The 72,089-nt window shown below is 34.7% G+C and overlaps 3 protein-coding genes across 16 annotated transcripts; 2 read left to right on the top strand and 1 right to left on the bottom strand.

The window, feature by feature from the left end:
* Positions 1 to 24,071: 24,071 nt before the first annotated feature.
* Positions 24,072 to 25,200, top strand: LOC109010764 (ethylene-responsive transcription factor WIN1-like). The gene is made up of 2 exons (XM_018991679.2): positions 24,072 to 24,301; positions 24,475 to 25,200. The coding sequence occupies exons 1-2, from the start codon at positions 24,222 to 24,224 to the stop codon at positions 25,043 to 25,045; spliced, it is 651 nt and encodes a 216-aa protein (XP_018847224.1). The 5' UTR covers positions 24,072 to 24,221; the 3' UTR covers positions 25,046 to 25,200.
* Positions 25,201 to 49,714: 24,514 nt separating this feature from the next.
* On the bottom strand, positions 49,715 to 58,399 carry LOC109021768 (polyamine oxidase 5-like). Of its 14 annotated transcripts, none has more exons than XR_004802583.1 (7): positions 57,710 to 58,380; positions 56,111 to 56,151; positions 55,923 to 56,011; positions 54,491 to 54,648; positions 54,298 to 54,382; positions 50,537 to 50,623; positions 49,715 to 49,756 (listed from the first exon to the last, which is right to left on the bottom strand). XR_004802583.1 is itself a non-coding variant. In XM_035694896.1 (7 exons), exons 1-5 carry the CDS (start codon positions 57,983 to 57,985, stop codon positions 54,550 to 54,552), a joined length of 408 nt encoding a protein of 135 aa, XP_035550789.1. In that variant the 5' UTR covers positions 57,986 to 58,391; the 3' UTR covers positions 50,474 to 50,623; positions 54,298 to 54,382; positions 54,491 to 54,549. The 14 variants fall into 14 exon arrangements, 5 of the variants coding, with proteins under 5 accessions (XP_035550789.1, XP_035550790.1, XP_035550787.1 ...); XM_035694896.1 differs by lacking the exon at positions 49,715 to 49,756 and having other exon boundaries at positions 50,474 to 50,623; positions 56,101 to 56,226; positions 57,710 to 57,783; positions 57,966 to 58,391; XR_004802585.1 differs by lacking the exons at positions 49,715 to 49,756; positions 50,537 to 50,623 and adding an exon at positions 52,295 to 52,647 and having other exon boundaries at positions 56,101 to 56,151; positions 57,710 to 57,783; positions 57,940 to 58,376.
* A 597-nt stretch (positions 58,400 to 58,996) lies between these two features.
* On the top strand, positions 58,997 to 62,869 carry LOC109010755 (SPX domain-containing protein 2-like). The gene is made up of 3 exons (XM_018991667.2): positions 58,997 to 59,415; positions 60,942 to 61,068; positions 61,812 to 62,869. The coding sequence occupies exons 1-3, from the start codon at positions 59,104 to 59,106 to the stop codon at positions 62,264 to 62,266; spliced, it is 894 nt and encodes a 297-aa protein (XP_018847212.1). The 5' UTR covers positions 58,997 to 59,103; the 3' UTR covers positions 62,267 to 62,869.
* Positions 62,870 to 72,089: the final 9,220 nt, after the last annotated feature.

The raw sequence follows: 72,089 nt of genomic DNA, 5'->3' as shown, positions 1-72,089 counted from the left end.
CCCACCCCTACCAACAACTGTGTAATATCACCATCGCGAATTTTAGAATCTTTCCCATCACCCTCCACAGACATAATCTGTAACAAAATTTCCTTGCCTTTAGACATAGTGGCCTTAAGCATCTTGTGGTAACCCTTCATAACTGACAGTTTCAACCGTAACCCTTGTAATTCAGTCAGCTTCCCATCATGCATAAAACTCATCAAAAACTTAGAAAAACCCCAAGTTATGGGGCCCAATGTCTCTAACCATTGGACTCCTAGCACAACATCACAACCAGCGAGATCAAGTAAATAAAGAGAGGATTGAAACAAGGTACCTTACATCTTTAAATTTACTGCATTGCACACTCCACCACTCCTTAAGCATTGACCATTAGCTACCTTAACCTTTAAGGTAATAGAAGGATCCATTGGCAGCTTCAATTTTGCACCGAATCCACTAAAATCACCAATTGTTCCCCCTTCATGTTGCCCACCAGCCTCATTGTCCTAACCGTGGGAGTTCCAGCAATTGCAGCCAAGGAAATCTCAGGTTCCTCCATCTTATCTCCAGCCTTGTTTTCCTCAACCTTTTCTACATGGTCATATGGTTGGCTACTACCTTCCTTTACTAACTCTTCGTCATTAGCTTGTAAAAAATAAATCTTTGGATTTCTGTAGTTATGGGCTGTGCTCCACTTCTCATCACAGTGGTAGCACAGTCCCTTTTTGCATTTCTCATCCATTTGGGCCGAGGATACCTACCTAGTGGATCTAGGCCATTTACTGCTACTGCTACCCAAGAAGGATCCTTGAGAAAAATCCACAACTGCTGCACTAGTCTTCTTTATTATAGTCTTGCTGGTTTTTTTTGTACTTAAGAGGTATTCTTCTTGTTTTTTGGCTAACTCGTATGCTTCATTAAAACTGACAAGATTAAACATTTTAATAGGAAGGTGAATTTCATCTATTAACTCGCTAAGGAAATAACTCAGCTTGTGCACATATGAGAGTCCTCTCAACCAATTGGAAAAGCCTCGAACTGTGCCTTGTATGCAGCGATGAAATTGGTTTGTTTTAACCGAGTCAATGCTTCCAAGAGATCATCATAAGCTGTCGGTCCAAAATGGACAAGCATCGATCTAGTGAAGGTATCCCAATCACGAAAATGGCCCCCTTCCAAAGACTCTTGATACCACACAAGAGCCTCTCCATCCATGTGATAGGAGGCCATGAGCATGCGATGAGGCATAGGGGTACATTTGATGAAACAGTTCCTCTTCGGAATAGTCCATTTGAAAATAGCAGAATAACAACCCACCAATTACAATTAGACATGTAGGAAAGTGTCTAAATGCACGTTTTAAAAACACAACTAATTAAAACCCATAACAAATGAACAAAGAAAACCAATTTACAGAGCTGGTACGTCTTCTCCGAAAACATCTTTTAAGAAAGATATTTTCCTAGGAAAAACAATTCGCCCTCCATTTTTAGCTCTTGACGACAAAGAATTCCCCTGCTTTGGTTCTTCAAGCCGTTAAAGGAAAGTGGTTTTCTATGGAATGCTTGTATTTTCATTTTTTTTTCCCTGCGACTTAGGTGAAATTTATCGTGCCTCGTCGATTACTTTAGTGAAAAAAGACGTTTTTTTAATTCCTTGAATATAGGTATACTTTTCCATGCAAATTCTCAAATATTTTTGGTCAAAGGAAGCATAGCCTTTGGAAGTCTTCAATTGTTAGGCTTTCATATTTTTTTGTTCTTTCTTTTTTCAGGAATATTGCGTTCGAATTTGTTGGTTGAAAGGGACAAAAGCTGGCGGTTGGGGTGAAGAAGAGGAGGAATAGCTACGGAGGATTTATACTCGATAGGGAGGATTTGAGACCTCAAAAATAAGATTTTTATTTTCTATCTTTTAGTTTCTTGATATCTTGTAATATTCCGATCGATTGTTGCAATTTTATTTTGAATTTCTTTGAGGTTGAGTGCAAATTGGTTTATGGATTTGGAAGTATCTTCTTCAAGAGATTTGGTCAAATGGGGTGTAGCTGCTCGTTGATCAGTAGTTCTTCACGGCTCGACAGGGTCGAGCTTTGTCGCAGCTCGGCATGGTTGAGCTTTGGGTTCGGTCAGGGTCTTTTCGTAGAAGACGAAGAGGGCATGAGAGAAGATTGGGGAGGTCTGTGAGTTTTTGATCAGGTGTAGGCAATCAAATGACATGTAAATTAAAGGACTTACGTGGAGGGCTGTTAATTGATTTTGGACAGCCCGACCGGCTATAAGGTTTTCTTTTGATGAAATTTGAAATGCTGATTTTCCTTGAAGATTAAAGCAACTGGGTTGTCTCCAAGGAAATGAGGAAAATCCAATTTTACGTCCTTGAAATTCCCTTTCCTCGAATCTGGTGGCTCATGGTCAAATGGGACCTCATATTGAAGCTCCCGCTACTGTTGATGTTGTTGTTGTTGTGGATTTTGGGACAGAATGAGTGTGCGCATCATGTCATTCAATTGCTCCACATTGGCCTTCAGATCGTGTATAGTTTGTTGTTGGTGTTCATTTTGCTGTTGTTGAAGGGCCTTTTGATATTGATGTTTAGATCTTGTATTGTCTGCCATAGGATCGATGGATACTGATACCTATTGTTAGGGATCTGTTGTGATATTGCTATGATGTAATGAGGAAGGGTTGGGTTGGTAACGATGATTTGTTGTAATGAGAATAATAAATGGCAAGAAAGTGTTTGAGAAAAGACTCAAGTGAGCCACATGTATATTAATAGTAAGAATTCTTCAAGGGATTCCAAAACCTCCTTACAGATGAAACCTTGAAAATTTTCCAGATGCCTTTATAGTTTTCTCTCCCTTTCTCATATATCCATGACTTGCGAGTCTGTAAGTAACTCCTATCAATTGATAAACTAACTTGACAGACACTTGCAAATGACAGTAAAATAAAACATATTGTTTGGTGTTTTTAATCCTAAAATTATGTGTATTACAACAGGTTTAAATGATAGATATTAAAGACTCAATTAAACTCTGTGTATTGCAGGTCCTAAAAGACTGCCAAGCTTTAGCCAACATGCCTCAGTTTATTCTTCAAAATGCAGTGCTTCGTGATCCCTTCCAACAACATCATTCCCTATTCCATCCTTCTTCACTTCACTTCGTATAATCCCATCTTCCAGTTCCACTTCACTTTAGTCTTTATCTTCTTCCTTAGGTCTTCCTTCTTGCACCGACTGGTCCATAACACAAAGCCTCTATTATCTTCATCTCCAATGTCAAAGCTGGCGAGTTATACCAACCTAGTAAAAGAAGAAGACCAAGCTTGTTTTCTTGTTCAAGGACTAAAACATTAATGAGCTTGCCTTCGAGCAGAGTAGGAGTTGGGCTTATTCAAGAAGGCTGATTGGGCGAGTTGAGTTGGTGGGTGTGTGTAGTTGCCGTTGAAGTTATAGGAGTGAAAGATGGTCATGACTCAGCGAATCAACTAATCACTCACCTTGTTCTGCACAAGAAGAATGGTAGCTAAAATGGTTGACTTATTGTTGGCCCACTATTTTCTCCCTACCGCCCAAGAGCCTATACTGATTGGGCCATTAGGCCCAAGATATTTGAGTTCTAAGATCGGCCTAATTTTAGAATCACATGTGATTTGCAAGTACTTGGTTTGGTTCTTCATTTATGGGAAAATTTACCCAATGGTTGTGCTCAATTAAGGTCAGGTTTGGATATAGAGAACAAGTGGGAGGCTTATTCATTTTCATACGGATATAGTCTCTCCATATATCCAAACAACCATATTAATGTATCTCATTAGTGTTTCATATTATTTCCCCACTCTTCACTTACTTGACCACTCATTGACAAAAAAATAACTTAGCTCTTTCCCCTCTTTCCTAAAACATGTTTACGTTTGGACTCTTCTTCCTTTTAATGCACGTCCTCCTTCCTTCCCCAACCAACACCCTGCAAACCCTATGTCCCAGTTGGAATCCATCTCAGAGAAACCTTATCTAGCTCCTACAACTTGCAAAAGGAGAAGAGCTCCATCTAAAATGAAGTTAACCTGCTGATATGGTCTTTGCGTGGGCTTTGAACAATGGAGATTCCATAGCCGAATTCGATACCTGTGGCCTCGTGCCAAACAACAAAGATTCCCTTGCCCTCTGCTTATGGACTGTCCGTTCGGCTTTACCTAAAAAGCCACCTTGCCTGCACACTTTTTCATCCACTTGTTTTGCACTCTGGAACACGACGCAATGTCCTATGGGTTTGTCGAGATTCTCAATTGATTTTTGCTGGCCTTGTTTTGTTTGTTGCAGAGGGAAAGCATCAATAAATTGAAGATGGCCAAACCGACGAAATCCACCACAACCAATCTCTACAAGCGCCACACGAATCCAATATACTTTGCCTATAAACGTCGTAGCACCCACACCTCAGACACCATGAATCTGAGATCATGGTCCTACATGGTTACCCAATATGTGATTTTAGTTCCATTTCCAATCCCCACATCGTATACCTAGATTTTTGTAGAAATTTGATATCCAGTTCCTAATCCGTAATCATACTAGTTTATAATGCATTTTCTACATCTCAGTTCCCATAATTATCTGCCATGATTAGGTAAAAAATGATCTAAAATTCGATTTGTATTTTATTGTTAAAACACCCTTTATCACTCTATGAAAAAATCTTATATAGGAATTGTGAATTGAACTGAAAAACCCTTTGTTGATGTGTATTGTGGCTGTTGTGATAGAGTAGACTTGTCACGTGTGCATTCACTAGGATTGTTAAAGCTGTGTTGTGGTTGTTGTGATAGAGTAGGTTGCGTTGTGGTTCTTGTGGCTGTTGTGATACATAGCATACATACACATTTGCATGTTGTGGCTATTGTAACAACATCGCCAACAGCTGTTGTAATACTCTTTTTCTTTTTCAAAATTCAATTACCTTTGGTGTAGACATTTGATAGAGTAGACTTATCGTTACTACATGTTGTATGTTCCATAACTTTATTAGAAACGTCACTCCGAACGACTGGATATTTAAGACATTGAGCAACATGAGGCTCGATCGAAATGGGCGTGCGGTTGGTGATGCAGTATAATCATCACTACTTCATCTAGACATGAGCACCCTATTAGCCCAAGTTATGGTTGCATTGAGGGATGAGATTAGAATACCGATGTAGGCATAAATAGGAGGCCATTGAATATTTTTTTCCAAACTGGGCATGTATGTAATTTTGTTATGGCTGTAATGGTATACTTTTTATTGAAATATATAAACATTTACCAAGTAGATTTCGAATTTGGTTGGTGCTTTGAATATTGGTTTTTCATAAACTTTGTTTAATTTGAATTAAATCAATTTAAATGAAATAATGGGTTCGAGAAGAAATAAGGTACGGAATTTTTAATTGTGTAATCAATAATTAGAATGATGTATATTATAATAAAAAGTCATATTTTTGGGAATTTTGAATAATTTAAATTCTGAAAAAGAAAATTGTATTAATTTTGTGATTTTAATATTTTTATGAGTATGTAGGTAGTTTATTAATTCCTATTCATTAATATAAAATATATTTATAAATAATCTTCAATTATTATACATACTATGTAATAATTGGGAGCACCCACCAAAATCAAATCTCAAAAAATATTAAAATTATCTCATCTCACTTCTACATTTAAACATACAAATTTTCAAAATCTAATTCATCTCATTTTATCTCATCTCAATTTAACTCAAATATCTCATTATTATTTATAAATTATCTCAACTAATTCCTATGCAAACCAGGCCTAAGAATCCTAAATCGGCCAACTCTTCGCCTATTACAAAAGATCCAAAAGAAACACATTTCTGCAGAATCAAAATCTTTTAAAAGTTCTTATTTCAAAGACGTACTAGACTCATCACCCTCCATATCCTTGATGATTAAAACAAGACAATTAGCTTATTAGTTTTTGTCGAAAATATTTTGTTTTCTTTTTTGTCTAATAATCGTATTCAGGTGGTCCTTGTCCTCCTCCTGATTAGATAATTGTCATTTGAGTGGGAATTATTCAGTAGTACCATTAGGTTTTGATACATAGCAATTAATGTTGAGTATGCAGACAGCCACCTAATTCCTATCAACAATTCACTAATGCCCATCAACAACTCATTGGAAAAGCTTTTTTTTTTTTTTTTTTTTTTTTAAATTAAATACCTAAACTTTGAATTTCAAAAACACTTAATAGAATGAATTTTATAAGTAAAAATATAAGTAAAACAGAATTCCTTAAGACCAATCGGGCTGGTTTTAGTCAAATAACAGCCTTCCAATCACATAACAACACCTAGGACTTCCACCACACTTATACTAGACCAGCACTACATTAGAAATTCTCTCTCTCTCTTCATGATTTCCCTCTCTCCATTCTCTCCCCAATAGACTCAAATGATTTGGCTTCCATTCTCTCCCACGAAATCCTCTCCGCCACGACGACCACCACGACGGCCCCTCTCTCCGTCTTAGCACAAGGAACTTGAGCCCCCTTCTCCGCCACAATCTCCTCCCTCTTAATTGATTCTCACATCGAAGCCACCCTCTCTGCCACTCTCCTCACTTCCAGCCCCTAATCGTGACCCTCCTGGTGCCAACAATGAGATTCTCTACCCAATGCTGCCACCGGCATCTTTCTGGCATCAACCTAGTGCCACCGAGATTGCAGGTTTGTGATGGGTTTCACTGTGATTTTGAGCTTATTCTCTATACTTGATGATCTGAGATTGCAGGTCTCATTGTGATTTTGAATGGATTATTGTTTGATTGTGGTTTGATTTTGGATTTTGATGGAGAGGAGATGGAGATCATGATCGACGGAGATGGGGGAGATCGGCGATAGAGATGCTTCGGACTGAGATGTTTGAGTTGGCATCGAACTGAGATGCTTGCGTTTGCGTTGGTGTCGGACTGAGGGCAATGCACAGAGAGCAACGACGAAGAGAAGGGCAGAGGATGGTGCAAATGAGAAACGGGCTAGCACATACGAATTGATTCTCTGTGGTGGAGTGTATTTCTCTTAAGAGTATTTTTTCCTATGTGGCTTGAGATGAATGGAGGGATGTTTTTGTGGGATTTGCAGCCCGACCGTTGTGAAGCGCTTCTCTAAGTAAAAATATAAGTATTTGTAATACTACTCTATTATATAAATGTAAAGAAAATACAAAGAGAGGGGATAGATGGGTTTTGCGTAGTACGTACCGTTAGTCCAAAAAGTTAATTACGAGTATACACAAAGTACATGATGAGAAAATTCAAAAGCATAACAAAATGGAATTGGAACAAGATTTGGGCTGGTCCAATTGTCTGTGGCCTCTCGATCGAGCAGGAAGCTGTAGTGCCACCTGAGAATTAAGGTGGTTTTGAGGCAGATGAGCTGCGTGCAGCTTAGTCTTCTCTCAGATACTGTTTGATTTACTCGTCTATCAACAATTGATTGAGACCGTGAGGGGAAGAGTTCCAACATGTCCAACAAAAGGCGTGCCTTAAGTGTATAGCATGTGGCCGTGGACATCAGAACCAGTACTACCGATCTCCCATATATAGGAACAACTTGCATGGACTTGATCATGTGGTTGAGATCAAGATCATATATATGGCATGATTGGAGTCAATAAAGGCGTTTAGGTCATACGCACCAAAGGAATGGTTTATGTGAGAAGTGAAGATATTAGATTTATCCAGTGATCAAGATGAAGGTAAAGTTGTGTTGGCGGTACGTGAAGGACGATGCACATGAGTTGATCACTTGTTTATCAAAGGGATAGAACATGATAAAGAAAATGAAAGAAAAATTTTGAAAAAGAAAAATGGAAAGAAAGAAATGAATAAACAATATGTTAATTGGGAGGGAAAAAGGGAATGAGCCTCTATCTTTTGATAAAATAAAAATTTGTATATTGCTGTGGAGGATCTCATGAACGGAGGAGAGAAGAATAGATAATTGCTAGCTGAAAAAGTAGTACAAGCGTAAAGAAATCTCGTAAAAATAATTCATAAATTGACATAATTTTATATAATATATTATATATATTTTATAATAAAAAATAATTTTATAATCTAACATATTACGCCAAGGTATGTCATTTTTTAAATTTATTTTTATAAAATCTTATTGCGATTAAAACACTTCTTACGGATATATCCTTTTGATTAGCATGTACAACTTTTTAATTTAATTAAATTTTTTCATTTTCCTGAGCTTTCGTTATCAGGATTTAATACTTACACACGTTGGAAATCACGTCAAATTGAATGGCCGCGAATGAAGCCTTTGCAGAAAATGATATTCATAACTCATGTACATGGTAGAAAAAAAGGGTAAAATACTAATTTATTGGTGTTTCTTTCATCAAACAAATAATTATTAACGATAATGATATCATTACACCTCATTTACTACTATTTTACTATATATTCAACTATTTTTTTTTTCTTTTCGCCCTTTAAATTTAGATTAAAAATCTTAGAACAATCAGATTATAAAATACAAAACTCTGTGGATTCCTCTCTAAGTGCTCTCTCTGAGTTCCTATGTGGAGGTTTTTTCATTTCTCGTCTCTAGTACGAGTTTCTACTGAAGGATGGCTGAAGATATCGAGGATTTGTATGTGTTTCTAACGGCAAGGGAGAGTGAGGAGATTTCTTTGGAAGTTAGTAAGGTGGAGGAAGTACTCGAGAGGGGTGAAAATTGTTTCATCATGAAACTACTAACCAGAAAGCATTATAATCATGATGCTTTCAAACAGACAATACACAAGGTATGGAGACCAGTTAAGGGAGTCAAGTTTCGTGATTTGACCTCTGTGTTCGTTATGGTGGAATTTGAAGATGCTCGAGATAAGGCCAAAGTGATGCGAGAGGGTCCTTGGACTTTTGATAAACATCTGATTCTTATGAAGGATTTTGATGGAAAGTTGCAGATGAGTAATCTAGAGTTAGTTCATGCACCATTCTGCATCCGTATACATGATTTACCTCTAATGGCTTGAAATGCTGCATCCGTATACATGATTTACCTCTAATGGCTTGAAATGCATATGTTGGGAAACTAGTTGGTGATACGTTGGGAGAGGTATTGGAAGTGGATTTGGATGTGGGAGAAACGGAGTGGGGTGAATACATGAGAATCATAGTAAATTTGGACATATCAAAGCCATTGCTAAGGCAAAAGTGTATGGGTGTAGGGGAGGGCCAGTCCTGTTTACTACGGTTTTCTTATGAAAGATTACCTGATTTTTGCTATTACTGTGGTTTGGTGGGTCATCCTCAGCGTGAGTGCAATGAGATTGATGTGGCAAAATTGAAGGTTGAAAACCTTCCTTACGATCAATGGCTTCGTGCTGGTTACTCAGTTGATCAGAGAGGGGGAGGGAAGGGTTCTGAGGCGAGGACGACTGAGCCAACCTCAACCAGAAAACCACCATGGCGACTAGCAGCATTCATGGCAGTTATGGGGTTGCGGATATTTTGCAAGGAGTTACAATTGTTCTTGTTGGAGTTAGGGGGAGTTACTCACGGTTACGGAATATGTGGACATTTCTTCGGAGAAATTTATGGAGGTGACAAATGCCCCTTTAAATCTAGGGAAATGGATGACAAGCAGTTAGGGAATGGTGGATCTAGCTCTGCGAGGTAGGATGGGGTAGTGGATGAAGATCACTTGACTGAGTTCCTATTGAAGAGGCCTCTAAAATGGGCTTGGGCTCGAATGCATCAAAGGGCTTAAGTCTAAAATGTCTTAATGCAAGCCCATCAGCTGCAAGTAAAACATCAAAAGCCATTTCTTCATTTCGTCGAAGGCCAAAATCTGAAGGGGCATCATCACAGAGCCAGGGCTTAGATGGGAAGGATGTCACTGAAGGAGAGGCCATCGATGAGGGATGTCTGCAGAAAGCAAGAATTAAAGGCAGGAAACGACAGGCTATTGAAGAAATTGTAGATGAGGTGCACAATCCTAAAAGGCGTTCGGTGGTGGCAGAACAAGGTGAGCCTTTTATTTCTACTGAGATATCGACAGCAGTTGTGGTACAGCCCTGCCAGATGTCATGAAAACTTTTAGTTGGAATCGTTGTGGGCTTAGGAACCCACAAGGAATCCGAACCCTTCGTGATTTGTTCATGAAGGAAGCTCCTAATATTTGTTTCTTGCAAGAAACCCGATTGTCTTCTAGATAATTTTATCTCTGTAAATTTAAGTTTAGTTTTAGTAACTGCTTTGTTGTGGATTGTGTGGGTCGTAGTGGTGGTTCAGCATTGTTGTGGAAAGATGAGATTGATTTATCCATTGCGAATTTCTCAAAACATCATATTCATGCTGGGTTTACTGGTGTTAATGGGGAGAAATGTTTTCTGACTGGTGTGTTTGGACACCCTGATTCCAATAAGAGGCATTATGTTTGGAATTTTACTAAAGAATCTGGGTTCTGGTTGTTAGTCTCCTTGGCTAGTCTTTGGGAATTTTAATGAAATTCTTTATCACAGTGAGAAGTATAGAGGCAGGTTAAGGTCTGATAAATTGTTGGAGGATTTTAGATATGTGTTATCAGTGTGTAATTTAAGAGATTTGGGGTTTTATGTTGTCCAATTCATGTGGAGTAATAGGAGGGAAGGGGGGGGGGGGTTTAATTAGTGAAAGATTAGAAGACCGATTTCTTGCTAATTCTTTGTAGTGTAATTTGTTTCCTAATATGTGGGTTCAGCATGGGGTAGCCTCCTATTCAGATCATATCCCTCTGTGGTGGGATTCAGATGGTGGGTTTATAAAACGACGTCATAGAAAGTTGTTTTAGATTTGAAGCCATGTGGGTTGGGAGAGGGAATGTGCTAGTATTATAAAAAGAGCTTGGGATCAAATGGAAGGTTCTCCTTCACTTACTAAGGTCATGGATTCCATTACCAAATGTGCTTTTAATTTGGGAATTTGGAATCAGCGTTCTTTTGGGAATGTGCAAAAGGAATTAGCTAGCGCTAAAAGGAGATTGGAAGTTTTGCAAGAAGCTGGTCCTTTTGGTTTTTAAGTAATAGAACAACAAGCAAGGGATGAGGTCCAAAAGTAGCTTGAGAGAGATGAAGTTATGTGGAAACAAAGATCTCGGGTCATGTGGCTAAAACTTCTGCTAGAAGAAAGAAAAATTATATTTTGCAGCTATAAGATGAGTCGAGCAATTGGAAGAAAGGTGTTCAATTGGAAGATTTAGTGACTAATTATTTTACAAAGTTGTTCTCTGCCGCAGATGAGGTGGATATGGAGGCAGTTATTACTAGGGTAGAGTCGGGTAACATATGAGATGAACAAAGATTTATTTAGACCTTATGTGGCTGAGGAGGTTGAAGAGGCTATTAAACATATGCATCCTTCAAAAGCTTCGGGCCCAGATGGGATGTCTCCAATTTTTTTTCCAGAAGTATTGGTCAGTGATAGGTAAGTCTGTTATTGACTCAGTGCTTTTGGCTTTGAATTCTGGAGAATTTCCTATGAATGTGAACCACACTCACATTACTTTAAATCCTAAAATATATGGTCCCTCTAAAGTAGCTGATTTTAGACCAATTAGCCTATGCAACGTGCTCAATAAGATTTTATCAAAAGTCATTGCAAATAGGTTAAAGAAAGTACTGGCCTTTGTCATTTCTGAAACCCAATCTGCTTTTGTACCCGATAAACAAATCTCTGATAATATCTTGATTGCATATGAGCTGTTGCATTTTTTTAGGAATAAGAAAAAAGGAAGAAAGGGCTTTATGTCACTAAAACTTGATATGAGCAAGGCATACGATAGAGTGGAGTGGCTTTTTTGGAGCGAATGATGGAGGCTCTTGGTTTTGCACAAGGTCTGATTGGTTTAGTCATGAAGTGTGTTAGACCCGTTTCTTTCTCCATTCTGGTCAATGGCTGTCCAAAGGGGCTTATTATTCCAAGTCGAGGAATTAAACAAGGAGATCCATTGTCTCCTTATCTGTTTCTCTTATGCACTGAAGGCTTAATCAGTTTGTTGAAAAGGGAAGTTAGTAGGGGGTTGTTGAGGGTATAAAAATTTGTAGGGGTGCTCCAAGAGTTAATCATTTGTTATTCGCCGATGATAGTGTGATCTTTTATAGAGTAGATGTGGTTACAAATGAGAAGCTTAAGCTTTTATTGAGTATTTATGAGAAAGCTTCTAGCCAGTGTATTAATAAAGATAACACGGCTATGGTTTTTTGTTGAAATGTTCAGGAAGATTTAAAGCGTCAAATTATGCAGCTTTGAGGGGATTCATACACAGTAGTTTGAAAAGTATCTGGGTCTTCCTCCAATGGTGGATAGATCAAAGAAAGAAGCTTTTTCTAGTGTTAAACAAAGGCTATGGCTAAAACTACAAACATGGAGAGGAAATATGTTATCACAAGGGGGGAGAGAGGTTTTGCTTAAAGCTGTAGCAATGTATATTCCGACGTATGCTATGAGTTGTTTCCTGTTTTCCAAATCTTTTTGTTCTGAGTTAGAAAGGATGATGGCTCACTTTTGATGGGGAAATCAATCTAAAGAATGGAAGATTCATTGGATTAGTTGGGAAAAGTTATGTGATTTGACCTCGTTTGTTTTCAAAGATGAGATGAGATGAATTGAGATTAAAGTTAAAAAGTTGAATAAAATATAGTTATAATATATTTTTAATATTATTTTTGCTTTGAGATTTGAAAAAGTTAAATTGTTTATTTTATTTTGTGTGGGAATTTGAAAAAGTTGTAATGATGAGATGAGATGTTTTCAAAGTTTTGAGTTTTAGTCTTGAAAAAAAACCAACCACTTTCAGGGGGTTTGGGTTTTAAAAATTTAAGGCTCTTTAATTTTGCTCTCTTAGCTAAACAAGGCTGACGACTCTTGAAGAAGGAAAATTCACTTTTGTTTAAAGTGGACGAAGCTATGTATTTTCCCAATATTAGTTTTTTTTAGTCAAAAGCTGGATTGCGTTATGCTTATCAGATCGCTTTATAACCAATTAGATGCATAAAAAATAGCAAGAGTAGACAATCATGTACCAAAAATATTAGCCAATTAAGTTCATCAAGTACTGATCGATGATCCCATGCATGATCAGTAGCGGCTTAATTAATGGCTAAATTCTCAATTTCATATTGCATGTTTGTTTTGGTCATTGTGTATATACACACACTATTCTACAAATTAACTCCAAGATTGCAAATCCTGATATGCAAAATATATTAACTCCAAGATTGATGCATTTCAAGTTGGATATATATTTTAAATCATCATGGGATTTTAAAACTCTTGATCATCATTTGGATGAATTGAAAAAAAAAAAAATTAAGACGAGACATTTGTGATCACTTCACGGCGACTAAAAATCGCCAAAAAGTTATTAATTTCCAGCAAGTTTTATGACTTTTTTAATTATTCTGATCACCGCAAAAAGCCTTATATGCTGTAGTACGTACTGACGGTAGATTTGAATTTAAAAGACCCAAATTCGAATATTTTCTTTCAAATGATCTATCTATATATCCAAACGTAACGGAATAGTTGAAGACTCTTAATTGGTCTTTTTAATGATCACATATATAAATAAAAACTATATACGTATATAAATATATATATATATATATATATATATGTGGTAATGATCATCACCTCGTAGCGGGACCTCATTTAATTACTTTTAAGTACTATGCATTACATGAAATTTGACTTTTAAGGATAAAATTTGTTAGAAACAAATTAAATTTCATCCCTAAAAATCATTTGTTGAGACGAAATTTCGTCTCCAAAAATGTCTGACCTACTAAATTCGTTCAAAAGGAGAAATATCAATTCGAACAAGATATTTTATGACAAATAAAATCGTCTCAAAAAAGGAAAACCGTTTGAACAGAACGAAATAAGTTCAAACATGGAATTAATGTCTGTTCGAATAGTATATAATCTGTTTGAATAATATTATTGGCAGAAAATTAATTTATTTTTCTCGGGGAAGGTTAATAACTATTCGAACTTAAATTTCTTTGTTCGAATGGACATTTTTTCAATTAATTTTTTTATTAGTATGGAATTGTGCATATATTTTTTTCATTAAAGTAATAAGTATTTTTTCCATTAATTTGTTATCATTTTCAAAATATAAAAATGTGTATATATTATATATTATGATTTGCGGTGAGTTAAAATATTTATAAATTCATAAATTAATTTTATGTAATTAACTTCAAAACTTTATAGTGATTTCTTTCATGTTAAATTTATATAAATATAACTTTAAAGATACTATCATTTTTTACAGTATCATGAACAACAAGTAAAATGAAAAAAATAAACAAAGGAGTAAACACGAAAAAAAAAAATCATACATTAATTACATCTCAAATATATAATATTCAATACAACATAAAAAAGTAAAATAATAACTAAAACTATCATTGGGTCCTTAGTAGATCAACATTCCTCTTGTAACATTTTAATACGTCATTCCAGATCCCTAAACTTCTCCATTATGGGCTCAACAAACTCCATAAACAAAGCTCGTACCTGATCCTAAGTAGCCCCAAGAGGCTGTCTCTCAACAGCGGCCGTACTACTAGAAGCTGGATCTGTGGGAGGATCACTAGGCTGTTCTGGTGCAGTCTTCCGCAAGTGCCCCTTGCTCTTGCTGAATGTGATCTTGTTAATGGACCCCATCTCTGGCGACTTCCGCTCAGTCACAGACACTGTAACCCTTGATCAGAATAGAAGGTTAGATATCAGCAGTGCAAATGGTAGACTACCTCTACTGGAAAAGCATGACTTCGATCGAATGCGGAAGAAGAAATACAATGCCAAATCGATGGGGTCCCCCCGTGCTATCCGTAGCAAAAATCTGGCTCGATCGATCCCGAAATCAATCTTGTGTTTTTTCTAATCGATGTTATAACCAACAATCAAATTAAGCATTCTGAAAAATGCTATACAATCGGCCTGTTGGATCACCTTGCTCCCATCATATGGAGGAGCCGATGGGTCTCGCACTATTTGACACACTTGATCGTCTGTGAGACCATTATCAGGTAGATCATCATCCTCGCTACCATCCTCACTAGCATCTGAATCTACATTCGAGGCTAGCATGGAGGATGCGGCCGGTGTGTCGGAATCAGATGGTGCAGCCATTAGTCCCCTTGTAGCTGTTGCAGGATATGCGTCGGCCATGCACAGGATGTCAAGGAACTCAGCAATAATGCGGAAAGAGAAATTAATACTAACTCCCCGGACAGATAAGGTGTAGAACAGAATATCAGCGCTTAGTTCTCCAATGGCACAGTAGAACTCACCGACCATCTCTGGATATGCAGTCCCCCACTGCTCACAGATCGGTATCCATCTTCGCTCGATGAAGATGGACTGTATCCTCTGTCCCTCCCCTGAAAGATCGGAGAATTCAGACAAAATGACTGGACGCTCGACAAGTATAGGCCTGATCTCCTGAGCATGAGCTGCTCCACTACTTTGGCTGGGCTGATCTCTCGCATGTTTTCTTCCGCTAGATGCCATTGATATACTGTTAAACTATAAGAAAAGTAATAATATAATAAACCATAATATTTAAATTATATTATTGAAGAATTATACTATATTGAACTGAATTGAAATAATTTGTTCGAACGGAACATATTTTGTTCGAACTAGTAAAATCTTTTCGAATGGACTATTCTATTCATTCGAACCGGCAATCTTTGTTCGTTCGAACGAATTTATTAATAAGTTGTTCAAATAGAAATAATGTTTTCTGGCAACTGAGCGTTCGAATAGACTAGAATTAGATCGAACGGGAAGAAGCCAATAGCCATGGCTGAGTCGACTTAGCCCCGAACTTAAAAACTCAATCTAGATGTTATCCTTTGTTACACCAAAATGGGGGATTTCGGATTCGAAATCCATACCCCCCCAAACACAATCCATTCGAACATAAAACCAAACAATAGATGTGGAGACTTGACCCATACCTCTTAGAACTTCAAATGTGGGGTTGCTACCGCGGTTGAGTGGCAGTTTTCACGGGGGAGATAAGGGGCGAAATCGGAGGTCTCGACGACAGCTGGTTCGAATTGGAGTGATTTGTTTCATTGTATTCGAACTAGGTCTATAATGACCGTGACATCTCGTTTGAACTGGATAAATATCCGTTCGAACGATTATTATACTAATATATTTATAATTATATTACTAATAGTAATATATAATAATACTAATATTACAAAGTACAAAAGTATAAAAATAAAACTAATAATAGTATTATAATAATTTTAATTAATATATTTAGTATATTATTTGTAAATATATTTATTCTATTATACTAAGTACTTAGTATAATTACAATGTTTTAATTGTATAACTACTATATATAAGTTATGATAACTAATAACTATAGTTACTAGTTATATAAATGTTATTGCTATTATAAGTTATGATAACTATACAAGTTAGTATAATTAATATATAGATATATTAGTTAATAGTTATATAGTTATTACAGTGTAAGTATTATATATAGTCACTATATAGTTATAGCTATTATAAGTTATGATAACTATACAAGTTAATATAATTAATATAAATATAAATATAGTAGCTATTAGTTATATAGCTACTACAGTGTAAGTATTATATAGTTATTATATAGCTATAGCTATTATAAGTTATGATAACTATACAAGTTAATATAATTAATATATATATATATAGTAGTTATTAGTTATATAGCTACTATAGTGTAAGTATTATATAGTTACTATATAGCTATAGCTCTTATAAGTTATGATAACTATACTTATTATATTTTATATTACAAGGTAGTAAGTTATATAATATATTATGCAAAATTAGAAGACATATAGTTACTATGTACATATATATTAATAAGTACTATATATTAATATTTAGTACATATAGTATATGTATTATATTAACTATTAGACCAAAAGTATATTACATATTATCAATTATAATATAAAATAGTTGCTATAGTATCTATATATATTATATGCTATATAATATTAAAATATTTTATACATTAGTTCGAATCCAATAATGTCTCGTTCGAACGGTTTTATATAGTGAAATGTGTTTAAAGGGAAACTTCATGCCAAATACTCTAAAGTTTTGTTTATTCGAACGTGAAAATTTGTCATTCGAACGAACTAGTTGAATAGTGTTACGAAAATATCCTTTGAGCTTGTCTACATTTGAAGAATATGCCAATGAATACTTTGATTTGTTAGTTCAAACAACAATATTACACGTTCGAACGTGAATTAAATCGTGGCAGATTTGGCACGTATTCGAAATTTTTGTGTTCGAATGCGTAAATGTCTTGTTCGAACAGGACTTCACAGATTCAAAAACCTCAACCTCCATTTCATTTGCACAATTGATAAAAATTTATTTGGAGGCAGAGCACGGCAGATGATTTTGTGTGTGTGAGAGTGTGTTGTGGAGAGAGAGAGAGGAACAAACTTAGTGAGAGAAGAGATTCTTGAGAGAGATGAGAGGTTTATAAAAGGTATTACTTTTTTTTTCTATGTTTTTTTGTATTTCGAGTTTCATTAATGTTAGTTTATTGCACATGATTTATGATTTTCTCATAATGTGTTTTATCTTATGTAGGTATTGTGAATTCATATTTTGTTTGGATTGCTTAAATTCAAGATAATATTTATAGTTTTTAGATTTTTAAGAATTTATAGTTTTTAATTAATTATGTTAAGATTTTTGGTATATTTGTGTTTGTGCAATCTCATTTAAAATGAGCACTCTGCCAATATACATCTTAAGAGATTGTGTTTTGTGGCAAATGTTTTGTCTCAGTTTTGTGTCTAGAATCTAGGTTTGTCCCATTCGAATGTTATAATGTTAATTCGAACGGGATCATGTCCGATAAGAATCTTGTTCGAACATAATATAATATAACATAACAATTATATAATTATAAGATATAAAAATATAAAATAATATAGTATAATTACAAAATATTTTGCACTAAAATTAAAATGGAAACTTAAAATATAGATATAAGATATCAATTGTTAAAAGTTAAATTAATGTTTAATACTTATAAACAATTTAATTAAAAAATAATATAATATAATTGTAAAATATTTTGCACTAAAATTAAAATGGAAACTTAAAATATAATATAACATAGTAATTGTTAAAACTTAAATTAATGTTTAATACTTATAAACAATTTAATTACAAAATAATATAGTATAATTACAAAATATTTTACACTATAATTAAAATGGAAACTTAAAATATAGATATAACGTAGCAATTGTTAATAGTTAAATTAATGTTTAATACTTATAAACAATTTAAATACAAAATAATATAATATAATTACAAAATATTTTGCACTAAAATTAAAATGAAAACTTAAAATATAGATATAACATACCAATTGTTAATAGTTAATGTAATTTTGCAATGTATTTGTGATTTGGAATGTGATTTTATTGTATAATTGTATTAGGAGTTGGATAGTTTTGAATTTTAGGGTTATTTTTATTTGTACTTGAACCTTAGACCCGTTCAAGAGTTGTGGCTAAATATTCTCTTAAAGAATGTTTGGGTACAACTCTTAAATTGTCCAAAGTGGACAGTTTGGGATTCTATTATCTATACGATAGATATATTCGGTTTAAACTCTTGTGTTAGTCAATTAAAATTTTGGTTCAGCGAATTCTTACATTCTTCGAGTATGTGGTCTGTAAGTTTCTCGGCCCATTAATAGGGTTGACGACTTATCGTAACTAGCATACTTGGAGAATTGTATGGAAATACTGTCGAAATTTTTACTAACATTAGAGTTTAGGACTAAGTATATATGCGATAAAAATGATAGTCTATCGGATGTGATATGATCAACTACCTTATAAAAGTTAGATTTTTTTTTATAGTGTTTATTCCATAAATTAGGTATTTTTTTATAGACATCCGACAAGTAACGGAAATACAATGGATAAAAATTAGATTCTACTGAGAGATAGACTTTGGCGAAATAATAAGGAGTATGTACAAGGGGTGAAGGTTTTTTTATAGAGTTTGCTCACATAACTATAAGTGTTGACAGTCAAGGATTTATAAGATATCAGTGCAAGAAGTGCAAAAATCTTAATTCTTATAATTTGGTGGTAGCGAAGGATCATTTATTTGTAAATGAAATTGATCCTAAATACTCACCTTGGGTCTTACATGGTGAATCATTTTCTAAAGGAGTTAGATTTAGTAGTCAGACTAATCAAATGGAGGAGGATAACGACATCGACATAGACGACATTAATGTGGACGATCCTGATTACAGTGATGATAATGGAGAGGATATGACTGAGATAGAAGCTGACATTGTAGTAATATTGTGCAAATTGGAGAGTTTGTACCCGCCTTCATTCTTTGATGTAATAGTTCATTTGACTGTGCACCTACCTCGTGAGGCTTTAGTCTCTAGCCCGGTTCAGTATGAATGGATGTATCCTATTGAACGGTTTTTGAAAAAACTTAAGCGATCTGTGGGGAATCAAGCTCGTCCAGAAGGTTCGATTGCAGAGTTATATATTGATAATGAGTGGCATACCTTTTGTTCAATGTATTTTCCTAGGGTTGATACTAGATTTACAAGACCAGACCGAAATTATGCAGGTGCGCGAGAGATGAGAGCCTCATCGACATTTACTATATTTTCTCAGACTTTGCATCCCATAACTGCGCAGAGATTGATCACTACTTGAGGTTAGTGATGATCACATAGAAATCGTGATGGTGTTTGGGCCAGTCCCGAAGCAGAGGCAGATTATGTAAGTTTAAGTTTTTTTAATTCCATTGTCACATAATATTTTTGTTACTTATACTAACTTTAATGTTTTTTTTTTTTGTAGGACAAGATGATATCTCTTAAGGAAACTGTTGCGGATCCATCTGATGCATCATCTGTCAACGATACTCAGATCATTTCTAAAGTTCTTGGATCACGTTCTGGATATTTGAGGGGCTTAGGATGTTGCGTAAAACCATCATCATCATCATCATCATATTCTTGAGCCAGATCGAATGACGACAAGATTTTAAAGAATTGGAGGAAGCAGCACTTGAGATAAAACGATTGAGGTTCAAGGAAAAATAGATGCTGACCCGATTAGATCAAGCAGCGGATTTGAAGGCAAGATTAGAAAAGAGCATGCAGTTGAATAACCAAAAAATATTTGAACAATTCCAATCAATGATGTCTCAAAACTCTATGCCACCATCATAGTCTTAAAATTTATCTTTTCTTTAATTGGATTTATATTATGATGTTCCAAAACATGTGAACAATTGATATTTGAATTACAATTTGTGTAATATTAATATGGTATTTTTAATTAAATTCTTAACTGTATGATTACTATAGTTCGAACGATAAATAACCAGCTCGAACGGTAATTTACCATTTGTAATTCCATTCGAACAAAAACCAACCAATTCGAACAAAAACTAACCCATTCGAATGACAAATGAGAAATACGGATGTTCGAACAATAAACTATTTGTTCAAACAACATTAATATGCAAAATCCTGTTCACATGGATATAATTTTTGAAAATAAAATTTTTGTTCGAATAGACATAATTTTTGTTCGAACACAAGTCGTTTGAAAATTTTATTAGTTCGAACGCAGAAAATCTGTTCGAACACTCCGTTTGTTCGAACAGGATGAAATATGGTCATTAGTTCGAATAAATATTTCATATTGTTCGAATGGACGTCTCGGGTCGAAAGAAGAAATATTTCATTCGAACAATGTATTGAGACGAAATCGGTTCGTCTAAAAAAAAATATATGTTCGAACGGTTTCGACTGGATCCGCCTAATTTCGTCTCTAAAAATGATTTTTTGAGATGAAATTTGATTTTCGTCTCTAAAAACTTTTTGAGACAGTCTTTTTGAGATAAAATAGAGATGAAATTTTTTCATCTCCAAATATAATTTGAGACAAAATTTGGATTTTTTGAGACAAAAGTTTGTCTCAAAAAACACAATTTCCTGTACAAGTACTAGCACCACATCTTTCATTAACGTATACATGACCCAAGTAATAAATTAGCCACTAGGACCATTACTTTATGTGCATGCGTGGGAGATGCAGGCACACACACAATATTGCTCATATATAGTAGAGAATAGAGAGCTTAATTAATTGCATGCATGTGGTTGCGTACTGTATATGTATTGAATATTAATAAATTTCGCGTACTTAACATTTATTTTTTAAGATATATTGGGAAATTAAAGACAGGTACGTAAGAAAAGAGTCACTAAATTATAACACGTACAAGAAATAATTAGTTAATAAAGAACAATAAAGCTGAATGGTTGGAGCCTAAAATATAGATATTGGAGTAATTAGGGATTTGGTGGCTGGATTCTGTTCAAGGTACTTTGCACGGGATATATAATTGGCTCATCAGTTGCCTAATTTGGTTGTAGAAACGATCATTGTTGTGCATGTTTAGAGCTTATTGCATGGGATCGATCAAACTAGCTAGAGTTTCACGTACTATATATGTTAAAAGGGGAAAAAAACAAAAAAAGATACAAAATGGGTACTAATGATCAATACATATATATATATATATATATATATATATATATATATATAGTACTAGCTAGAAAGGTAGAAATTTGTTTAAATTACCTCATTGACCAATAAATCCCACACGTGCATCATAAAAGAGATTAGCTAAGAATTATCTAGTTAGTCCCACGTACAACAATAATAAAAATTCATAAAAACATGAACTTGTTTCTAAATGGGAGCATTATTAAAATATATATATAAAAATGATCAAATCTACTTATAATTTCCATTTGCTTACAGTTTTAGGATAAAAGTTATATGTTATTAGAGCAAAGGTCCTGGTCAAGTACTTCAAACTCTAACTGTATGCTCTAGCCTATTTAATTAAGTATTTCATGCATGTATTGGACTTACTTGTCGAGGGAGAGTATGTCCTATACGTGAGGGCAGATGATAGAAAAATACAAATAATTAAATCTACATTTTTCTCATCAGGTCAAACTTTTGGGACAAGTACTTATTGCAAAGAGCTAGGGTTTTAAGTAAAAATACTACTTGAAAAGCAGCTCGAGATCGACAAGCACCTCGAGATCAACTTGCTCAAACTCAAGTTTGGCTCAATTCATTATTAAATAATGTATTCGTGAATATTATGAAAAATACCACTAGTATAAAATTTGGCTTGACTTCTATCATATAAATCGAATAACTTTGTATGTATTATTTTTTATAGTATTATTTCTATATTTATAATAAGATAAGTAAAGAATTTAGAAGAAATCATATTTCTATTAATATTAAACATGCGTTAGGTTTTATTTATTTATTTATAACAACATGTTAGTTGAATCCTTATGAATCTAATAATTGATTATATATGCATATATTATATAACATATAAACTTTAGATATTAGCAAAAATTCAAAGTTTTGTTTGTCAAAACTTGTAGATAATGTTATAAAAATATAAAAAATCTATTTTATCTAAATGAAGCAGCTCGTAAAAATGTTTGAACTCGCTCGAATATTAAATGAATTATTTGTGAACATAAAATAAAGCTCGATGGATAAAAAAATTCGGGTTTGAGGCTGCGTTAATTGTCAAAACTACAGACTGATCTGGATTAATTGGCTGTATATAAGTATTGTTTTGCATTAATCAGATCCCATATATTGAATCATACCCTTTTTCACATATATATCCCTAATTTCCATAACCGAAATATATGACTAATTAATGGTTGATAATGCTCCGGCCATTATGAATATTAACCTTCATTAATATTACAATATATATCATGGAACCACTAATTAACGAAATCCACACTAGCTAATTGCGCGCGCGCGCTAGCACACACATGCATATATGCATTTTAGAGTAAATTAAAATTTATTCGGATAAAAAAAAGAAATTATAGTTTACACACATAAATTAATAATTAGTCATCTTGCATATATATATGCATGCCTCCTAAAATGAACAACGGATTTATATATATATATATATATATATATATATATATATATATATATAAATGATGTTGGTATACGTCAAATTCTAGGGAAACCTTATAAACTAAACCCAATAAATCTCACCAATTAAGTCCACACCAAATTTATACGGACCCGATCGAGTAATTAGCATCATATCGTTTTCCCATGACAACGACGCTAGCTAGCTATAACCTAACTAGCTGCAATACTACCCCCATGCAGTATTTTTTTTTTCCATATATATGTATGTATTTAAAAATATAGACATAGTTCTAATTTATTAATAGAGTCTCACTTATGACTGAGAAATATCATGATAACACAAAGTCCCCATATATGAACGCATGCATGTTTAATCACATCATGATCTCCCTTTCAAAATATGTTTAGGAGTAGTACGTACCTGGTTTTTTTATTTTTTATTTTTATAAAACAATTGCATTTTATTTTATTTGCATTCGATATTATATATACGTACCATGCATCATGCATTTTATATATATTACATCATTTTATGTTTATTTCCTACATAAATGCAATATTTATATATACACAGATATATACAATATTACATGAATATAATAAGCAGTAATTTATTTATTTTAAGAAAGAAAAATCAGATCGAAATTTCAAAGGAATTAACTGATCAAGTTGCCGGGATCGATCGATCCGTACGTACTGTGAAGAAAAAGAAAAAATCACATTTATCACTCTACATGGCTAACGGTCCAGTCATTTCGTAATTAATGAATAAAAAAAGCACACACAAGTCACAAAGACCATAAACACATGCATGAGGTGTCGAGCTAGCTAGCACAGTGTTTTTTTCTTTTTTTTAGCTAATTAATAATTGTCAAGCTAGCAAGAACAATTATTTCTCGAGGAATCGGCCGCTATAAAATGGAAGGTTTAGCTGACAATGTTTATTGCAAGCAACCGAGTACGTACAATCTCATGATCAGTTCGCCGACACTAGTGTACGTAACCAGTTTCAGTCATGAACATTTCGTGCTTTTAACCCCCACAAACACATTCGAATTTGTTCTTTCTGTACGTACTTTCCTTCTTCCATCGATCTCCTTCTTCCAACAAAATGGTCCAGTCAAAGAAGTTCAGAGGCGTCAGGCAGCGACATTGGGGCTCCTGGGTCTCCGAAATACGCCACCCATTACTGTAAGCTAGCTAGCTCCACGAAAATAAACGAATTTACAACTTCCTCAAATTAAGCTTTCCTAAGTTATCTTTCTGATCTATCTCTCTCGACTTCATCAGTCACTAATTTCTTGTCAATCTTCTCTCCTTTTTGGGGTTTTTTTTAATATATTTTTATGTGTCGTACGTCGCAGGAAGAAAAGGGTGTGGCTTGGCACGTTTGAGACAGCAGAAGAAGCAGCCCGGGCCTACGACCAAGCGGCCATTTTGATGAGTGGCCGCAATGCCAAAACCAACTTTCCGATGACCCAAACTCCGACGGGGGACCCAAAGACTGGTGAAGATCCCCCATCATCAGCACCCAAGGATTTGTCAGAAATTCTTCACGCAAAGCTTCGGAAATGCAGCAAGGCTCCGTCCCCTTCCATGACTTGTCTCAGGCTCGACACTGTGAGTTCTCATATAGGAGTTTGGCAAAAGCGTGCGGGGCAGCACTCTGATTCGAGTTGGGTCATGACGGTTCCGCTTGGAAAGAAGAATATTAATGCCGATAATATTGATGGTGATAAAAATAGTTCATTGCCGTTGTCTTCTGATGATCATCATCACTCTGATCCGGCAATGGCCGGGGGCCTGGAACTGCCAGCAGAGATGGATGAGGAAGAGAGAATTGCCCTGCAAATGATAGAGGAGCTTCTCAACAGGAATTGTCCAAGCCCTTCATCCTTTGGTATTCAAGAAGGAGACGGAAGTTTTTACCTCTAGTACTCAGCTTGCTGCATATATATAGTCATATATTTATATATATGTATGTTAATTTTATCTGAATATTAATATGTCTAGCATCATAATTAGTATATATATGTATGTGCCCAAAGACTCATGAGCAGTAATTACAAAATACAACTTGTATGTATTTTAGGAAAATACTAAAGCCATGTTTGGGAAGTGAGATGAGCCGTTCTCATCTCAAAAATATTTCTTATAATTTCATTTTCTAACATCACTTAAACATAAAATATTTTTTAATTTTAAATCATTAAATTTTTCATTTAATCGTTACTTAACCGTGCACTTAACCGTTTAAGAAGAAGAAAATAATGATGCACGGTTAAGCATGCAATTACTAGTTGCTCGCTTGGCTGTTATATATCCATGAGCTTGTAGACAAAAGCATGTTCTTTTTCTTTAAAAAAAAAAAAATGACGAGGAACATTTTATTAATATACATGTATGGAAACGACGTCCGTTTAAGTGTATGCCTTTAATTTTGCATCTAATTCATCAGTATTTTGAGCTGTCCTATAAATATACATCAAATGTTTTTGTTTCTTTTTTCTTACATATATATGGTATGAATGTTGCCTTTATTGCTTTTCATGTAAAAAGCCACGTAAAGTTTCTTGAAGATCGATCAACTACTCTAGTTTTTCCTTAATGTTATTGATCTTGTTCATGAACTTCTTTCTCTCTCAAACTCTATAGGGTAGTTGGAATTTCTTTTCTGTAAATTATACATGTAAAAAGGCTCATGTGAGATATAATTAACCATATTCCTTGAACGACACTACAAGAAAATTAATGAGTATTTGTGACGAGTTATATTTGACGAAAATGACTTTGTGGCGAGAATCAACTCATTTGACAATAAATAATTAACTGCAAATAAGCAGTTTTGTTGTAATGAATTAACTTATAAGGAAAATATAGAAAGCTCGAGGGTATATTTGTTTATATTATGTAGGACCGATGTGAATTTCAAGCCAAAGTTAATCAATTATTAGATTCACGGTCCATAATTCGTATTACTTTTCCAGAAGAAATATGCTTAACCTATACATGTAACACTTCTGATCTTTATAGAAAAAACTTTATATTAGAACCAACTCAACCTAATTAAGAAAGTCTTTCTCAAATGTCGTCCTACGTATGTATCCACAACTTCATCTCACTTCTTGACACATCATGGTACATACAAGCTCGAGGCATATATATATATATATATATATATATGTGTGTGTGTGTGTGTGTGTGTTTGTGTCTGTGTGGTCTTCGCATTTTTAACATAAGAGAACTGCTATGTACAAGCAAAAATCGTGCCTGTACGTGCACGACATTGGCATTTTGCCACGTCAGACATTATCTTATTAAAAAAAATTGAAGAAGAAAAGAGAGAGGATGGAGAAAGAAAAAAGCTTATTTTTTCCCTTTTAAGATCTCTTCTCTCATTTTGCGATTTCTTTTCCATAAATCGGTGTAACTCCTTCCAAACAATCGCATGTTTCAGCTAAATTCTTCTACAAAGTAAATATCCTAGAAATCAAAAAATATGAAAAAATAATCACAAACTGACAGAAGTGAAGTGAAAGTAGGTAGAGGAAGTTGCAGAGCCCGTAGCAGTTAAAAGTGAAAATGGGTGGAGGCAATAGTGGTTACAAATGGCGACCTTTTGAAGTTCAGTTTTTCCTGCGCTTACTTTTGCAGCAATCAGCGTTTTCGACATTGATGAAGACGGGTTGTACAACTTGTACTAGCAACTGTGTATATATCTTGAGAGGGAAGCGATTTTGAGAGGTATGCGAGATTCATCAGAGAGCTTCGGTGTAGGGAAATAGAGGTTCTTCGCAAGGATGAAAGGGAGCTGGAGGTGCATAGGGCTAGTTTTATTTTTTTATTTTTATTGAAACGCATTGTTTCATGAGGTTGATTGGCGAGGAACTCAATTGAGGGATTGATTATGAAACGCTTCGTTTCAGTAATACACGCTGGACACCGTGCACAGGGAGGCCCCAAGTATGCCTGACTTTAGCATTTTTCTTAACATAAAAATCTTTTACATTTCCTTTATGCATATGGGGATTAGTACACCCCGCACCCTATGTTGGGGGGAGGAGGATCGGGGCCCATCATTCGGCTGTCGGGGGGAGGATTGGCCCCTCGTACTCCCTGATTAGAAATTGTAAAAGATTAATCTACAAAATATGGATGATGAAATGATGTATGATATATATCTATAAGAAAAACAAACATTTATAAAGAGTTATTTGAAACATGAGTAATTACTTGTGACGATAATAGATTCATTTTGATAAGAAATAATTATTTTAATAAAAAATAACCGATCATATAAAAATAAGTAATTTTCTTACAGAAAATATCTTCGTGATCGTGATCAGTACATGTATTATGCTCTCCTCTATTAAATACGGATATACAATTATATTTACGTTATAAAATGAAAAATTGTAAATAAAAATTAGATAATAATAATTTGATCTAAAAGATAAGGAATTTTTTATCCAAAAAAGTAGATTATTATCAATACCTAGTCTTTTATTTTCAGACTCTACGTACTACTGCATGGGGCAACTGGATTGAATATTGCCAACTTCATTTGACTACCATCAGACAACAAATTCTGATTCGGTCCCAACTAGCTGCTAGGTGGTATGCATAACCTTCAATGCATGCTTTGTGTGCATAAGTCTCGAAAAGCGGTCCATTTCACATCAACCCTCAATAATAAGGTTCACTTTGAATTGAAGAATATTTTAATTTATCTTATTTTATCTCATCTTATATTATTATTATAATTTTTATAAATTTTTATATAAAATATAATAAATAATTTAATTTTTTTAAATCTTAAAATAATAATAACATTAAAAAATAATATTTTATTTAATTTTTAATTTTTATTTCAATTCATCTCGTTTTAACTTAGTATTTAAACTTAATCTAAGTTGTTGAGAAGGTATATACCGTTTTTCTCCTTCTAATTAATTTAACCCACCATGCATGCATATTGTACGAACTCATGTTGCATTTCACTACCCAACTGTTTTTTCCAATAAATTCTTGGCGACCTATAGCTAGGAATCTTTTTTTTTTCTTCCCAACTTTTTGCAATAGACAGACCACGTGGCTCCAGTAAGCTTGGTCCGCATCTTAACAATTTCCGCCTTGCAACTGTATAACAGTGTTTTTTGCTAGCTTTTTAGGTCCACACACTTAACTAGTACTGACTTGACCATGTACCCGCCATAACTCACTCCGTTAACTCATAAGAAAGGGTCGTCTACGTTTGCCATCTACCATCACACCGAGGGAGTGCAACGTAGATGAGAGTATTAGATTTAGTAAGGATGACAATATATGTCACCATTCTATAAATTGATACTAATATAATATGAAATAAGTTTGTTCGAGTTTAATATAAATAGATTTGATTTAAAACGGATTGACTCGATAAAATAATTAATAAACGAGTCAATTTCTCGCAAAATCTATAATTAATCTATATGACACAAATAGGTTCAATTTTTTAATTCTATAAATATTTAGATATAACTACTTCATATCTCAAACTATTAAACTTTTTTTGTTAATACCTAATTTTATTTTTTGAGAATGTTAATTTTCTTACAAATGATTGGTTTTGATATTGATCATAGAAGATTTTATCAAGAATCCAACTGTAATTGAATTAAAAAATAAATATAGGGATAAACTCAACCCATTTAGATGAAACAGATTAAAAGTTAAAACGATTGAAACAAGTCAAAATAGGTTGTATACAAATAAATCCAATAAAATTTAATTATTAAATGTGTTATGAGAGTCACATTGTATCATCCATTATTTATACGAATCATGTTAAAATTTTAAGATCTAACCCGTTTTATTAAACGAACTGTGTTTAGGTTTATCCATATAATTTAATATCATAATTTAACATGACATGAACATAATTCATGAACATAAATTTCCACTCCTAAGATTTATAACAAAATTTATAATAAACTATATATCTTATAAATTGACATAATTTATTATGGTTCATCAAATTTATTTAATAAAAATGTAAAATTTTACAATACCAAGTTACATCAATTTGCGACATTTTTTTTTTTAAATTTTTGGTGAATCAAACATTTTGGGGAGGAGAACTTTATTTGTGTACAACCGATTGGATGTCCTGTCTCCCTCAAATGATAATTATCTATTTTCAAAGAAGATTGTGAATCTGGTTTTTGTTCAAAAGAAACTATATATCTCCTAATTATCTAATTAGTGATCATAACGATATTTGATATTTTGACTGGTATTTCTTAATCGGACAAATATATTAAGCAATATAAATTCATCAATGGTACCATTAATTACCTCACTATCTCACACATAGGTGTTAATTGAAAAAATTAAGCAAGAGTAATATTAAATATAATTATGAGTTGTATAAGTACTGTGTAGCATTCTTTTTCAGAAAGAGTGAGTTTTATCATTAAAAAATTAATCTTTTTTTTATATAAATCTTATATTTATTTTTTTTGCTTTTTTTTTTTTTTTTTAAAGTGCGTAATGTTTACGTCTTCTATAGCGCATTCGTTAAGCAATAGAGTCACCAAGGTGTTGAAATGGTCCCGTGTAAATATATATGCAGTGGTACAAATAGAATTGACAAGTTTGTTTTTTTCAGTGAATACAAAATAGCTAAAGATGATTATGACAGGGTTAATGAATTAATGGACACAAGTAGGGTTAGAAAATGACGCCGATCGATCATCGTAGGCCCAGGGTTGTTTTACTTTGGTTTGGTTTTTTTAATATTATATTTTTAATTAGTAATATTTGCACTCTTGATTAATTCGCAAAAAGAAATTGTGATAATTATAAGAGAAATATTTTAAATATAAATATTTCATAAAAAAATTTATAAACTAACGTGACTTGATATAATGTATTAAATTATAAAATTATTTTTATTGTAAAATAAATCTAAGAATCCTATGGAGCTGTATTTATATCTTTTTTTAATAATGATGATTATAGAGAGAAATATTGTTCTCCAATAATGATGCGATAATTTAAGTTGTTTTTTTATTGATGTGGTTAATATAAATCACTTAAAAGACATTATATTAGCCAACATGCATGACTGGAGAAGACAAAATCAAAATAAAGGATAACAGTTGTGTCATCAAATACATTGTTTGAGAGAAATATTTCCCTCGTTACACTCTTGAAAAAAAAAAAAAAGACGCCCAAATATCGTCCCAAATGAACTAATTTATAAATAGTAATGTTACATACAGTCGTGAAGTGTATAAGCGTCATATAATAGTTTTAAAAAAGAATGAGATCTATTATTGAAAATTTAATTTTCATTTTATATGGATCTCGTATTTATTCATTTTTTTCATCGTAATTGTGCGGCGCTTGTACATTCACGACTGTAACTATCATTTCTCATTCATAAAAATATTACATGGCACTACATAGTAGGTATAGTCATGCATGGTTGATAGGAATTCCAGAAAGTTATGTATAAGATTTATTAAGTCTCGTTTGGGAAATGACATAAAATAAAAAATCTGTAAATAGTAGTGAAATAATTTATGAATATTATAGAAATTATTTGAGTTAAGATGTTTTATTCGGTTTTGAGAAAATAGAGGAAAAAAATTGAATAAGAATATTAAGAGTTTAAAATATTGATAGATTATAATTTTTTAATATTATTTTTATTTAAAATTTAAAAAAATTGAATTATTTTTTATGTTTTGTTTAGAAGTTTGGAAAAATACTTGTAATTATTAAGAAATGATTAGATGAAAGAGTTAAAAATTTGAAATTGAAAAATATTTATATTTAAGTGATATTTGAGAAAAAAATTATAAAAAACCTTGAGATGAGATGTATTCCCAAACGAAGCCGTCGGTTTTTTTTTTAGAACTACATTGGGCAGAAGAAACAAATTAATGTTTATGTTAAATAGGATTTGCATGTCGTGGGAAAACCCAGGTGATATATTACATATTAATTGGGAGATATATATATCGTTGGATACAATTTAACTTGAAGATACATGGTACTCACAATTTCTAACTAATTAAATAATAATGATATATACAAATTTTAAATATATAAATTTTACATATATCTTTTATGAAAAATATAAAAAACTCATTTTATATATGTATATAGAGAGGTTTATTTTTTACAAAAAAGAATTGCACAAAATTTATGCATTAATTTGTAACTTCTCCATAGATTACTCTTAGGCCAAGTTGAATATAGAACCGATTTCATTTTATTATATTTTATCATTATAATTTTTTTAAATTTTTATATAAAATATAATAAATAATTAAAAATTTTAAAATTTTAAAATAATAATAATATAAAAAAATAAGATTTTATTTAATTTTTATTTAAAACTATTTCATTATTTCTTACCATCCAAACGAAACTTTAATTAAAAGAGACTTTCTGATCATCCTTCATCAACCAAACTGAATTCAATGTTGGAGATGAACTTCTCTTCGAAAAGTCCCGATCATTAATTATGATCCGTACGTGTTGCAAAAAAACCAGTACTGAATTTTCCAACAATGTATAAATTAGTGATACTCAGAGAAAGACGAATTTCCCCAGATGGCCCCCTCCAAAGATTTTGGGAAAGAAAAACAAAAAAGTAATACTAAAGCATGCATCTTTTGTCGTCGACATGCTACCTTCACTTTTCAAAATCCAAACCCAAGATTTATAGCCTTGGGGAGTTGGAGACCTATGTCGGCACAAATTGCTTTACATACAATAGTCTTCAACCAACCGCTTGCATTACCGTACGATCAACGTTTTTTTTTTTTCTTTAATCTCCTTTTTCTGGTAGATGATCAGTTTTTTTTTTAAGAAGAGCCGGAAGCCACCCACATAGCAGCCCCGTCCCAATTTTATTAATAAACCCTCACTTGTAGCGGAAGAATACCGTGGTTACAACTCGAGACCTGGGGCTACAAGAAAACCAAAACCAGGTCCCAAAAAAAACCAAATAAACTCAACCACAATACAAAAGGCACCAAGAAACAAAATAAAAGCAGAAATACAAGACCAAAACCTGCAAGAGAAACCTGCACAAACATAGAGTAAGAAAAATTAAACTGATAGCAGAGGAAGAAACATACCTGGAGAAACCAATGCTTGTAATCAACTAGCAACGTCTTCGAATTTTCCGGAGATAGGGAAGACCCCCTCTATCCAACCGGATATTACCTCTAATAGGAGCAGGCAGTTCAGATAAAGAAAACCAAGAGCCAGTGTGACCCTTAGCACCCATTTTAGCAAATCCATCAGCAACCGAGTTACATTCTCTATAGCAGTGCACAATAGAAACATTAAGACCAGCTATACGAGTCTGAATTTCATCCCAATAATCTTCCATGTACCATAGGCCACATCTCTTATTCCTCAACCAGTTAAGCACTAGCATGGAGTCAAGTTCTATCTCCACAAAAAAAAAACCCAACAAACCAATGTACCGAAGCCCATGAAGAAGACCCATCAATTCAGCATAGTTGTTAGAATTATGCCCAGAGGCTTCAGCAAACCCGCAAAGCAAATTACCTTTAACATCCCGAATGATACCTCCAGCACCCGAAGGACCCGGATTACCAAGAGAACACCCATCCACATTTAATTTAACCCAACCTGGCTTAGGCGGCTTCCACGTGATCGGAGAAATAAACTCCTTCCTCAGGACATTTAAAGGCATATTGAAACATTGTAAAATACCTTCATCACGCCGAGTAAGCAAATTAACATCCTTGAGCTTTAAAGCAATCCAAGAAACCCAATATTTTATGGAACACCAAACCTGGTGAATCGATTCCATCAAGCCTTCCATCCTGGCCTTACAACGATGCCCCCACAATCTCCAAGTAATGATAGCCGGAAGAAGACCCATCAGTTGACCAGGGCAATTAGAGTTTTTAGCCCGCCTATACCAACACTCCACCCGCTGTCTCCAAGAACCACCTTCCATCCAAGGAACTCAAAGAACCATCGAGCATATACGCCAAATTTTTTCAGCAAAGTCTCCTCTCGAAAGACTATGATTAAGATCTTCATACTTAGAATTGGAGCAACAATCGCAACGGGAGACAATAGAGATACCAATTTTGCGGATTCTGTCATCCACAGGAAGACAATCATGTATAGCCTTCCACATAGTAATCGACATTTTTTTGGGAAGAGAAGAATGCCAGACCCATTTAGCCCAAGGGAAATCTGGACCCCTCATACGAATACAATTCCACGCACTTTTAGTAGAGAAATGCCCGTCAGCATTAGGAAGCCAAACCAACCTATCCTTCCCATCTTTAATCCGACCCAGATTCAAAATAAGATCTTCAGCTTTTTGAACGCCAACCAACTAAGTAAAAAGCTCCAAATTCCAACCCAATCCAGTTTTACAGTCTTCCAATTTAAGATTCGGTTTATCAGAAATCTGAATATTATCGCGAAGAAGGCCATCCTCAGCCTAATTATCATGCCAAAAAAAAAAAGATTACCCTCTCTAACTTTCCATTTAGAATTAGCTTGCACTAAAGGAATACTTTGCAAGATCATCTTCCATAAAAAAGACCCTTTTTTTGGGTTCACCATAGAAATATGTCTATCACCAATATATTTAGCAAGAAAAAACTGAGACCAAAGAGAGGTACCTTGCAAAAGGTTCCAAGCTAACTTCATGTGAAGAGAAGTCTGCACATCTTGAAGGCTACGAATTCTCAGCCCACCTTCCGCAATAGGCTTACAAATATCCATCCAAGAGTGCCATTTTTTCTTAGGTTTACCATCTTTAACACCCCAAAAAAAGGTGCTAATGATTCTTTGAAGTTTCTCAATCACAGATTTAGGAAGCTTTAATATAGAGAGACTATGAACAGGAATACTTTGAAGAACATGTTTAATGAGAATCAGACGCGAACCACTAGATAACAATCTGGCTTGCCATCCCTCCAATCTAGACTGAACTTTAGCAATCAAATCATCAAAATGAGTAATCTTAAAACGACCAGAAATAATAGGAACACCCAAATATTTGAAAGGAAAAGTTCCTTCCGTAAAACCAGTGAAATGAAGGAGTGCCCGACGTCTAGAACCAGAAATCCGAGAGGAGAAAAAAATGGCAGATTTGTTTTTGCTCACAGCTTGCCCCGACCACATTTCATAAGTCTTCAACACGTCAGTAATAGCTTTCAAAGAGGCCTTGCCCCCATTACAAAAAAGCACCATATCATCAGCATAAAGTAAATGAGAAATAGTAGGAGTACCTCTTGGATGGAAGAACGGAATAATCTTACCAATGCGAACCTGCTTCTTAATCATTCTCGAAAAAATTTCCTCCACAAGGATGAATAAATAAGGAGAAATAGGATCACCTTGCCTCAAGCCACGACCACCTTTAAAGAAACCTTTGGGAACACCGTTCATGACCACAGAATACCAAGGACTAGTAATGCAATTACTAATCAACATACAAAAGAAATCCGAGAACCCAAAAGCTTTAAGAACATGTAAAAGAAAAGACCAATCAACACTGTCATAAGCCTTCGCAATATCAATCTTCAACACAACATTCCCGCCATGAGCAGGTTTATTAATAGAATGAATCATTTCTTGCGTCACACTAATATTCTCAAAGATACTACGACCCGGGAGGAAGGATCCTTGCTCAGGAGAAATAATTTTAGCAAGCAGGGGAAGAGGCGATTAACCATAATTTTAGTGCAAATTTTGTAGAACACACTGCAAAGACTGATCGATCTAAACTTATCAAAAGTCTTCGGATTATCCACTTTCGGGATTAAAACCAAGAAAGTTGCATTAAAAAACCGAGGAAGAGCCATACCTCGAAAAAAATCAGCCACAACATTAACAACATCAGTACCCACTATGTGCCAACAAGACCGATAGAAGCCCGACCCAAACCCATCAGGGCCCGGACTACTATCTTCCCATATGGAGCAAAGAGCATTATAGACATCCTGAGATGATGGAACACGAGAAATAAGGTCATTGTCACCCTGCGAAATAATCGGTTGAACTAGATCCCCCAATTGCAGCGCCTCACGGTAATTGCCAGCTTCCAAGAATTGAGCAAAATAAGAAATCACCCCTTCATGGATCTGCGCTGGAGAGGAAAGGATAGTACCATCCTCTAGTTTCATCTCTTTCACCTCTTTATGATTTCGGCGACTGATAGCCCGAAAGAAATTAGAATTCGCTTCTCCCTGCTGAATCCACCCTTGTTTAGCTTGTTGGGCTAGGCGTTTTTCTTCCCTATCAATCCAAACTGAAAGCTCCAACTGGGAGGCCACGAGGTCATCCTCCACATCTTCAGTATACTCAGATTGCAAGCTGGTCTCCAAAACCTTAATCCGATCCTCAAGAGCTGCTATATGATTGTCAGTTCTACCAAAAATCTGCTTGTTCCAAACTCTCAAAACAATTTTTAGTCTTTCAAGTTTAGTAACAAGAATATGCAAACTAGACCCCCCAACAACCTCACCATTCCAAGAATTCAAGACAATAAAAAAACTGAGCATGAGAAACCCACATTTGCTGAAATTTAAAGGAAGGAAAGCCATACCGAACATTCTGATTCTCCAACGAGATCTTCATCGGCGCATGGTCAGAAGAGGTACGAGCCAGGTAACCCATAGTAGCATCCGGAAAAATATCAAAAGCTGCTATATTCAAAAAACAACTATCAAGATGCACCCATTGCTTAGATCTTCCAGCTTGACCATTACACCAAGATAGAGAATTCTCACGGAAAGGCATATCAAGGAGCCCACAAGATCCCACCCAACCATTAAACTCCTCCATCGCCAAGGTCAACCAAGGCCTGCCCCCTCTACGTTCCGAGTCATTTCTGATAATATTAAAATCTCCCATCACCATCCAAGGGACTTGATGAATATTAGCACCACTCAACGAATCCCACAATCTTCTACGCTCCAAGTAAGAACATTTCGCATAAACAAAGGTAATCCGTAAATCATGCATATTGGATGTACGAACAGTCAAAAATTGATCTCCCATACACTCAACAACAAGATTAACATCCTGGACCCAAAACATCCAAATTTTCCCACCTTCATTAACATTAGAACAACAACAATCAAAACGCAATCTATCACGCCACATATCTAACTGTGAAATATTAACCATAGGTTCAGCAATAACAAGAATTTTAGGATGAAATTTCGAAACCAATTTTTTAAGACGCTTTCTCGACGTTCCAACACCCCGAGCATTCCAATATATATATGAAATAGTCATAGATTAAGACGGGAGGGCTTGCTTACCACCCTGGAGGAACCCCTTAATTTGATACCTTTCCTCAAACCATTTTTTTCGGACTGAAGTTCCGAATCCGATACCACCATATTATTTTTTGCTAAGTGTTCCAAATTCCCATCTGACTCAGAATCCGAACAAACAAATCCATCCGGACAGCAATTCTCATGATCCACGTCCGCAAAAGTTGGGTCAATTCCATCCTGATTAAAACCACACCCATCATGGGCTATAGCGTCATTACCTTCTTCATTAAGATCAAAATTAAGAATCGATTCCAACGGAACCATTGTACAGGGCCCAGTTTCACCATGCCCCAGTTTATTAACCGGATTCTCTTCATAATGGAGCCCAACACGCGAGCCCCCAATGCCAACATCTTCCTCATCCAGCCCAGGCGAATACAGCCCGACGAACCCGTGACCCGCAACACCTTTATCATCCAATCTGTCCAAAGCAACTTCAACCATAGTTACAGCTTTCGGACTACACTCTTGAATGTTACCAGAAATAGGCTCTCCTACCAACTCAAGGGCAACCTCCATTACATACTCCTCTGAAACCACTTGCACCTGCTCAAGAGAGTTAGATACAGCCCGATTTTCATCTTCACTAGGTTCTCCATGTTCAGCTATCTCTACACCAGCAACAAACACTAAAACCTTCGCAGCTTCAGGATTAGACACAGCAACTTCCGTCTGACAATCACCATCCACTATCACCCCTTAGCCTTAGGTTGTCAGCTTTCTTCACCCAGATCATCCCTCCTTTCTCCTTTTGTTTCTGTTCACTTCCATATCGACAGGTCCTTAGATTATGACCTTGGCAACGACACTTTAAACAATATGCCGGCAAAGTCTCATAGATGATTTCCTGCCTACGGCTGTGTTGCTGCCCAGGGATACCAATCCAGAAGTGGGAAAGGGGCTCCTTAGATGCATCAATCTCAAGACAAACCCAAGCCCCATCTGTGCGAGTAGCACACGTCGTCGGATTATCACGTCGGATGTATCTCCCTATCGATCAGTGCCGTGAGAATCTCTAGAAGAGAGGAGTGATAGAAATTGGGCGGCAGACCCGGCAGGAAAACCCAAACAGGAATAGATGACGGCTCAAAATCTTCATCAAACTCTGGTGACCATGCAAATGGCACCCTCTATCTCACATGATTCCCTAGATAAAGCCTTTTGAAGATCAGCTTCATTATTCATGCGGATGAAAATATTTCTGGGACATTGCATGGCCGAAACCACGGGCATAGAAGACAGACCCCAGCGGCTACGGATGAAGGCACGGATGCCGTCGATGGACGGTCTTTGACGTAGGAATTTCACCACCATCGAATATTGAAATGGAACTGCAGTTTTCATTATTTCCTCAGATGAAAAAGAAAAATATACCTCACCATCCATAGATTTCGGTTGCCTGAACGGAACAGCCACTGCCGGCAGTGGTTGGGGCACTGATGAGACAAGATCCGCGTACGACTGAGGAGGACCAGCCATGGGAGGCTGGCCATCAACGGTCGCCATGCAGGGGACGTAAGCGGCGTACGAGAAAAAAGTATGTAACCCTAGTAGAGCTAAGTTTTACGAAAAAGGCAAGTTTTGAGATGATCAGTTAGTTAGTTAGTTAACTACGTCAATCAATCAAGGAAAAGTAATCAAGAGAAGGAAAATGCTAGATGTCTCGCTGGCTCCGTTGGGAGCTCCCGTCGAGCTCTAGCATTTTTTTATATATTTTTTTAATTTTTTTTATATAGATATTTTTAATAATTTTAAATATTTTTAAAAAATAAAATAAAAATTACAATATTATTAAAAATATTTTCTGATTAAGGGAGTGTTTTTTTAATGATATTTTAAATATTTAAAAGTGTAAAAAAAATCTATATAAAAAATAAATTAAAAAAATACACATAGAAAAGTACATGCCAAGTCCAACGGAGCCTCCAGCAAGGCTGTAGCATGACCATTTTAAATATATATATTTTTAAAAAAATCATAATATTATTAAAAAATACTTTCTTAATCATAAAGTAAAATAAAAAATTATAAAAAAAATATTTTTTATAATTTTTTATTTTACTTCGTGATTAAGAAAATATTTTTTAATATATATATTTTTTTACTTTCTGATTAAGAAAATATTTTCTTAATGAATTTTTAAATTTATTTTATTTTTTTAAAATATTAAAAGATCTATATAAAAAATTATTTAAATAAAACACATGTAAAATAATGCTACACCTCCAGCGGGGGCTGTAGCATCACCCTAAAGAGAAATGATAGGTTTTTTAAAAGATGGTGCTACTCTCACTGCTGGAGTTCCCCTTCGCTAATATTTTATATATATATATATATTTTATTTTTTTATGTGTTTTTAAATATTTTTAAAAAAGTAAAAATAATTATAATATTATTAAAAAATACTTACTTAATCATTAAGTAAAAAATAATAAAATTAAAAATTAAAAAAAATCACAACGGTAACTTTCAACGAAAAGAACGAGTGAGAAGGCTAACATTTTCCTTCTTAAAATGTATAAGTTTCACCCATTCTTTTAATTAAAAAATAGATAAATATGATATTTATGTTAAAAAAATAATTTTTTAAAAATAATTCTTTTTTTTAAATGAGTGTATGAGATCAATTACATACCCTAAATTTATATCTAAAAGTAATTAAGTGTAAAAGATTCAATAAAAATACTACACATCATATGGTGCTAAATAACTAATTATATATATAAAAATAATATTACTATACCTCCTAATTTATTATATTCACTTTGTCTCTTGACGTGGAACATAAAATTAAAAAACTAAAAAAATTAAAACCATAAACATAAGGGTGAAGGAAATTTATGATTTTAGTTCTGATCATCTTTTAATGTTTTCAGGCATCATTTTATTTTGAATATATATTTTTTAACTTTTTTTTTTTAATAAATCATGTGGGATAAGGGACAAAATAAGTTGTATAAATTAAGAGCAAAATAACATTACTCTCTCTCCATATATATTATATGGAGAGAGAGAGATGCACGCCACGCATGTACGTGAATTCAGTACTATATATAATAATACAGACATTAATTAAATTGTGAGGTACATATACATGAAATGAAGCCACATTATTATTGTGAAAGAGTCTTGTGGTATCATAGTCAAGTATAGTTTCCTAAGGCACATGATGGAATTTAATTATTACGGGACCACTATCAATCTATCATTATCTTAAATATTAGAAGAAAATTTTTTTAATTCGGTACTATGTGAATTCGTTTGTAAGAAGACTTTTTCGATAAAAAATTATAACAAAAGTAAAGTCCAGGTACTCTTGTGTTTAGTACACATGAGTGCATTACTCTTGGGGTAGATATAAGCAAAGGTTAATAATTAATAGAGAGCATTTATAGATGTGGGGAGTTAAAGAGGAAGACCCATATAATTTCTCCGGCCCCGTCCTTTGAAACTTTGTCCCATCCGTCAAAGTTAGGTCACCCAATAGCAAAAATTATTATACACGAAAATGACAATAACCAACCTCGAGAGAAATTTAATCATGACCTTGTGGAAAATAGATGCAATCAATACTACTCTTTCCCATCCTCCATGTAGGTCCTATTCCGAGGCCGACCGGGTTAATGTTTGAATTGCATTTGGATCGATCTTTATTGTATGGGAACAAAGTATAAGGTCTTAAGCCTCTTTCCAATGCATTCCTTGTTTATCTTTCATTAGGATGTTCTTATAATTAATTGAGACACTACATTAATACATTTAGTTACACAAAAACAATCTTACAAATTGACGTGATTTTATCTGATCCGTTAGATCTACTTTACAATAAAAGTAATTTTATAATCTGATGAACCACATCAAACCACGTCAGCTTGTAGAATTACTTTTGTATAATCTCTTTGTAGATAAAGTATTTTCCTTTTAGAGTAACAACTTTAATAGTTTAGTAGTCATATTGCGGAAAATTAGTGATGGTTTGATAAAGTAAAGTGTATATGTTTTTTTTTCCCCCTCCCATCAATCTTTTATTTTTGGGGCATGCATGCTGTAATCTGCCCGAAGCAAGGCTTGAGGGGGAAGGGAACAAGCACTAGTTTATATATATTATAGGAAAATGTTAATTTTTTTGATGGACTCATGAGAAGAAACACGTATGGCTATGGATCTGGCTTTGGGTCAACCTGGCATGGGATTGGGATCATTCCGTCGGGCAATAAAGCCCACGCACACTACAGCCACTCAGCCGGCCAGCTGAGACAATAATCTAAATTTTCTATTGTTATTGTTGTTGTTGTTTTTATTCATTGCGTTGTTGGGCTCAAATGGTCTCTTCCATATTTGTTGGCCCTGATTATTTTGGGCTCCTGGTAATTCCCTGCGATTCTCCATGTTAGGATATAGTTGTAAATTGCATTAATATCTTAATTACAAAAATTCTTTTATCAAGTCATTGTATAAAATATACATAATAACGTACTTACATGATATAATTTGATTTGAAATATAAATTTTAAAATTTAAATCTTATAAATTAAATTTTAAAATTTAAATAAAATAGATTATGTGTTTTATACATTGACTCGATAATAGAATGAGGTAGGGTGACGATGAGTTAAAAAATAAAACACGAATAAATGCAAAGTAGAACGTAAGTTCACTTTTTGCTGTATATATGATGTTGTGACATGTCATTGACTGCGCGCGTGCGCGCGCGCGCGCACACACACACACATATATATATATATATATTAATAGTGAGTGGCTTATATCTAGAAAAAATTTTCATTGGATAAACAAATGAAATCGATTAAGGTGAATAAATCTCATCTCTCCACTTTTTAGTAAAAATTCCTTAGACATTGTTGATGTCATATTTTACAGCTTAGGCAACTCCATGCTATTGGACTTGGTCTTGATCTTGTTGAGATAGAGAATGAGGGCTCGGGGTGCCATAGTACCTTCGATGCACAAGTCAGTAGTTGTTTTGGAGTGAAAGTGAGAAGTATTTAGTCAAAGAGAATTTGAGCTGAAGTCGGAAAAGGGTCTAAACCCCTCCCTTGGCTGAGGGAGGGGATATTTATACCTGGTAGGGGCAATTCCTGAGTTGGAGGTAGTGGATGTACAGCTCCGTACTGGGATCGGGTGTCCCTACCAATTCCCTGCTGTGCTGCAGACTTGTCAGGCCTGATTGCGGCTGTCACCTAGACCCCAGAAGGCACGTCGTGGAGTGCCGAGCCTTGGGATGCATTAGATGCGATGTAGCTCTTGTCATGACGTGCTCGTCTCCGTTCCATTAAATATAGTGTGGTTCTGGTTCGGTATGTCGATCCTTCTGACTTGTCCAGAAGCCAAGGTTTAGGGACAAGGGATGTCCCTAACTGTCGACCAGTTGTGATTTCAGACTGTCCTGCCTTCCGTTCTTTTGTCAGCGTGCTTTGCCTGATTGCTCCTCTTCCTGGTCCTTTTGGAACGACTTGGCCCAGCCCAGTCCTTATCCTCAAGCCCTGTGTACTGGGTCTACTCCTTCAGGCCGACCTTGGGGATTACTCCCCTCACATATATAAACCCAACTCATTAAAAAGTCCTATCTTTCACTTGCTATATATACCAACAATTTTTTTTTTAACTGATCAAATTCAGCAAAACTGTTTTTAAGCAACGGAAAGAGAGAAGACTAGGAGAGGCGAATAGAAGATCGGGAAAAAGGAAAATCTCTCCATTTTCTAGTTGAATGTTTAAGCTAATTATATTTATGAGGAAATGTTAAAAGTGTATCTTTTAAGTTTTAAGGGACTTGTTTTTATTGATTGTGGTATATTTTTTTTTCTCAACAAAAGGGAAGTTGGGGGCGACTGGTATTTAATTTATATATATATATAATATTAATAGTGAGTGTGGCTTATATCTAGTGAATTTTTCATTGGATAAACAGATGAAATCGATTAAGGTGAATAAATCTCATCTCTCCACTTTTTAGTAAAAAATTCATTACACATGGTTGATGTCGTATTTTACAGCCTAGGCAACTAAATACTATTGGGCTTGGTCTTGATCTTGTTGAGATAGAGAATGGGGGCTCGGGGTGCCATAGTACCTCCGATGCACAAGTCAGTCGTTGGTTTGGAGTGAAATAGAGAAGTATTCAATCAAAGAGAATTTGAGTTGAAGTAGAAAAAGGGTCTAAACCCCTCCCTTGGCTGAGGGAAGGGGTATTTATACCTGGTAGGGGCGATTCCCGAGGTGGAAGTAGTGGATGTGTAGCTCCGTACTGGGATCGGGTGTCCCTACCAATTCCGTGCTGTGATGCAGACTTGTCAGGCCTAATTGTGGTTGTCACCTAAACCCCTGAAGGCACATCGTGGAGTGCCGAGCCCTGGGATGCATCAGATATGGTGTGGCTCTTGTCGTGGCGTGCCCGTCTCCATTCCATTAAATATGGTGTGGTTCCGATCCAGTATGTCGATCCTTCTGACTTGTCCGGACGGCAAGGTTCAGGGACAAGTGATGTCCCTAACTGTCGGCCAGTTGTGATTTCAGACTGTCCTGCCTTCCGTTCTTTTGTTAGCGTGCTTTGCCCAATTGCTCATCTTCCTGGTCCTTCTGGAACGACCTGGCCCAGCCCAGTCCTTATCCTCAGGCCCTGTGTATTGGGTCACTCCTTCGGGCCTGACCTTGGAGATTACTCCCCTTATATATATAAACTCAACTCGTTAAAAAGTCCTATCTTTCACTTACTATATATACTGACTATTTTTTTTTAATTGATCAAATTCAGCAAAACTGTTTTTAAGCAACGGAAAGAGAGAAGACTAGGATAGGAGAATAGAAGATCGGGAAAAAGGAAAATCTCTCCATTTTCTAGTTGAATGTTTAAGCTAATTATATTTACGAGGAAATGTTAAAAGTGTATCTTTTAAGTTTTTAGGGAACTCTTTTTATTGATTGTGATATATTTGTTTTTTTTTTCTCAACAAAAGGGAAGTTGGGGGCGACTAGTATTTAATTGTACAATTCTTCTATATGCAGTCAGGTTTTGCAGTCGGTGCGCAATCGGGATGCCACGTCAGACTAAAAAAAAAATAGAATAGGAGAAGAAGGCTGCCAGAAACCGAACGCTGATTGAAGAAACAGAGCTTGGTTACATTCTTCTTCGTGCTTGTGCTGCATCTGGGTCTTGCGTGTAATGGTTCGTCGACTACATGTGTAATGATTGAAAGAAGATTTGAAGAAAAAACAGAGCTCGAGTCTGTCTGGGTCTTCTTGTTCCTGCTCATATGGGGTCTGTTTCTTTCGATTTTCTCAGTCATTGGTTTCATGTGTAATGGTTGCCCAGTCGTCGTCTTTCTTCTCATCGGATCTGGGGAGTTGCTACCCACATTGCTTCTGAGTCTTCGTGTTCACCGTGGGTTTCCATTTTCGTGGGTCTTCTCCTTCTCTGTGGGTCTCCATTTTCGTGGGTCTTCTCTGTCTTTGTGGGTCTCCATTTTCGTGGGACTTCTCCGTGGGTCTCCCAGAGCAACTTCGCGGGAGGGAAGGTCTCGGAAGACAAAAGGAGGAGGGCTTCGTGGTGAGGCAGAGTATCAAATGGAGACGTAGAACAACAAATGGAGAGGTAGTGCAGCTTCATGGGAGGGAAGATCTTGGATGCCCTTTGCGGAGGAGGAGAAATCAAAGGGAGGGGGAGAGTTTGTGGAGATGAAGGGAGGACTTCGTAGGAGGGAGGGAGAGGAAAGGTGGAGACGAAGGGAAATGGTTTGTGGGTCTTCGTGGGAATTGGTCTTGATACGAAGTGCACCGTTTTGCAGAAGATGCAAAACGGTGCACTTCATTTTCCACATAAGCAGCTGCTCTCCTGCGCTTAAGCAACCCGACTGCGTATAGAGTTTTTCTTAATCGCAACTTTTCAATCCATTTGTTTGATTACAACAAACTGTATTTTTTGACAATTTATTCTTTTTCAAGGAACATGACTCTGGAGTAAGGATTTATTAAACCTTTTTTTTTTTTTAAGATAATCGATATTAAAATATTAATTTGTTTAATTTAATTCAAACACATTATTTGACATTTAACAGCTCAAGAGAACAGAAACTCTATCATTTTTTTAATATTTTAAATACTAACTGCAATTATTTATCTCATTTGGTTACACAGTACTTGAGAGGAGATAATATAAAAATTAAAAGTTAAATAAAATATTATTAAAATATAATTTTTATTTAAAAATTAAAAAAAATAAATTATTTATTATATTTTATATATAAATTTTAAAAAAATTATAATAATAAGATGTGATGAAATGATTTCTAACTAAACCAACTCTAAATCTAAGCAATTACTTGGGATGATGCAAGTACGGAACCAGTTCCGTTCTTGGCTTCATTCATCATTTTTTTTAAGAGTAATTATACACCTATGTAGACATCTTACACTTTACATCTATAATTTTTTTATAGAGTTTAAAATATTTTTTATAGAATATAAGAATATTTTTTATAAGATATAAGAATATTTTTTTATAGGATATAGATTATGAGATGATGAATAATGACAGAAGAATTATTTTTTATTTTTTTATAGGTCTATCACAGCTTTTATTAACCAAGAGGCACGAATATGAATCACTTCGGGAATTACAATATCGTAATTAAACTTTATTCATTTTTCTGCAACTTCCAAGATGACGTCGTATAAACATATGCGTATTATGACAAAAATAAAAAACAAAAATATTTTTTTATGTGAATTGATATAGCACACTTTCACATTAATAAATCTTAATTTCTAACTTTTATACAGATATCTAATAATAGTATTTGTTCCAAATAAATCTATAAATTTGTACAACTCCCTCATCATCTATAACTAGCACACGTTTGTTGCACATGCTTGATTTCTCACGCGATAAATATATCAAGTTTAACTGAGTAAACAAACGGTAAAAAATCTTAATATGCATGCCTATAATAGCCTAACAATTCATGCCAAAGTAAAATCATAGCCTAGCAAGACACAACTGGACGCCGAGAAAAAAAAAAAAGACACAACTGGACAAATTAAAGGGAAAGCACTCTCTCCTAAATGAGCACCATGGAGAGGCAAAATGCCTGTCACCTTGGTGAAGAGCTCAGACCCTAGGAAAGCAAAGTACTTAGATCTCAAGCGAGTACCATGGGACACAAAGTGCTCGAACCTCAGACTAGAATCACACGAAGCAAAGTGCTCAAAACCAATGCAAGCACCTCATAAGGCAAAATGCACACCCCCGGAAAGCACCTAAGGAGGCAAAATGCTTGCCTTCTGAGAGCACCTCGAAAGGCAAAGTACTTGGACCCTAGCATAGTGCGATCCCAGCAAGCACTATAAAGGAGCATGAAATTCGCCACCTTAGCAAGAAACCTTGAAAGGGAAAGTGCTCCCCCTCAAGAGGCAAAGTTCTTGCCAGGGAAACAAAGTGCTTGCAACCTAGGTAACACCCTGGGATGCAAAGTGCTCATATCCAAGGTGAGCACCTCAGAAGATGAGGTGCTCGTACCAAGGCGAGCACTGTTGATGAAAAAGTGTGCGTACCTTGGGCGAGTACCATGGGAAGCTAAGTGCCCAGACTGCAGAAGATAAAGTGCTCATACCTCAGGCAACCACCACAAGAATCAAAAGTGTTTGACACCCTGGTGAGCATCTCATGAGGCAAAATGCTCGCACCCCCCATCCTATTGGGTTTTTATGTCTTATCTTTATTTGTCTGTCTTATTGCATTTATCCATTCTATTTCATTTTTCCAACCTATATTCATTTTCCCATCCTATCTTCTTTATTTTGTCTTATTGCTTTTTCCGTCCTATCTTCTTTTTGTAGAGCCATATTTGTTCATCAAAGTCCTAGTTGTGGTGATTGCCAAAGCCTGGTCCCCAAGGATGGTAAGCACCCCATGAGGCAATTTGCACCTCAAGAGGCAAAGTGTTTGCGCATCAAGTGAACACCCTGAAACATGAAATGCTTGCACCAAGAACCTCAAACGAGCACCATGCAAAGCAAAGTGTTTAGACCCCAGGCGATTACCACGAGAAGCAAAGTGCTTGAGACACAGACTAGCATCGTGGGAGGCAAAGTGTTGGCACCCTCAACTAGCATTACGGAAAGCAAAATGCTAACAATCTAGGCGAGCACCAAGGGAGGCAAAGTGCTCACCACCATGGCAAGCACTTCAGAAGGCAAAGTGCTTGCCATCCTAGTAAGCTCCATAGGTCTATATGTTAGTTGATATAGACAGAGCTATTGCCGTGGGTCTCCGCATAGCCGGAGGCTTCCTTCCCATTTGCTTATCACCACCTCTCACCCTCAGCATCTCAACCATTTCTTCAGGATGCCACATTACTACTTTCATCTATTCTTGATTATGCAGATCTTGGATAACTGGTTCTCATGTTTGGGTGATGCTTTCAATGAGCGAAAAGGAAAAGGAAAAGGAAAAAAAAAAGTTACATTTTTGTGTTGAGGAAGACGACAACAAGAAGGAACAAGACAATAAAAATAAGAAAGTATGCTTGTGAAAAGGGTTGGCACTTGTTGGACTTGAGGAGTAGATTTGCTTCTTTAGGCTTGAGCTTGGAGCCGTAACTTTCTTAATAGGGAAAATGAAGAGCCTGAAACTGCAAAATAATATAAATGGAGATGGAAAATGATACTCTTACTATTAGTTTTTATCGCTGTAATTTTTTATTTTATTTTTCTTTTAACTTAGTGATTAAGGAAGTATTTTTTTTAATAATATTGTATTTTTTTTATTTTTTTAAAAAATATTTAAAAGTGTTAAAAAATACATGTAAAAAAAAGATCAATTAGGCCTAACGGTAGCTCCCAGTGGGAGTTGGGAGCGGTGGACGTCACATCGTCTGATATGGGAAATGCTTCTCCCATAGAAGGTGGCCACCAATTGTATTTTTTTTTATTTATTTGTTAAGTAATTATTTTAAACTGAATTTTTATTTTTTTATTCTTTTAAAAAATATTTAATGAATTTAAAAAAATGTTTGAAAACAAAAAGACAATTTTTTTAAGGTATTCAGTGGTTGTTTCAATGGACTCCCTCTGTGGGAGTAACACAATCCTTATAGATATAGATCCAATCAGAACAAGTGCTGACACGAGGGATACCGATGCTACACAATAAAATGGCACTTATTACTGCAAACAAGGCTCCAAAATTAGAATTGGGTTCAGAATCGGGTAAGGACCAATTCATTGAATCAGACGATTCATGAAAATATTTGGAATCGGATATTTCAATGTTAATATAAAATATTAAATATCATATTTGATACAATTCAAGCATTTTATATAATGTATAAAATAATATAAAATATAAATTCATTGGCTAGTTTCAATAAAAATATTATATGAATATAAATAGTTTTAATAAATATGTAATTTATGTATTTAACTTCAATTGTTGACACTTTTTGCCTTATTTACGAAAAAGATAAAGACCGTTAAGTTATAAACATATGGAAAATGCAGTATTTTATGCACAACCATAAATTTAATATAAAATAATCATTCATTTCCTTAATTTCTTGTTCAACTAAAAAAAATAAAGAATTATATATTTTATCTTTCAATTTTTTTTCGATTCTTATTTAATACAACGATGAAAAATTAATATATGTTTAGTTCTATCATATTTCTATAGAAGAAATTAATAGAAAAAACTCGATTGTTAGGCAACTTAAAATTAATATAGTTTTGAATCAGTTAGAATTAATTCAAATTGGTCTAAAATCATCTAGAATCAATTGATTGAAATGGTTAAGTGAACAATTCAAAATGTTCACTAAAATCGATTCAGTTTCTTACCGATTGATCAATTTGAATCGAGTTGAATTGAATCGTTTTTTCAAGACTTGGCTGCAAATAATCACTGGTAACATAATCACAATGAATGATATTTTTGTATGCACAACTAGAAGAAAAACACAATATCCGAGTCATAGCTGACTCTTTTATCATAAGTATAGAAAATTATATGAAATCATCAAAAGCAGAAGATATGAAATATTGGATCAAGGTCGGTTGAAGTTCTTGCCTGATTTTCAGAGTTTTTACATGGGAGGTAACCCAATTTTTGTCCAACTTTAATAAAGAAATCTGATTTTAGTTTTTCAAACAACTTTTTGAGTTGGTACAATTTGATATTGGTCGAAATAAAACCTCGATTAATTTTGGGAGAAAATTTCTAGTTAAAGGTTTTTTCTCAAACACACTTCACATAATTAAATGAAAAATTTCCTAATTCTATAGCTCAATAGCCTTAAGAATGTGAATGCAAAATTTTCTAAAATCACTATGGGTAACACCCCTTTCCCGTAGACTAGAAGTGTCATGTATTTTTCATAAAAATAAACCTGGCAAGAGATCTCAAATTTCATAAATGAAATTAGAAATTTATTTTGTAGAAAAAGATCTAATAAAATGTCTTCCAAAAACATTAAATTAATAAATTTATGTCATAAAAGCATGTTTTATTTTAGAAAGTCTGAAACTAAAATTAACTGCTCATTCTATTCCTGGCCTGCTTGCTCGTATTCATTATCCTCACTTGGGTGATTGAAAACATAAAAACAAACTAAAATGAGTCGAAAACTCAACAAAAAACCCATCACAACGTAAACATAATAAACATAAGGTTTTCATAAAAATTTTCATGCTGAGAGTTTAAAATTCATGATTGTTCATACTAATACTTATGCTATGTATGATTGATTTAACTGAATTAACTGACTGATCTGACTGATTTATCTGATTTAACTGATTTATTTGACTGAACAACACACTTAACCCTGTGTGCGAGGTTATGCACCGGCCTCACGTCCAGTGGCCGCAAGGGGAGCCGCTGATAGTATTCTGGCATATTATGGTGGACCACGCTTGAGCTTGACTTGCACATCCACCCTGAAACTGAACTGCATTGGTACCATGCATCTGAATGGTCATCCAATTAACTGATCTTATATTATCTTGCACTTGAACTTAAGATAGCTTATGTGTCTTATACATATGAGATGCATGACATGATACATATATATTTATAATTTTTGAATTTGAACATGATGCGGAATGACATAATCGTATGCTATGCTAGATGACATGTTTGCATATGACATAAGTGGTGCATAAATAATGGCTGACAATGAACTTGTTTGAATAATACTAATATATAAGCTAAATTATGATGATCCTAATTTATGATCAAATTATTTACCTCGCAATGCTATTTCCTGAATTTCACTTCGTAGCTCGTCACCTATATGAAGTATTAAACGTCACTAAGTCTGTCTAAGAAAACATGTCCTAATATCCCACTTAATTAAATTCACAATCTAAAAGATAGTTAAATAAATCTTTTGTTTAACACCATAAAATCAATGAATTCTTATATCTTAAATTATTTACAATACTAATAGCATATTCTCACTTTCAAAATATAACTTAGTATAATAATTTGAGATATGATCAATTCTATTAAAATAAGTAATAAAAACCTCAATTCTTAAGATAGGCTTCCTTTCTTAACAAATTATTAAATCCTATAAGAAACCTAATAAATATTAATATTGTTTAATATTCTTAACATAATATTTTATTAAAATTCTACTAAATAGACAAAGGAATATTAACAAAATATTAGGTTCAATAATATACTTTAAAACATATTTCAAATTCTTTCAACACTTTCTTATAAAATGAGCATTTGACTAATATATTTATTTAATTAAAAAAACTTGGATTTAAAATCATTAGCCTAGTCTTAATTGAGCCAGTCCATTTAAAATAACTAGAATAGTTTCTGTAAAAATGTAACATGGCCCATATTACTTTTAAAACACAAATTCATTTGAAAATATGCCCAGCATACTTTGTCTCAGGAAAAGCACTGGCCAAATGGGCTTAGGGCCCAAAGGCCCGTTATGAAACAAACGATCTAGAGATTTAGAACCCACGGAAACAAAACAAAAAGAAACAGGCCGTGCGAAAAGGAAACAAAGGACTCAGGGATGGCGTGTGACACAAGGCCGAAACTCACTGAAGGAGAGAGGCTGATTCGGCGATTCTGGGAGGTTGGAAGTGGTCGACGGCATGACTAGAAATGGCTGGCGACGTGGCTGGGTTCCTGAGCAAGGTAGTGCAACGCCATGAGAAGAGAGAGAGAGAGAGATTAAGATCTTGTTGTGCCGAAACAAAAGAGAGAAAGAGAGAGAACTGGTGGTCGACGCGGTGGGCTTAACGGAAGGGAGTGGGCTCGACGGGGCAGCGCTGGTCGGCGATTTTAGTGGCCGAGGAGAGAGTGGTTTGCTGCTGTGGTTGCTGGGATGGAAGTTGCGGTGGCTGCTGGATAGAGTAAAAGGCTTATGCACAAGTGAGTTTCCTCGTATTTTTGTGTGTTTAAAAACATAGATTTTTGTGAGATTTTATAGACGATGGGGAGGATATATGGTAGGATTTTTCTGATATGAGTTGGTCTCCTATTAAGACTCGGATTTACTAATTTAGGAATGAGAATGAGTATGAGGTTAGGATTACAAATTTAAAAGATAGGGATGAAGCTTATGGGTGAGGATAGGAAGAACAAAATTTAAATTAAACCAAAACTCTAAAATCTGATAAAATCTAGTAATAATTATTAGAAATAATAATAAAACAAAAACTCTAGTAATTTCAACAAAACTATAATAGAAATTATTAAAATAAATAAATAAAAAATCTTATAAGATAAGAATAATAATAATAGGAAAAATATAACTAGAAGATTTACCTCTATATCCTAAATCCATGACTAGTATGTTACACTATGGCTTCACTTGGATTCAGAAAATGTCTCATCTCATCTCATTATTATAATTTTTTCAAATTCTCACATAAAATATAATAAACAATTCAAAATTTTCAAATCTCAATTTAAGTTTTTTAAATCCCAAAACAATAATAATATTGTAAAATAATATTCTAATAATATATTTTTTTCAACTTTAATCTTTTATCTAAAACCATCTCATCTCATATCTGAATCCAAACCAGCACATATCACAATTCACTCATTTATATATACAAAAGTTTATTTTATGTATATATTTTTCTCACGCTGGAGTCTATCAAATTGAAACAAAGAGTTAGGGCATGTTTGGGAAAGATCAAATATTTCTAAAATTTCTCATAACTTCTGCATTTTCAAACACTACTTAAACGTAAAATACTTTTCTATTTCAAATATTAAATTTCTCACCTAATCATTACTCAAACACAAAAATAATACAATTTTATAAATTTCAAAACAAAAATTATATTTAAATAACTTTTTAACTTTATCTATTCAATTTCACGAACTCCAATATAATACATATTTTAAAAAATATTTTTATGCAATTTTTTCTATCTTCTTTCTCAAAATCCGATAATATATCTTTTTTAAATTATTTTACCACCATTCATAAAATTTTAAGATACAAACATGTAAACGCTTAGTCGATCTTGAAAAATGACCATGCTAGAATTAGAAACCACACTCATAAGTTCATTACTATCCGCAAATTAAAAATAAAAGATAAATAAAAAGTAAAAGGTTCATACATGTATAAGTAATATTCTAGTAGCAATGACAAGTCCAAATGACGTTTTCCCATTGAAGAGAAAATATATATCTTAATTTTATATATATATGAACTATATATAGATGGAAAAGTAAATTAATGTACACACTAAGAGACGTTTACCTAGTTGGGTGAAACAGTTTTTTTACAAAAATAGTATGGTTTATACAGGAAAATTTGATTAATAAATAATTTAATGTATAGAAACAAAAACAAAGTTTGATACAAGTTTACAAAATAAAGTACCATACATGCCTAATGTCAACTGTGTTTGATACAAGTTTCCAAACTAAAATGGTACACATCATATATGAACCATAGTTTAATACATAATTTCGCATGTTGTGCACTTTTCTGCAGGATTTATTGAGAGGATATTGAATTTTTTATACTGTTGCTTGAGTTGATCTATATCTACACCAAGCTGAATCATCCGATCTTTTAGGAAAGTTGTGTTGCAATATTCTCCTAGAATGAGGCTGCCACGACTACCTGGGCTGTAATACCTTTCTCCTTGGGCAGGCTTCAAGAACTCATTAATGCTGACAGACTATAACAATCACACCACATAATACCAGTTTAGTATTAATTAGGACAAGACACGCAACCCAAGGAGAATGAAAAGTAGAAAAATTAAGTCAAGGCCGGAGCAAGCATTAAGCAGCAAATCATATAAAGATATAAAACTCTTGGATAGACATGTCAAAAAAATAAAAATGAAATTTGATTTCTTTAAAAAGAAAAAAAGGAACTGCATAAACATTCACAATTTTTGTAAGCCATGCTTTGCGCACAAGTTCCAAAATCAGAGAGTATAAATAACTAGCAAAATAGATTTAAAAATAAAGGCTAGAGATTACAAGAATAAATTTTCAAAAAAACAATATGAGTATTTTTCTAGAGCATCCACTCTAATGTTTGGTTTACCTAATCCATTGTGGTTTACGCATATAATGGTCGTTGCAATTGCAACCGGCCGAAAAATATAAGATCAAACAAAAAGTGTAAAATGAGGATCTTATCAAATTATTAATTTTTTGAAACAATATGCTTACAAACTTAAGAAATTGGCTGTGGAGAAAATTTTGAGACAAGTTAGGGTTCACGTATCTGGTATATGAAAGAAACCCATCATTCTAATGCCAGACCAGAAAAAAATTATATGAGGACAAGTCAAGCATGCATAGTAGCATATACTCTAAAATCTAGGGTTTTAATGTGCATAAGAATGCGCATAACTACACATATCTCTTTGAACAAAAGAGTAATACTTTCTTTGGATTTAGGCACTACCAAAATAAAAGAATGTGCATAACTACACATATCAGGCACCCATTGGGAAATTACATTTGATAATTCAGATTTGACCTTTAGCAGTTAGCTAAAAGAGCAAGAGAATGGAAACAATTGTTTGTAAAAGAAGTAACGCACTTTGTCACTATTTTAGGTCCCACAAGGAAAAAAAGCAAAACACTTTGTCCCATTACAGGCTAAAGGAAACATCAACAAAAAAAGAAAAAGGCTAGAAGACCGAAGCATAAATAGTAGTGACTGTAGTGTCCAAGTCACTTGAGCCCCATAATAAAATTTTCAATACAATCGAAAGGACAGTCGCAATCATCATAAGTGAGATGAATAATATTATCATATATAATGTTGGGGCAAGCAATACAAAGATATTATGAGCTTAAACAAAACACCAGTCATCTTGCATATAGTGTTGGGATGGCTGCGATAACAAGGCTAGTAAATGTCATAGAAGTCTGCACATGATAAAATTAACATACGATCACAAATAATAACAAAATCAACATAAATCATGGACAATTGCAATCAAACTTAAGCTTCGAGGCATGTCACGAATATATAACACACTTAATGACTATCATAAGTTTGATTACAGTATATTCAAATGAATCAAACCATAACCAATTCTTTTAGTGCATCCCAAAGAAGAAACTAATTTATCACCAATTTCTAATGCGACTTACTATAAAGTACCATAGAACAAATAACACCCTTTTGAAAAATCACATATTCTTCTAATTTCCACAAGAAGAAGGCCCGTGTCCCTTTTTTTTTTTTTGTGTGGTTTTGGTATAACATTTCAGAGCACTTAGAATAAGCTAACGACTTAATCAAATAGGAGTACCACCACAAAAGAAGAAGCAACACAATCATTAAGGCAGTTGATCCTTACCGTCCATAACCAGCATATGTTTGCCATCTCGTTCACTACTTGAATCTCTTGTTCAAATAGAAAATGATTCCAAACCATTCACAAGCTGATTTCCAAAATCAAGAAATATAGAATTATGTATATATAAACAAAAAAAAAAAGGCTGCCTGAGATTATTAAAGAACACATGAATGTATACAAAAACAATCATTACCTTATCTAGTGACTTATTGATCACTGCTAATGTCAAATCAAACGGTTGTTGTGCCTGCTTTAGTTGAGAGAATTTGTTTGGAAAAATACTCTTATCTTCTGAGCTTCTAACTTTTGTACAAGCTTTTGATTTTGATAATGAAGAACAACAATATTAAGCTACATCACCGCAAACAGAAAACACAAGTTAAAAACAAACAAGATAATATAGAATACCATATATATTTGGTAACCCACATGTAGTAGAAAACACTTGGTGAGAAAAAGTGATGTCAGTATTATCATGTTAAAAGTAAAGTCACTACATATAACTATTCCAACTGAAAAATCCTTCTAGACAAACCACCTTGTACTGGTCAAAGAACCAGGTTTTACACCTTTTTCAGATTAAAAGCACAATACAAAGAAAAACCTGAACACTTCTTTAACCAAATTACAGATGCCAATAATGTTGACATAGAAGATCATATCAACCTCGATCATATTCAAGGTAAATAATTCTTGTAAAAGAAAAAGGCTGTTAACAACAAGAATGAAAGATTCCAACAAAGTCCAGGTCATTCAACAAAACATCCAACACTGGTCACAAAGTTTCAAGCTAGAAATGAGAATTCTATGCTCATAAAAGAGAACCATGCAAAACCACTTTAAGTGAATAAATATTTCAGATAAGCCAGATAACAAAATGATAAAATCCATGAACCAATGACTTTGACTCTGATCTCTGCCTTTTGCCTTGCTCTCAAGGTTCTATAAGTTCTCTTCTAGCTTTCTCAAAGATTCATATTTGGATTTAGATTCTTGCCTTGCTTTTTCAAGTTTTATGCAATAGAAATAAATAAGTAAATAAATCAAAGTTAAAATATAACTTAATCATTATTACTGTAACTTAAAAAAGTGTGAATGGTATAGAAGAAATGCAGCTATTCATCTAGCTAGAGTTATCAGCCCTATGGAAGCGAGTTTTAAACAGCAAAGTATTGTAGAAGATACAAAAAATAGAAGCAACAAAGAAATATTAATTCATCTAGCAACAGTGAATTGAGATGAAGCATTTATAGTGGCATTAATTTCTAGATGTGGTTAAGCAACAAAGAAATTGTGTTGTCTTTGATATTTCAAGGATCTTATGAAGTATCTATTAAAAAAAGTGAAAATAAAAATTGAGCTGTAGATAATGGACTATAAAATATGGAATTGAATCCAGAAGAGGGGAATTGATACTAAAGCTGATACCAGTATGTAGAGATAGCCCAGGAACAATGGATAATAGAGCAAATAAATTGGATAGTGTGCCACAAGAACTAACAGAGCATTATGAATTTATAGATAAAGACACCATTTAATTTTCAATGCATAACCAATGAATCCATTTGTATTTACAACATCCAGAGTTTGGAAACGGATTCACAAAAAATAACAAGTGAACTTACCATGATGCTCCCATTTCTACTAGACAACGAAATGAGTAGTCTGTATGAATACGACTGCCAAATATATCCTTTGATTCTAGCAAGATCACCTGAAAAAAAAATTGACGATATTAAGAAATTGTAGAAAGCAAGGCCTACCTAAAGCTTTTAGTAAAGAAAAAGAGATATACTGCATTACATATGACCACCTTAAATGATGCATCATTGAGGATATGTGCAGCAGCTACACCTGATATACCATTACCAATGATTATAACTGAAGCTTTTGAACCCTGTTGCCTCTTAATATGGGAGGCAAATGTGCCTTGTCATCATATACATGCATATCAACATGGGAACAACTTTCTCAAGCACATATATACTTAATACAAGATGAAAAGAGACACCCTGTCTTAATTAGAATAAATCATGACTTAATTATTTCAGTTAAAACACTTTCACTCCATCTTTTTCTCCACACGAATTAAAATTAAATAAATAAAGAAACAATTGTTAATATCGTAACTTGCTTAAGCAAGAAAAACCAATCCAGATTTTTTTTTTTGACATTAAAATATACAATTGGCACCCAGGGACATATCACATTAAATACAAGAATAATGTTATATTTTTCATCGTAATCATGCCAATTTGTTTTAAAAAAAAAACCAATTTAATCATGATTGATCTCGACTCCTGAGTAAAAGCTCATCTTGACTGTAACAAATAATAAATCGTGTTTATTTTCCACACTGAAAGAGTAACTTGATTTAAACTATTGCAGACAGCACAACGTTTGGCCATCAAATTACATATGTGAACAAAACAGCCTTGAAAGGAACAAGTTGTTAACAACACCTTATTGAAATTTCATTTCCTTGAAGAACGCTTTCTAGCTGCTCAACGAATAACTTTTTTGTTTTTTATAACTAGAAATAACTGAGAATTTATTTTTCACAAGGGATAGAAACAAAACATGTTAAAAAATAAGTGAGTATTAAAACTTCCATCATAAAACTACAGACCACCAGTCAGCATTTTATGATTTAAAACATAATAAATTCTTTTTAAAAAGAAAAAAACATTTTTTATAAGTAAAGATTAAAAAAAAAATTAAACCAAAACAACAACATATCTATTCTTCCTGCAATATACATGTGGAAAATTAAATTTTGAAGAAGGCTCATGCCAATGATTGCCCAATACTTTATGACCCCCTCATGGTCTACACAATACATGTCCTAAGCACTCTAACCAAGTTTCCAAGCAACCTATATTCTTGGATAATAAAATCAATCATTTCCAAAACCAAGGACATGTCATTTATTCCCATAGCCAATTCATACGAGAAAAATAAAAAAGTAAAGGCTCTATGTCATTGTCTACCCAAGGCTTCATGACCCAACAATACTTACAAAAAAACTCTCATTGAAAATTAAAATTAAAAGAAACTAAGAAAATGAGGGTCTTAAGGAAATATATTTGTTTAAAGATAAACCCAATGCTGCAAAAAACCATGACATGCAAGGAAAAAAAAAATATAAATCCATTTATTAAACTGCTGCATGGCATGTTTTCTAATTGTGTCATGATCTAAAACATTTATAATTAAATAAGGCATTTTTATAACCTAAAACTCTCGCTCTCCTCATGCTCTAACCCAGATTCAACACTATAGATATTCACAACCTGATTCGAAACATTTGCTGCTATATGCAATAAAAATATATGAAATAAATCTCTAGGTTAGGGCATTGTAAAATTTATAGAGCAACCGATGATGGAGCAGTAATATCCATAATACTTACAGATCAACCAGTGATGGAGATTTACTGCAATGGAGATCGAGTAAGGGTTTTCTTCGTGTTCTTCTTGTAGACACCTTGAAAAATAAAATTATAAGAAACTAAGAAAATGAGGGTCATAGAGGAAAATATTTGAGTAAAGCTAAACTCAACGCTGTAGAAAACCATGATATGCAAGAAAAAAAATCTAAACCCATTTATTAAACTGCTCTTAGTGGAAATTTGCGTGTAACTTTGCACTGAACAAAGAAGTTCTCACTGAGCAGAGGCTTCAGCCATCGAGGCCTCCAACACCTTATTCAAGAAAAACAAATAATTAAACCTAGACTCAGAAACAGAAAATCATAAAACAATCCCGACCAAAAATTGACTGGAACAAATTAAAACATAAAAAAAGGAAAAAAAGAAATTAAGTCAGAGCTAGGTAGCTTCTCTAGCCATGGATGGTGGAGGGTGGAGAGAGAGAGAGAGAGAATTATCGAAACCACCGTTTCTAAGGCACGGTGGAGGAGATCAAGAAGAGAAACGACAGATCTGGCTAGAAATTGCAGATCAGGTTAAGGTCGAGATGATGTAAACAGAGGGAGAGAGAGGCATTGGGGCTGAGTCTCACAGTATCGGTGGTTTGGGTTTCAATAAGACGAAGAGAAATCGAGAGTCACGAGATAAAGAGAAAAAAGAGAGAGAATTTGAGTTGAGAGAGAAGTGAAAATATCACTGACACAACGTCACACGTAAAAGGCATGTAAAAGGTTAAAGAGTAATGATACACCTATAACATATTGTACAACAATGTGTTAAATGAAGAGTATTATTATAAATTTAAATTATTTTTATAAGATAATTTATAATAATACTCCATTTAACATATTGTTGTACAATGTATTGTAAAATGTGTTGTAAGTAAATCATTTTCCAAGGCTAAAATACTTACATAACGGACACAAAACGTGAAAACAGAAAGATAAAAAAAAAAAAAAATACACAAAAAATAGACTACATTGAAGAAGATAATTCTAGAACTGTTCACTCCTATCGCCCTAATATATTCACCGTAGATATTTGTTTTGTTGCCATTTATAGGTCTACTCCATCACACTAACCAATGTGGCTTCGGCCCTAATATATATTGCCACGTGTCATCCTATCTCTGTCTGTGTCATGTCTGTCTCTTTCTCACTGCGTTTATAAGAAAGAATAAAACTGGAGATATGCTCTTATAGTCTTATTAAACCAACGGATATTCCACCAATCCCCCTCGAATATTCTGTTCTTAATAACGATATCTCACCCTCTCTTCCCTTCCCTATCTTCTGCCACTACCTCGAACATTTTCCTTCACATTCCGCTCCCGTCCTCTTACTTTCTTTGCTACCAAACACTCGCAACGCAGAGACATGAAATTCGGAAAGAGTCTCAGCATCCAGATTGAAGAGGCTTTACCTGAATGGCGGGATAAGTTCCTGTCTTACAAGGAGCTCAAGAAGAAGCTCAAGCTCCTCGAGCCCAAAGGAGGCGATAGGCCGACCAAGCGTTCGAGAGTGGAGGCCGCGGAATCCACCCCCGGAAAAGGCCCGAACACCTCCATAGATGAGAAGCTGAGCATGTCCAAGGAGGAGATCGACTTCGAAAGTCTGCTGGAGAACGAGCTCGAGAAGTTTAACACGTTCTTCGTTGAGAAAGAGGAGGAGTACATTATCAGATTGAAGGTATATCTTTTTCCAAAATCTCACTCTCTTTCTTTGAGAGAGAGTAGAAAATACGGTTGCGTACGTAAATCTCAATTCCTGTTTCGTTATCGTCTGTATTTCCATTAACTAGGCAGGGATCAATTGAAACTTTCTTAATCTTTTGACTCAATATATTGCCATTGATCATCTTAAATTGAAGCTGATAAACTGCTAATATTTTCGTTTGATCTAATCTAGTTCTTAGGGGAAACAGATTTTCCAGGAACAAAGAACACGTACACATTCTTGATTAAACCCAAAACGATAGCTATAATGTCGTCGTTCTTTGCTATCTATCTATCTTGCACCGGTAGTAGTGTTCTTTTGGGCTCACACTCATGAGCACGTGGAAGTTTCTCCTCGTTTACTGGTAGAAGCCGTTACTCTTTTGTCGTGGCGTCGCTGTTGTTGTCGTGTACCGCGTTTAGCAATCACTCTCAATGAGGTCTCCCCAGATGGCAATCTCGCCGGCCGTCTGGTTGTAGACACTGGTACTTTGTGCCAACTGTGCTTTCTACGTCAGCAACGTCTTTGCCCTTTTAAAACGATTCAAACGATAGAAAATATTAAAAATAAGGAATGTCGTATTTATATTTATAAATTTTATATCTATAATTATATGGCGTGGTAGTTATTGAAATGATAAAAATTTAAATTAAAAAATAAAAAACTGATAAAATACAATAGATATTCAATATATATAATATTGTGAATAGAATACGTATCGTAAGTGAAATGGTACTATTCTAAAAATAATTATATATATATATATATTCCTTTCAAGTCAAATTATAAATATATTATTTATTATATATTTGTTGCAACGAAGTGAATAAAAAAATATATTAATATAGTGATTGATGTGATAAGTTTATACATAAAAAAAAAATATATATATATATATATATATTTTGTCTGCCATGTTTAGAAATAGAACATTTCAATCGATCCATGTTAGAAATCACGGCTTTATTAATCCATCGATCGTTATGCCATTTCCTATTAATTATAGACTAAAGTGGCCGAGTAATGAAAAAAAAGAGTAGTATCATCTACAAGTCTTGCACCTTATAATTGTAATATGAAATCGGCCACGTTTATAAAAATATCAAACTTGAAATATCAAATACTTTTTAGGAAAATATTTTAACTACAAACGAGTTATATAAAAGTAAATCTAAAAATTGATATTTCTTGATGTGGTACGTCAAATTATAAATTTACTTTAATTATAAAATAAATTTAACGAATTCTATAACATCACATTACCTTCTGAATTTATTTTATATAATCTATTTGTGTCGTAGCAGTTCTCTACTTTTTATGGAAACTAATGCGATTAACTAGTTCTAGCTATATCAACAGCATATATGTCAATAAATAAATTTGTAAAAAGACTTATTCATGAAAAAGCAGTTATATAATATTTAGCATAATTCAATAATGTTTTGATAGGTGTTGTCGTTGACCCATTAGTACTTATATATGTGATGGGATTAATGCAGGAGTTGCAAGATAGGGTGGCGAAGGCAAAGGATTGCAACGAAGAGATGATGATACTTTGGAAGGAGACGGTGGATTTCCATGGAGAGATGGTTTTGTTGGAGAACTATAGCGCCCTTAACTACACAGGTATCTTTTTCATTCGAGAATTGCTATAAATATAAAAATGACACAAAGTAAATATTGACAAATTGGTGTGGTTTCATAAAATTCATTAAATCTACTTTATAATAAAATTAACTTTACAATTTAACGTATCATATTAAACTATGTATATTAAGTTGTAAATTTATTTTTGTGTAATTCGTTTATGACGAAAATATTTTCCTTTTCATTTTTTTGTTTATGTTCTTTTAATAATAACGAAAGATGAGGGGAAAATATTAACTAAAAAACTAATTTATACGAGTCTTAAATGTACAAATTCTACATGAATAACTTGTTTGTTTTCAGATATGAGATGAGATGAGTTGAGATTAAAGTTAAAAAGTTGAATAAAATATTGTTAAAATATATTTTTTAATATTGTTTTTGTTTTGATTTGAAAAAGTTGAATTGTTTATTTTATTTTATATAGGAATTTAGAAAAATTGTAATGATGATAGGAAAGATTTTTAAATTTTAGATTTTAGTCTTGAAAGCAAACCAGAGAATTTGAAGAGACCCGACCACTCATATGGCATGCATTTTTATGGCCCACCCTTTATTTATCTGGTCCATCTATATGCTTATTGCTTTTTCTTTAAAGTTTGGTTTGATGAATATTCTTGTATTAGAAGTCATCACGTTTATGAAATAGAGGCTTAGAAATGTTACAGCTTTTTAGAGGCATGCGCATGCTCACTAATTGACATGCATGCTATGCTAAACAGGATTGGTGAAGATACTGAAGAAGTATGACAAAAGAACAGGTGCTCTCATTCGCTTACCCTTCATTCAGAAGGTCTTGCAAGAGCCCTTCTTCACCACCGACCTGCTCTACAAGCTTGTCAAGGAGTGCGAGGCAATGCTGGAGCGCCTCTTCCCCATGAATGATCTCCAGGCTCCGCCGACGACCTCGCCAGCCAACAGGGAAGACGTGTGTGATCCGGCAGCAACTTCGGATACTACCAAGAATGATGACATGCTCAGAATGCCAAAGGAATTTGCTGAGATCGTGTATATGAAGAGCTTATACATGAAGAGCACTATCTCAGCTCTGCGGGTTTTGAAGGAAATTCGGAGTGGGAGCTCAACTGTTAGCGTTTTTTCATTGCCACCGCTGCAAACCAGTGGGCTTGAGGAGACTTGGATTAAAGCTCCAATCCTGGAACAAGCAGCCAAGTAATTGGATTTGGGTAAAGAGATTGAGACAAGTACTTACTTTTACTCGGGCAACTCTTACGACAGATGCCTTGGATACAAACAAATGCAGAGTCCCAAACTCCACCTAAAATCAATATATGTAAGTTGTGTAGTAACAGAATCTTTGTGATTTATAGAAGTGAATGGTGTTTCCAGATTTAGCACAGCAAAAATTGGTTTCCATTTTCAGTTCCGAGTACCATGATCTTTAGATGGTTTCATTCTCATTAGAGATGTTACTCCGGGTTACGGGGAAGCTCGACGATCCAAATGGGTTGGTACACATCGTACCTAGTACGCAAAACCGAGGTACTTTAGCCCGAGAAGGGAGGTCCAAAGTGTTATGGATCCTGCTCAAACTCAAACAGTCAACCTCAAAACCACTGCCACGACTCCAAGACTTATCAACACAGCAACAAACTCAAGATCAGTTCCAACACTCATCAGCTCAAAAAATATAGGAACAGAAGATAGTGATCATTGGATAATTATAGAATGAAGTTTGTAACTTATATAGCACATAGCCTTTGTAAACATCCTTTGTTGTACTCGTTATATATCTTATCATGTAAAGTCTTTATATTCTCATCAACGTAAAGAGAGAATCATTCTGTCAAATTAATTCATGATGGGTAATATAACCACTTATATAACCACTTGCAAAATTAAATCTATTATCCAAGCATATAACTAGAAGGATTAAATAAGCAAACAATCAAAAACAAAACACAGCTGATTTTTTACATGGAAAAACCTTACAGTGTAGAGGGAAAAAAAACCACGGGGCAACTCCGATCAAATCCACTATAATAATCAGGGGTGTAATCGGTCCGGTCCGATCTGATTTTGGACAAAATCTAGGACCGAACTGGTATGTACCGGTTTTGCATTTTTCAAAACTGATTACGCCCTGGTTACCCTCCTAAAACGGTACCTCCGGTTTAATCGGTTTCAGGTCCGGTCTGGTTTTTCGATTTTTTTAAAATGTAAAAGACATATAATAAAGTGTTACTTCTTATGATAAAATATTATTAATAATTTAATATATATATTATGTTTAAAGCATATGATCAATTAAATTTTTATTTTTAAGATTAAACTTTTATTTTATAAATTATAATAATATTATCTTATATATAATTATATTAATAACATATGATTAAACAAATTACAAATGTTCATATTTAATATTAACATTTTATGTTATAATTTATAAATTATAATATAAAATTATTTCATATATGATATATAATTATATATTATATATAAATATTTTGTATAATATATAAAAATAATTTATATATATTTTTTCAACCGGTCCGGGCTGGTCCCCGAAAACTTCGGAACTGAAACCGGACCAGATCCGGCCGGTTTTCATAATATAGGAACCGGTTCAAAACCAGACCAACCGGTCTGGTTCGGTCCTGTCCGGTCCGGACCGATTTTCCGGTTTAAATTTACACCCCTAATAATAATATAGAGTTTACAATACTTAAGTTAATGCCCAAAACTTGAGTTCTCAACAAATTGGAAAATACAACAATAATCAATCTCTAAGAAAACAATAATTTCACCCCAAATCACTGGTTTGATAATGCTTGTGAGATCCCCACTTTGAATACTATAACTCTCTAGAGTACCCAAAGAAAAAACACAACTTAGAGAAATTCTCAATTTTTACTGTTTGGAGAAATACCTGTGTGAAATCCACACCCAAACGACAAAAGAAATTTTTTTTTTTTTTCACTTGTTGCTCCGTCTGCCTCTTTTTCTCTTTGTTTTGTTGCTTTCTCACACACCCACCCATAAAGCACATCATCTTCCTTTTATAATTGCAAGTAGAAGCCCTAATGGGATTAAGTGAGACGTGGGATGGACCTATTCAACAATCTCCCCCTCTAGCCCATCATAAGAGGAGATTATAATCTAACATCTCAGTTAGAGTCCATGCCGGCTGATCTGGCACAAAACTCCAGCTTCTCTCTGATAACAACCTTTGTCATTATGTCAGTTGGGTTCTTCTCAGTGTGAATCTTTTTCAGCAGTAATGCTTGTTCCACAACTACTTGACGTAGCCAATGGTAGCTCACATCAATGTGCTTTGTACGTGAATGATATGTGGCGTTCTTGCTTAAGTCTAGTGCACTTTGACTATCACAATGAATCACATACTCATCTTGCTTCAAACCTAAATCTTGTAGAAACCGTTTTATCCAAAACATTTCTTTCCCTGCTTCAGTTGCTGCAATATACTCAGCTTCAGTAGTAGATAAGGCAACACACTTCTGCAGTTTTGACTCCCATGATAAAGCTCCCCCTGCAAAAGTAACCAAGTACCCTGAAGTTGATTTTCTACCATCAAGGTATCCAGCCATATTTGCATCTGTATAACCCTTCAAGATTGGTTCTGAGCTACTAAAAATCAAGCACATATTTGTGGTACCTCTCAAATATCTGAAAATCCATTTCACTGCTTGCTAATGATCTTTACCAGGATTAATTAGGAACCTGCTAACAACTCCTACTGCATGAGCAATATCTCGGCGTGTGCAAACCATAGTATACATCAAACTCCTGATTGCAGAGGAGTAAGGAATGGTTGCCATGTTATCTTTCTCATCCATGGTAGAAGGACGGACAAGTCTTCTTACTTAGCTTGAAATGACCACCAAGAGGAGTCCTCACAAGTTTAGCATGCTTCATATTAAACATCTCTAGTATCCGCTCAATATACTTCTCTTGTGATAACCACAACTTCTTAGCTTTCCTGTCACAAACAATCTCCATACCTAGAATATGTCGTGTTGGGCCAAGATCTTTCATGTCAAATGACTTGAACAACTCTGCCTTCAAACTTTGAATGAACTGAACATCTTGTCCAACTATCAACATATCATCTCTACATATAACATAAGAATAATAGTCTTACCATCAGGGAACCTTCTAACATACACACAATGATCTGCCTTTGTTATGGTATATCCATGACCAGTCATGAATGAGTCAAACTTCTTATACCATTGCCTTGAAGCCTGCTTCAACCCATAGAGACTCTTTTTCAATTTACAAACCATGTGCTCCTTCCCTTTGACTTCAAATCCTTCTGGTTGAACCGTGTAGATCTCTTCCTCCAAGCCACCATGGAGAAAAGCAGTCTTTACATCTAACTATTCAAGCTCAAGGCCCAAGCTAGCTGCAAGACCTAACATAACGTGAATGGAATTCATTTTGACAACCGGAGAGAATATCTTATCAAAATCTATTCCCTTCCTTTGATTGAAGCCTTTTACCACCAATCGAGCTTTGTGTTTTACTAGCTTTCCACCATCACTCTTACGCTTGAATACCCATTTGTTTCCTAAAGCCTTTTTGCATTTAGGAAGCTCCACTAACTCAAAAGTGTCATTCTTGTGTAAAGAATTCATCTCTTCCTCCATAACATTCATTCACTTTTGTTGTTCCTTATGAGTTTTCACTTCTTGAAAACTTTCTGGCTCCCCCTCATCCGTAATCAAAACATAATCGGACTCAGGATATTTAGTTGATGGACGATGCTCCCTTGTAGACCTCTTAACCTGAGGTTCTAGTGGAGTAGACTGCTCCCCCTGCGCCTACTTCATCATTCTCATCAACTGTTGTTGGCTCATCACCTTGATCTTCAACTTGTATCTCTTCACCATTAGTGGCACTCTCTGGACACAAAGAGATAGGTGTAAGTTTAGAAACACCTTCAGCTCCTTGTCTTGGCTTCTCTACTTTCTCAAAGTCTGCCAATGTCTGGTTTTCTATGAAAATCACATCTCTACTTCTGATGATTTTCTTCTTCTCTGGATCCCACAGCTTGTAGCCAAATTCTGCATCTCCATAGCCAACAAGTATACAGGGGGTGGCCTTATGATCAAGCTTAGCACGTTGTTCCTTTGGCACATGTGCAAATGCCTTGCACCCAAATACCTTCAAGTGAGAATAAGGCACATCCTTTCCAATCCACACTTTTTCTGGAACCTCGAACCCCAAAGGAACTGATGGAGACCGATTATAGATAGCATGCAGTACAAACAGCTTCACTCCAGAAAGACTTAGGCAATCCTACCATCTTCATCATGCATCTGACCTTCTCTAAAATAGTGCAATTGATTCTCTCTGCCACACCATAATGTTGTGGGGTACCCGAAACTGTCTTATCATGTCTAATGCCATGTTCTGAACAATACTCCTTAAACTCAATAGACGTGTACTCACCTCCATTATCAGTATGAAGACACTTCAAAGATATTTTAGTTTCCCTTTCTACCATGGCATGGAACTTCTTGAAATGTTAGAATACTTGATCTTTTGTTTTCAAAAAATACACCCAGAGCTTTCTTGAAGCATCATCAATAAAAGTACAAAATACTTATTTCCACTTAAGGAGTCCACTTTAATGGGACCACATACATCAGAATAAATCAAATTCAACACATTTTGTTTTCTACTAGAGGTTTTCTGAAAAGAAATTCTATGATGCTTACCAAGGAGACAATAATCACAGGGATTTAGCGACATACCTTTGGCAAAAGGAATAAGAGACTTCCTTCCCAAAACCTGCAATCCCTTCTCACTCATGTGACCAGCCACTTGTGCCACAAGTCTGGTGAAACCATCTGTAGTTGCATTCACTGCATCACCACACACCTTTACTTCAGTCTTGTAAAATGTACAACAGATCTTGCCTCTAGCATACACCATTGACCCCTTTGACAGTTTCCATCTTTTGTTGCCAAAATAACTCTCATAACCTGCCTCATCAAGAGCATGTGTAGATATCAGATTCAAGTGTATATGTGGAACATGTCACACATCCTTCAATGTTAGGGTACATCCAACATATGTAACAATACAAATGTCACAATTCCCACAATATCAGCATAACTTCATTGCACATCTTCACCCTGCCAAAGTTGCCTCCTCTATACACAGTAAAGAGTTCTTTCTTTGGGATAACATGGTAGGAAGCTGCTGAATCAATCACCCATTCTACATGAGGATCTGCAACATGAAAACACTCATTCTCTCCTACAGAAAGTATTGTCACTTCTTCATCTGAAACACTAGCTGTAGTATTTTGATCATCCACCTTCTTCTGCTTTTTCTCCTCTTCCAATTTGTTTTTCCAAGCCTTGAAGTATTTTTTTATATTACCCTATTTATCATAGTAGAAACATTTGACATTTTCTCTTGTCTTTGACTGACTTCTGTAGTTACCACGTGTGGCGCCCTCGACCCCTACGTTTTATTTTAGTGGAGTTGATGACACCGGGATGATGATCACATGGATCACACACCCCAACGACCAGTGCTCAGAGTGTGTATAACATGCAATGAGTGTACAATAAAATACTCACAGCGGAGAAATAAAAAGGTCATTCTTTATTAAGTACCAGAATGTTCAAAGACAGTAAAATATCTTTGTAAGAATTATACAGTCATCCGACAGATAATTTAAATAAAACAAATAACATAAGGGAAACAAATCCCAAAATGCTAACAACATATCGGCAAGTCAAGCCTCTGGCGGAGTCAGCCCCTCAGGTTCATACTCGGGGTCTGCGTCAAAATCTACAGAACCATAAGACGAACCCGTAGGATAAAACACCACAATGAGATTATGACATCTCAACAAGTAATTAACCAAGCAAAACATTTAATAGATTTAAAACACATTAATACAATCACACGTCCACATACGATTAAATATTAAGGTAACAAACCAACATTTCATTTTTTCCAAAAATATACTTTTAATCACTCATGCCAAAAGTCTCATTTTGGCCCAACCATAACCATTATTTTATTATGCATGCACCGTGGTCTCCCTTATGGACCGTCCGCACACCTTGGCTCTCATCGTCACACCACGGGTAACGTTCGTGTATGAGACTTCGTAACGAGTGATGCCCAATTCCGTGCCCAGCGCATACATGGCCAAACATCCTCTAAGCTGGCCAGCAAAAGACCATGGAATCGGTATGAGAGCGTTACCGTCTCGTCTGTTCCAGTCCTGGCCCTGCAACAACTCAGGGGAGGTCATGTCAATCTGTTACACTCTTTAGTGACTAGAGGAGCTCCACCGAGATAATGTTCTATCTCAGCTTGGGGTCGTGATACACACGCACCAACATAATTTATCCCATCAGTCTCAATTCTAAACAGACAACGTGACTTCATAGCACAATTTATTAAAGACGATAAATATGCATAACAACAACAAATATTGGATGACATCGTAAATAACTCATTTACATAAATTCTCAACAATTACAAATATACAGTTCCACAATCAACTACAAGCGTAATCCCATCCTCCAATCCAGCCCAATGCCCAATTCTAACAAACCAACAGTTTACAAATAAATGCCAACTATAATAACATTATTTAAAACTCTTGAGTTGCGTTGCAAAATTACATATAGGAAGATTGGAAAATTTTGGAAGATTGCGCGAAAGGGGTGTTGCCTAAGGTGGCGGCACACGGCGGAGATAATGGCAGCAAAGTGCCAAAAAGAGCTCTCAACTCACGGGTTGGCTAAATTACAAGTTGATATACACGGGTGGCTCTCAAGGATGGTCAAACAACCAAGGAAAAACACTGCTTGCGGTGGTTCATGGTGGTGCACAAGGCAAAAAGGCCTAAAGCTTTCGGGATAACAACCATAGTTTTAAATTTCGTACCTTACCGCTCGGTACGGCTGAAATTTTTCATACTGGTCGTCTGGCCGGTACAGGTACTATATCTATTTCATACTGGCCGTATCGGCCGATACCGACCTCAATTTCGGCCAGTGTTTTTTTTTTCGTTTTTTCAAACTACAAGCTTATTTTTTAACCCACAATTCAGACTAGACTATTTATAATTTATATATATGTATTTGTATATAATTTATTTATATATAGACTATTATTTTGGAATATAATTTTTATATATAATTTATTTATGTATCGACTATTCTGAAATATTATCCCGAAACGCTATCCTGAAACGGTACCGGTACCGATACCGAAATATTTCGTTCCAGTGCCTTGACCGGTACAACATCCGGTACGGTATTCAAAACATTGATAACAACTACAAACTTTTGGAAACAAGATTTCGGGTTGAGAGAGAAAGAGAAAGAGATTAACTAATTTCGAATCCTCTGAGAAGTGAGGAACTCAATCCTATTTATAGGCTGAGCATGGTGGTAGCAGCTGGCCGTGTGTCACACGGGTAGAAGAAGAGAAGATGGCGGTACAAGCCGTGGAGAAGAGAAGGGATGAGATGCGGATGTGTGGCACAGCGGTTGACAGATCAATTTGAAGTCCAATGCCGGTCGACACAAAGCTGCTCACGGAAGAAGGAGGTGGCTAAGTGGAGCGACGTCTTGACAGCAACCTCTTGGAGTCCACTACCGAATGACACCGAGTAACTCATGGAAGATGGAGGTGGAAAGAAAGAGATAGAAAGAAGGAGGTGGTGGCTTGCAGGTTGCATTGCGTGGCTATGGTTCAATTGGAGGAGGAAAATGGTGTTGGTAGCAATTGCGTAGAAGAAGCAATTCGAAGGAAGAAGAAGAAGGTAGAAGAAAGAAGAAGAAAAGAAGAAGGAAGAAGGATAGGAAGAACAGTGCATGAAGAATGTGATGGAACCCTAGGGTTCTATCCAAAACGGCGCCGTTTGCCAATAAGGGCTAGGTTTCATAATGCAAGCACGAGCTGGGCCCAAAATTCACACGGGTTGGGTTCAAAACACACGGGCTGGGTCATGACACAACACATACACGGCCCAAACAAAACACACACATAGCCCACCAAAAAAATAAAAACACTACAATAACAAAGGCCCAAACCGTAAATACACCAAAATAAAATAATATAAATAAAATAACACATTGAAATAAATAATAAGGAATTAAAACATAAGAAGATTTTAAGGATCTCACATCTTCCCCCCTTAAAATAAATTTCGTCCTCGAAATTGGCAAGTTCTTTTATTGATTCCAAGACAAGATACAACACAAAGCTCAAAACAAGCTTGAGAAAGAAAACAAACATTCAAAACTACCCGAACAGGTAAGGGTAAAATTTTCTCATGTCTTTCTCTCTCTCCTAGGAGAAATCCTGAGCTAAAGGATCTCCCCATGATACCAAAACTAAATGTGTCGTCTTGGTTCTCAATTGTTGTTCATTTATGTCCATGATCTGAGTCAGCACAACTTCATAAGTATGGTCAGGCTGAAGTTGAATGCTTTTTGGGTCAATGAAACATGGTTCTTGTTGTCCAAAGCTCTTCTTTAGTGATGACACATGGAAAATATCATGAATCTCTCCAAAATATTCTGGCAAGGCAATTTTATAAGCGACAGGTTCTACTTTTTCCAGAATCTAAAATGGACCACATATCTCGGGCTATGTTTCCATTTCTTACCAAAACATTTAACGCCTTTCATTGGTGAGACTTTGAAGTATACCCAATCACTTTTCTCGAATGATAGATCTCTTCTCCTCGTGTCCGAGTAGCTTTTTTGACGACTCTGCACTGCTGCCATCTTGTCTCTTATAACTTGAACATGATTCCTTAACTCCTGAACAATTTCTGACCCAAGTAGGTTCTCTTCGCCAACTTCATCCCAAAACAAAGGAGATGTGCACTTCCTCCCATAAAGAGCTTCATAAGGGGCCATTTGAATAGACGTTTGAAAACTGTTATTATAAGCAAACTCTATAAGTGGTAGATGATTTTCCAACTTTCCTTAAAATCTAAAACACATGTCTGTAACATATCCTCGAGGGTTTGAATGGTGCGTTCTGATTGGCCGTCAGTTTGAAGATGATAAGCATTGCTAAATTTCAACTTGGTGCCCAAGGCTGTCTGCAAACTCTTCCAGAAATGAGACTTCAATCGTGGGTCCCTATCTGATACTATACTCTTGGGTATCCCATGAAGACGCACTATTTCTTTGACATACAACTGAGTCAAAATCCCCAATGTATCAGTGTTGGAAATAGGTAAGAAATTGGCACTCTTGGTCAACCGATCAATAATTACCCAAATCGAATTTTTCCCACTAGATGTTCTTGGTAGTCCTATTACAAAGTCCATTGCAATGTCATCTCATTTCCACTCAGGAATAGGAAGGGGTTGAAGATAGCCAGCAGGCCTCTGATGCTCAACTTTAACCTGTCGACAGGTTGAACATTTTGCAATAAATAAAACGATGTCTTCTTTATTCCTTCCCACCAAAAATCTTTCTTCAAGTCTCGGTACATCTTTGTACTTCTAGGATGAACTGAATAAGGGGCTGCATGAGCCTCAGCCAAGATTCGTTCTTTAAATTCTTATTCTGTAGGAATCACCCTACAATATCGAAATAAAAGAATATCATCTTTGCCTAGACTGAAATGTGCGGGTCCTTGTGACTTCTTGACTCTTTCTCTAATATATAACAATTTTGAGTCTTTTTCCTTCAGAGTCTTTGGTTCCAAAAAATCAAAAATTCGGATATCATGCATTGAAGTCAACATCTCATTTTACTGCGAACTCTCAGCAAGAAGTCTCCTTATTCCACAAAGGAGAGAGTCTAACCCTGATGACTCAGCCTCATCAACCGAATAAGACTTCCGACTTAGGACATCCACAACCTGATTTGCTTTTCCTGGATGGTACTTAATCTCGCACTGTAATCACTGATTAATTCTAACCATCTCCTCTGTCTCATATTAAGATTTTTCTGGGAGAATAGATGCTTTAGACTCTTACGATCAGTGTAGATTTCACAAGTCTCCCCATA

This window comes from Juglans regia, chromosome 10 (genome assembly GCF_001411555.2).
Source record: "Juglans regia cultivar Chandler chromosome 10, Walnut 2.0, whole genome shotgun sequence".
In the NCBI taxonomy this organism is placed as follows: Eukaryota; Viridiplantae; Streptophyta; class Magnoliopsida; order Fagales; family Juglandaceae; genus Juglans; species Juglans regia.
Note: the sequence above shows the minus strand (reverse complement) of the source record. Positions and strands in the feature narration are given on the sequence as shown.

Bases quoted from the DNA above. Each gene is read 5' to 3' on its own strand.
- LOC109010764 (XM_018991679.2), top strand. From the start codon at position 24,222: ATGGTCCAGTCAAAGAAGTTCAGAGGCGTCAGGCAGCGACATTGGGGC. The intron at 24,302-24,474 runs GTAAGCTAGCTA...CGTACGTCGCAG, and splicing joins GAAATACGCCACCCATTACT to GAAGAAAAGGGTGTGGCTTG.
- LOC109021768 (XM_035694896.1), bottom strand. From the start codon at position 57,985: ATGGCTGAAGCCTCTGCTCA. The intron at 57,784-57,965 runs GTGAGAACTTCT...TTATTTTTCAAG, and splicing joins ATGGCTGAAGCCTCTGCTCA to GTGTCTACAAGAAGAACACG. The intron at 56,012-56,100 runs GTAATGCAGTAT...TTTTTTTTTCAG, and splicing joins ATCATTTAAGGTGGTCATAT to GTGATCTTGCTAGAATCAAA.
- LOC109010755 (XM_018991667.2), top strand. From the start codon at position 59,104: ATGAAATTCGGAAAGAGTCTCAGCATCCAGATTGAAGAGGCTTTACCT. The intron at 59,416-60,941 runs GTATATCTTTTT...GGATTAATGCAG, and splicing joins AGTACATTATCAGATTGAAG to GAGTTGCAAGATAGGGTGGC. The intron at 61,069-61,811 runs GTATCTTTTTCA...TATGCTAAACAG, and splicing joins TAGCGCCCTTAACTACACAG to GATTGGTGAAGATACTGAAG.